Here is a 72,089-nt window from a genome sequence, read left to right as displayed (position 1 = left end):
TGTTAAATGGACTTTAATCCAATTCTGAACAGACATGTTGGTTACAATCCAAACAATGTTGTCAAACATAAGCAAATATGTAGCTCCTGTAGATGGCCCTTGAATCATTCCTAAAAATGTACTACACATGCAGAAATTAGTTATCCAACATGTAGAGCATAGAATGTTTTTTTTTATTATTGTTTAAAAAATGAAATAAATAAGTAATTGAGTATACTCAATACAACATGTCCGTTGGGTATTTCGTTTACAATCATTGACATTATTGTGCAATGCCTAAATACATCAAATGAAATCCCCATCGGTCATGTTGAGTATAATCAATGAATTGGTTTTAATGGCAACAAACATCGTATGCTGTCGATGTTGTTAAATAAATTTCATGTGACTTTGTACAAAGTGGAACTGGAAAACATATCTATAGAAAGTTTTAGTAGTACATGTGGCTTCAACAAGCCTCCAGCTGCCGGGCGTGCACTTGTTCTCAACGAGCATTAGTTTGGCCGCCACCAGCTATTTTGTTAATTTGCCGGTGGACCACTGGCTTTGCGTGGCTCTGTCCACGCGTATCCTTTTTTTGTGTTCCCCGCTATTGCCGATGTGGAACACAAGAATGGATACCCTTGGCAGTGCGGCGTTGGCCTCAACTTTCAACTCGAGGTACAGAGCAGGAGAGCGGAGGCTTGAGAAGTTCTGGTGCGTTAACGGACTCCTGCAGGGGGCTTACACAAGCCCCAGGTAAGAGAAACAGAGTATAGTAAAATTAAATCCACTTCCACTTTAAGGTTCTAAATCTGAATGCACTCTATATTAATGTAATACAGGCCCTAAACTCTAACATGTTTTTGATAGGTAACATTGATGAAGACCAGCATGTGGTGCTTTTGTTGGAGCCCATAACTGAGCAAGAAGTATCTGGGGAGTGTGGAAATGTTGACCCATGACCTTGTTTTTAGTGCGAACATGAACTTACCATGTTCTCCATTACTTTCATAGCTGTGGGGACTACTCGTGAGGAGCAACAGGAATGTGAAGCTCAAGACTTTGTGCTCCACATGTCTGAGACGTCACATAGCACAGAGCGGATATCCTCGCCAAGACCCATAACCTTTGACCAATTTGCAGGCCAAAATGTACCTTCTGGCCCTTCCTCACTATCTGCTGAAGAAGACCAATCCCGGGAACAATACAATTCTGATCGGTGGCACTCACGCCACTTCCTCCAGGCACAATCTGATTATAGGAGGCTCATGGACGACCACATGAGAAACTTGCATGAGGACCTGGCTGAAGGCAATGCCCATTCCCGGGAAATGGTTTCTACACTACGAGAAGTGGGGGAAGGCCACCGAGCTGCTGTGGTCCAAAATAATATCTTAAGCCGATTGGCTCGTGTGGCGGAAGGGCAAAATGTTGCATTAGGCCGTTTGGCTGATGCGCAAGAGCGCAACAATTTAATTCATGCCAGATTGGCCGATGCTGCAGAATTGCAAATAGATTTGCTTCGGCAATTACTTAATAAATAATTTTGCTTCACATCCTTAGACTTACTATTGCTTTCTTTACTGAGCCTTATTAATAGTGTTATGAATTGAGCAAATTTACCACAATACACAAAGAACAGTACATTACTGTTGGATGGTATATCCTATGCATTACGAGTCCTTTCCATAGTGTAAAGTTTGAAAACAATCTAACCAAGAAAGTGATGCATGCTGACAAGAAAATTAAGCACTTCTGTGTATATAGAAGGTTCACATGCAAGCATATGTGTAGACTGTAACTATGTTCCTGGTGACATAGCCATTTTTACTAATCAAATGATGTCTGCATGCTCACTTTCTAGGCCTCAAATAAATCCCCTAAGCTGTACTTGCAGCATGCCTATGTTTCTTATGCTAAGTTTAGTGGATTGAATAAAGTCAATAGTGGCAGTAACATGACCAACACAACAAAATTACCTTTACTCAATCCACCACACATTTCTAAAACTATAACTTCTAAGTATGTATTCCACAAAGGACCGGCACCACACAAAGTATCTGTAGCTCTTTTAAGATTTAATGACAGCAGACATGATAACAACAACAGACATGCTGTTTCGGCCTCTTCTGGCCTTTGTCAAGTTGCTCAATGATCACGTATACCTTGCTGTATAAAACACATACATTTAAATAGAAAAAACCCACCCACATGGTGAACCCATGACCAATCACAGAAAGCGCAAACTGGAGGACCTGATGGGAGACTTATACCGTCCAAAATGGACCAATAAACGCTGCTCAGTTTGAAATAACACTCACCAATCAGGTGCGCAAGAGGGTTCCCCGCTGCAAGCAATCCTATTAGAGACGTATGGGCGCATCATGGTTCCATAACCACCGCCTCCATCCACGGAAGCGAGCGGTATGACGGCAGCGTCATGTGACTCAATCACATGACTCAGTCAGCTGAGAATTTTTTCTCCAATCATATGCGCCCTGTTCGTCACCTAGTGCACACGCAGCCCACGTATCATAGCGGAGGGTGGTGCTATGGCGGCCGGCAACGTTCCCATAACAACCAGGACGTACCACCATACCCACAGACCGCAGCACTCACCACACCATAGCGGGGTTAAAGGGGAACACCTCTCGCACTCCATCCACTTTCTGTGTAGGTCTGAAACATAAAAATAAAAATAAAAACATATTAAAACATCAAAGTGCCACAAATACTATAATATTATCACAACAGAGATGCACAAATGAGTCACCCAAAGATTAAATACAGAAACCCAAATCTAGCTCACGATTGAGCCCTGCCCTCCCCATGGCATCCAGTCGCCTGATCCAACCCGCCTCCCTCCGTAAAAGTTCCTTAAGTCTATCCCCTCCTCTCCAGGTCAATGGAACCCCATCGATGGCCATTACCCTAAGCTGAGAAACGTTATGCCCACAGGTTTTGAAATTCTCCGCCACTGCCTGCCCCGCCGTGCCATTCCTAATGGCCGATTTATGTGCAGAGATCCTGACCTTGAGGCACTGTGTAGTCATACCTATGTAAATGAAGCTACATGGACACTTTAATAGATAAACAACGTGACTAGAGTCACATGTGTAGTGTCCCCTAATATGATACACAGTGCCCAAGGTGGGATGCAAGAAAGTATTGCCACGTATGACACTATTGCACATATGGCAGGACAGGCAGGGGAACATCCCAGTTCTAGCAGTATGAGACTGAGCCTGAGGTGCTGATTTTACTCGCAGTTTATCGCGTAATGTAGGAGCGCGGCGAAACGACATCATAGGAGGGAACCTAAACTCAGGCACTGTGGGGAAACCATCCCTCAACAAGTGCCAATGTCGACGCACCGTCCTTGCAACCACGTCACTACACACATTAAAGGTCGAAACAAAAGGGATACGAGGTACACCTCTCAGTCGACGGCCCCGAAAACGTTTCTTTTCACTCAGAACTTCCATGGGGTATCCCCTAGAGCGGAATCTCCCACAGAGCTCATTCTTGCGATCAGCACATCTCTCAGGCTCACTCACAATCCTATCCACCCTCGAGAACTGACTTCCAGGAATCCCATCCTTGACACCACCAGGGTGGAAACTCCCATAGTGGAGGGTGGAATTCCTGTCCGTCGGCTTCGTGTATAAGTCGGTGGATATCATCCCATTATTACAACAGACCAGGACATCCAAAAAGGGCAATTGTCCCGTGTCCCAATTTGCTGTCAGTTTGATTGCCGGACACTGCTGGTGCACTGTCTCCAAAAATGCGTCCAATGTGTCACGTGGCCCCCTCCATATGCAAAATACATCATCTATATATCTCCACCAGCATAGAGCATGCTGGCGGAACACGGGGTTGAGATAAACGAAAGTCTCTTCATATAACCCCATGAAAAGATTTGCATAGGAGGGGGCCACATTAGAACCCATAGCAGTGCCTTGTAGTTGACCATAGAACCGCCCCTCAAATGCAAAATAATTTTCTTTAAGAACAATTTCAAGCAATTGTGTCAAGAACTTGCGTTGGGGGGTGGTGCAGTCAGACTGCATCATAAGATACCAGTCTGTAGCCTCTACACCTCCATCATGTGGGATGGAGGTGTAGAGGCTCTCAACATCCAAAGTTACCAATGCAACATCCCCCTCAAGTAATGGCAGACTTCTCAACTTATTCAAGAACATGCCTGTATCACGCAAGTAAGAATCCAGAGACTGCACAATGGGTTGAAGGAGTTTGTCTAAATACTGAGCCAGAGGGACAAAGACTGATCCCACTCCCGCCACAATGGGACGTCCAGGAGGACGTTGTAAGGTTTTGTGAATTTTAGGAAGCACATATATATGTGGCGTAGTGGGATTAGTCTGCTGAAGAAATTTGAACAAAGGTTCATCAATAATGTCCCTGGCTAAAGCCTCTCTCAACACTCCCAGTATACGTCTCTGGATCCTAGGCAAGGGATCACACCGTAGTTCAACATAAATAGTGGTGTCAGACAGCTGTCTAACAATTTCCCCAATATATTGATCACGATCTAACACAACAACAGCACCTCCCTTGTCCGCAGGACACACAACAATTTCATGATTATTCTGCAAATCTTTGAGTGCGGCACTCTCTGCTTTAGTCAGATTGTGTGCAACACGGAACTTCCCACTTTTGTAGTCACGTTCAACGTTGAACGTGACTACAAAAGTGGGAAGTTCCTGCGGACAAGGGAGGTGCTGTTGTTGTGTTAGATCGTGATCAATATATTGGGGAAATTGTTAGACAGCTGTCTGACACCACTATTTATGTTGAACTACGGTGTGATCCCTTGCCTAGGATCCAGAGACGTATACTGGGAGTGTTGAGAGAGGCTTTAGCCAGGGACATTATTGATGAACCTTTGTTCAAATTTCTTCAGCAGACTAATCCCACTACGCCACATATATATGTGCTTCCTAAAATTCACAAAACCTTACAACGTCCTCCTGGACGTCCCATTGTGGCGGGAGTGGGATCAGTCTTTGTCCCTCTGGCTCAGTATTTAGACAAACTCCTTCAACCCATTGTGCAGTCTCTGGATTCTTACTTGCGTGATACAGGCATGTTCTTGAATAAGTTGAGAAGTCTGCCATTACTTGAGGGGGATGTTGCATTGGTAACTTTGGATGTTGAGAGCCTCTACACCTCCATCCCACATGATGGAGGTGTAGAGGCTACAGACTGGTATCTTATGATGCAGTCTGACTGCACCACCCCCCAACGCAAGTTCTTGACACAATTGCTTGAAATTGTTCTTAAAGAAAATTATTTTGCATTTGAGGGGCGGTTCTATGGTCAACTACAAGGCACTGCTATGGGTTCTAATGTGGCCCCCTCCTATGCAAATCTTTTCATGGGGTTATATGAAGAGACTTTCGTTTATCTCAACCCCGTGTTCCGCCAGCATGCTCTATGCTGGTGGAGATATATAGATGATGTATTTTGCATATGGAGGGGGCCACGTGACACATTGGACGCATTTTTGGAGACAGTGCACCAGCAGTGTCCGGCAATCAAACTGACAGCAAATTGGGACACGGGACAATTGCCCTTTTTGGATGTCCTGGTCTGTTGTAATAATGGGATGATATCCACCGACTTATACACGAAGCCGACGGACAGGAATTCCACCCTCCACTACGGGAGTTTCCACCCGGGTGGTGTCAAGGATGGGATTCCTGGAAGTCAGTTCTCGAGGGTGGATAGGATTGTGAGTGAGCCTGAGAGATGTGCTGATCGCAAGAATGAGCTCTGTGGGAGATTCCGCTCTAGGGGATACCCCATGGAAGTTCTGAGTGAAAAGAAACGTTTTCGGGGCCGTCGACTGAGAGGTGTACCTCGTATCCCCTTTGTTTCGACCTTTAATGTCTGTAGTGACGTGGTTGCAAGGACGGTGCGTCGACATTGGCACTTGTTGAGGGATGGTTTCCCCACAGTGCCTGAGTTTAGGTTCCCTCCTATGATGTCGTTTCGCCGCGCTCCTACATTACGCGATAAACTGCGAGTAAAATCAGCACCTCAGGCTCAGTCTCGTACTGCTAGAACTGGGATGTTCCCCTGCCTGTCCTGCCATATGTGCAATAGTGTCATACGTGGCAATACTTTCTTGCATCCCACCTTGGGCACTGTGTATCATATTAGGGGACACTACACATGTGACTCTAGTCACGTTGTTTATCTATTAAAGTGTCCATGTAGCTTCATTTACATAGGTATGACTACACAGTGCCTCAAGGTCAGGATCTCTGCACATAAATCGGCCATTAGGAATGGCACGGCGGGGCAGGCAGTGGCGGAGCATTTCAAAACCTGTGGGCATAACGTTTCTCAGCTTAGGGTAATGGCCATCGATGGGGTTCCATTGACCTGGAGAGGAGGGGATAGACTTAAGGAACTTTTACGGAGGGAGGCGGGTTGGATCAGGCGACTGGATGCCATGGGGAGGGCAGGGCTCAATCGTGAGCTAGATTTGGGTTTCTGTATTTAATCTTTGGGTGACTCATTTGTGCATCTCTGTTGTGATAATATTATAGTATTTGTGGCACTTTGATGTTTTAATATGTTTTTATTTTTATTTTTATGTTTCAGACCTACACAGAAAGTGGATGGAGTGCGAGAGGTGTTCCCCTTTAACCCCGCTATGGTGTGGTGAGTGCTGCGGTCTGTGGGTATGGTGGTGCGTCCTGGTTGTTATGGGAACGTTGCCGGCCGCCATAGCACCGCCCCTATGATACGTGGGCTGCGTGTGCATTAGGTGACGAACAGGGCGCATATGATTGGAGAAAAATTCTCAGCTGACTGAGTCATGTGATTGAGTCACATGACGCTGCCGTCATACCGCTCGCTTCCGTGGATGGAGGCGGTGGTTATGGAACCATGATGCGCCCATACGTCTCTAATAGGATTGCTTGCAGCGGGGAACCCTCTTGCGCACCTGATTGGTGAGTGTTATTTCAAACTGAGCAGCGTTTATTGGTCCATTTTGGACGGTATAAGTCTCCCATCAGGTCCTCCAGTTTGCGCTTTCTGTGATTGGTCATGGGTTTACCATGTGGGTGGGTTTTTTCTATTTAAATGTATGTGTTTTATACAGCAAGGTATACGTGATCATTGAGCAACTTGACAAAGGCCAGAAGAGGCCGAAACAGCATGTCTGTTGTTGTTATCATGTCTGCTGTCATTAAATCTTAAAAGAGCTACAGATACTTTGTGTGGTGCCGGTCCTTTGTGGAATACGTATTGCTGTGACCCCCAGGTACCGGGGTGAGGACAGCGGCACACCAATCTTTTTATTTTGAGCCTTATTGTGGAGCTCCTGGACGCTTGTGTAATACTATAACTTCTAAGGAAATACACAATCATGAGACAAATAGAAAGTTATAATATTTTTATTGTATGTTATTTTTTTTTTTTTTTTTTTTTTTTTATAAAAATAAAAACAAACATATGGCCATTGGCCAACAAAGAAAAAGCGTCAACAGAAACAAAAATTAGGCCTCAAAATCCGTATCTTGTAGGGCCTCTTGCAGAGACCCCACAATTTGGCCGAGCTGGCGCAGCAAGCCCTGCACTTGAGCACGTCCTGTAAAACACAAACAAAAAATTAAGCCACTGATGTTCCAAAAATGCTAAGCATGCAAGTGTGTACTGAAGTAGAAATAATGTCACCACTTACTGTTGGGTCTTGGTCGAGGAGGTGCAGCAGCTTGTGCTGGCTGGGGGACCTGCTGCTGTGGAGCATCTGGGGCCTCAGGGACCAAGTCTGGTGGTCCGGCACCCTCCTCCTGACCCTCCTCCTGAGCCTGGTTTGGCTGATCACCCAAATCCAATAGAGGTGGTTGTTCCGGAGACTCCTCCGACTGGGATGGCTCCTGCCTTGGTCCACCCCGGTGTCGCTGGAGTGGCATATTGGCATCTATGGAGAAATACAAACATGATGTTAAAGGGGCACTTAAGTCTGTTTCCCCATAACAATTTAACTCACCTGGCCCTTCCAGCAGCCCCCCGCAGCTGTCTTGTGGCGACTCCATCACCGTTTATTGTGGTCATGGCGACTCCTGGCCCCGCTGGCATCCACTTGCGGTTTTGGCAACAGGAGCCGACAAACAGGGAACTTAAATAAATATTTGCATTCACAGCCACAATAGCGCCCTCTATGCTGCTATGGCATATAGCACCATAGAGTGCGCTATTGTGGGCGGGAATGTGAATACTCACTTGCATTCCCTGCCTGACAAAAGCTGAAGTGCCTGCCACCAGGGCCAGGAACATGGGAGGTAGTGTATGTGGCCACAATACAGCTGCAGGAGGCTGCTGGAAGGCCTAGGTGAGTAAAGTTGATAAATTCAACAGACTTAACTGCCCCTTGAAGGCACATACACACTCAACAGTGGTATTTTACACAGCACAAGTGTGAAACTACGTTAATACGTAAAGAAATATATTACAACTTACATAACATTCTGAAGATCTCAATGCAACAGTTGGGCATGAGTTTTTAACACTGTGTTTTTGGCATAACAATGTTCATTTTGTAATGGGAAGTTGTTTGCATCTTCTTTTCTCAAAACCAACATTGTGAACAATTATGGTGGGAAAAACACCACTGTTGAAATTGGGTATGGGACATCACAGAAGAAAAGAGCACAATTATCTGTCCAGCAATTAAAAAACACACTTGATGGTGTGTACTAGGCCTGAAGGTATCTGCCTGTCCTGTTGACTATACTGCATTACTGACATAACACAACATCCAAAAAGAGGCACATAAGTTAACCAAACACTTTTAGAACAGATATGCATGCTTGCTTGGGGGTTGTAGCTATCATTCTTGACAAAACAATAACGAAGTCAGGCCTGCAATAGGGGTTTGTGACATTGTAATGTACAAGAAGTTTGCCACCTATTGAAAATTGCTTATATTTTTTGGACATGTACAGTTTAGCAATTTTTGGGAAGTAGAATAGTCTGGCTGGCTCTGTGCCTGCTTATCCTGACAAATATTTGCGACACAACCCCAGACCAAGCATGCACAACAAAATAATTACACAAGGACTGACACACCATGATTACAATATTTCTAACCCCCCCCAAACCACAAAAACCCCCACACAAATAAATTATAGGCTCTGGACATTACTTACTAGGCACGTGCTCATCCCTAACTTGTCGGAGAAATCTCCGGTCCCTCCTCTTCATATCCGACCACCTCCGTTGGATTTGGGTGATCGTATGGTGTTGGTGGAATTGCTGCACCAATTCCGCCCTTAAGGTCTCCATGATCCTCCTTTTCTCAAACAGGTCATGGAGACCGTCATAGTTTGTCGACAGTAGGGTCTGTAACAAGAAACGTCAACTTCTTAGCAAATACCACTTCACATTCCATGTACAGCTACAAACAATGTTAATTTAGATTTGCCACATTAAATCCATCAATGTAACCTTGTCATCAGGAACAAACAGCAGTATGAAATATATTGAAAATTGCCCAGCATAATCACTAATACATGTCAACCCTAAACTCCCAATGATGAATGTTTGATTGATAATCCATTGTCAGCATTTTGCTAGAGGGCCAGTGGCATATATAAGGAATTATGTGGCCTGGTGCAGGGTTGACATTAGCACCACAAACAGCGTATACATAACTATTGATATTGCAAAATAACACTTCACTCACACAACCAGACTAACAGAAGTGCAATGAGGGTATGTTGAGCTTTAGGAGCATAATTTACATGAAAAAGGTACAGGGAGGTAATACTGCAGGTGATGTTGTGTCCCTCAGTGGAGCAATGGTCTAAGTGGCCTCAGTACCTTACACGTACTAATACATTCCTATAAGGAATCAGCAGGGGGTTATGTATGGCTTTTCTTGTGTCTAAACCCTTCTCAGCACCAACTCTGCAGACCATGGTCCACTCACTTTGTTAGTCTGTCAACATTGTTGGATTCTCAAAAATAACTGTTTACACTTCCTTACACCTGTGGGCCCAAAAAAAATCCTGCTACCTGACCTTCCACCATCACACATGTCACTATGTCATGAATGTCAGAATGAGATAATGGCGAATCACACATTCACAGTGGCCAAACCATGACTAAAACATTGCTACTTCAGTCTGCTTAACCACTTTACACCCATAGGTGTGGATATCTCCATCCCTGTTTCCCCCCTGTTAACACCAGGGACGGAGATATCCACACCTCACGCCGCTGTCCGCGCTCCTGGTTGCTCATGCCCACGCTCATGCACGCCGCCGGCCACTCGCCTACAGAGTAATGAATGGGTAAAACCATTCCCGTTAGTTGATGCAAGCCCCCCGCAATGATCATCTGCTTCTATGAGAAGCAGCGATCATTGTGAAAAGTAAACAATTTCCACCGCCTCATAGCACTTCCCGCAAGCGTACTTCCCACACTTGCATGTCGCATAAACAAAAAGTTAGTGTGGCCATCTTGTGGCCAAATAGTACAACTACACCTGAAACGCATTTTCAAACACAAATACATTCGTTTGACACTATAAAGTAACTCATTGCCTCACACACTCCACAATTTTTTGAATATTTGAACATGAAAAAAAGTACATAAAAGATACCGGAAATAAATAAAAATATATAGTTACCTTATGGACTGAGCTTTTAACATATTTATTTCAAGAGGGTATAACACTGTTACTTTATAAACTATGGCCTTGTAATTAAGGTTGGGTGCAAAACTGGGAAAAATTCCACTTTATTTTCATATAACATATTTCCGCCAAACATTGTGATAGGGACATACTTTCAACGTTTTGATAACCGGGACTACTGGCCAAATACATTTCATGGCTTTAAATTACAGTTGCATGCATTATTTACAAACTATAATGGGCCAAAAGTGATCACAAATGTTTTTTACACACATTTTTCCCAATTTTCCCATTAAAAAACATTTAGAATAACATAATTCTTGGCATAATGTCCGACCTAAAGAAAGCCTAATTTGTGGCGAAAAAAACAAGATATAGTTCATTTTATTGCGATAAGTAATAATAAAGTTATAGATGAATGAATAAAAGGAGCGCAGAAAGGTGAAAATTGCTCTGGTGTTTAATGGGTAAATCCCCTAGGTGGGAAAGTGCTTAAAATAAAACAAACATTGGTTACATTGCAGTGGCTCTTTTAAAAAGGTCAATAACATGTCTGCAGTAATAAGTAGGAGCTTCTACCAAAACTTCTTTACCACATCACAGCATAAAGCATAACACTACATCATCTGTATGTTTCAATACAAACTGCACATGCTGCTGGGATGCATACTGTCAATAAGATCTGCAATATACACAGTCACAATCATATGGCCTATACACTAAAGGGAATCTGAGCACATTACAGCATCTTAACAAACAACTCTCTGTGCTACAGACAGGTTGGAACCACACCCTGAAATACAGTATCAAATCAAACACATGTACACACAGGTCAACACACACATATATAATACACAGGCATAAACAATATATACTTACAGTCGCCATATATACTCTCTCCTGAGGGGTGAATTTTTGCACCATGATGCCACCAGCTTGCATGAGCTTCCCTCTGCAAATCGGTCACTTCCTGTCACTTCCTGGAGGTTGAGTATAACAAGTGCGCCACAGCGCGCGTAGCGCGTTGTGCACATCGCGCGCAGCAAAACATGCTTAGTGCGCATAAATTATTACGTGCGCTATGTCGACCGCGCGCTGTTACCGCGTCATGTGTGCTCAGTTCGCGCGATCAGCCTTATTGTGTAATTATCGCGAGCGGTGATGTTCCGTACGCGCGCAAGACTTTGCACGCAAAACATCGCGCGCACGGCCGCTTAGCCCTGTGGCGCTAACAGTTAGCGCTGGTTAGTGAATCAGGCTCATTGTGTCCAAAGTCCAACCGCACAACTGGGACATGACAGTTTTCAGCCAAGACACCTCCAAAAAATTACACAACAATTGTGTTTTGGGTTAAATATAGGTGGTATCAGTGGCCTGTGACACCCTGGCCTGGCGGTGGGAGCTGCACAGGCAGCAGGAGCAGGGCAATGCAGCAACAGCAGGTGTAATGTGTGCCAGGAGCATGCCGGACGTGGCACGTTGCAATTGGCACTTAGCACATGTCACGTGGCACGTGTCTCGTGGCACTTGCCACGTGTCACGTGGAGCTTGCCATGTGTCACGTGGCACTTTCCATGTGACACGTGGCAAGTGACACATGGCAGGTGACACGTGGCAGGTGACACGTGCCACGTGACTCGTGCAAAGTGCCACGTGCCAAGTGCCGAGTGACAGTCAGACAGCAGAGGAGAAGACACTAGTGCACACTAACTGTCACACTTCCACTGCTCACAGCACAGCAGTTCTGTAGAAAGCTAACATAGTAGTACTACTACTCTAACAACTACTAGCAATGACTGCAGTACTGCAGTACTAACTACACAATAACACAGTAATCATATCCCCTATTCCCTAACCTAACCTAACCTATACCTAAGGCTAATAGCTGGCCAGCAGGCAGCAGCTGGCCTGGTCTGTGCACAGCACACACACAGACACATAGCAGCTGCTTGCAGCACACACTCTAACTGTCACACAAATGACATCAAGCTAATTAGTGATTTAACAATAGTGTAGTGATAGTGAAGGGGGTTAATCACTAAACAGCTTTCGGGTTATCACTGCTAGGCCAGCAGCACTAGAGCACACACTCTGACTGTCATACAATGACATCAATCAAGCTAATTAACGATTTAACCATAGTGCAGTGATAGTAGTGAAGGGGTTAATCACTGAACAGCTTATCACTGCGTACAGCCCTTGCTACTATTGCTACTAGGCCCAGCAGCACTCTGACTGTCACACTATGACATCAATCAAGCTAATTAACGATTTAACAATAGTGTAGTGATAGTAGTGAAGGGGTTAATCACTGAACAGCTTTAGGTTTATAACTGTGTACAGCCCTTGCTAGGCCACCAGCACTGGAGCATGTCTCTCAGTGAGCATTCAGCAAGCTAAGACGATATGTCTCATCATGGCAGCCCTCCTTATTATACAGGGGGCTGGTGTAACGATTGGGGAATTATTTCCGTGGTCAGCGCACAGGACGCGCGCTGACACTGCGGAAATCCTCCAAAAGCTTGTAATTTGACAGAACCCAGCTATGGTGCTATGCACCTGTAGAGGGAAATTCCCACCGGCAGATGGAGCTGTGGAGTGCAGACGAACACAGCCTCTGCACTGCCACAGATACCAGAAGGGAATTGTACAAGTTGAAGCAATGCAGGGCAAGATAGCCCTTAAAGAGAGAGAGCACAGAGACAGAATGAATGTGTGTCCACTAATCTAGTCACCACCCAGCGACGGTGAACACACAACAACGGAAACGAAGTGGGAACGCAATCGCAAGAGTGGCGATTGCCAATAGTGACACAAGACCGAATTAGACAGAGCACAAGTTTACCAAGAAAGACATAGCAAATAACAACGATCAGAACATCAAGGAAAATAACAAACGCTAGCTAAACGCGAACACCGCACTCATTCGCAACAGTGAACGCGTTTAAGACACGAACACCGCACGTTAGGCGCCCAGTGATAAGCGTGCCACCCTAACTAACCAAAGTAACAGAAACACAAAATAGAGAACGCGAACGCTTGCTAAACGGTTACCTCACTGAGCCTACAGCAAGCGTTCGTACCAGACAGAGAGAAGGAGTAGCCAGCAGCAACCGCAGCTCTGACCTACACTCCCAGACAGAGACTACCGCTAGAGCGGATGCGATCCAGACAGACAGACAGATGGGGCTACCAGTAGCAACCGCTGCTCTGGCTAGCACCCCTAAGGCCGAATGCAGACAGAACGATTTCCTGTCGACCGCCGCTGGCGACAAGACAAACGCAACAGATAGACAGTACAAGGCAAAACAGATAACACAACCTGACTATGCTAGAAGGGATGCCTAGTGCAGTCCCAAGGAATTACTCTAAGATAATCTTAGCAAACAATAGCAAAGGCTGATACTCCAGGAGAGTTAGCAGGAACAAACCATCATGACCAGCAAGGAATTCTGGGAAGAAATGGTTTTTATACTGCAAGCCATCAGAGGAAGCAGCTAAGTAATTTGCATAACAAGTGGATGCAAATTACTCCCCAGAACAGCAACTCTGCAGCTTGCAGAGTGGAGACAGGTCCCTTTTCCTGGAACCTGCAGCAGTTAGACTTACAAAATGGTCAAACAGCTGTCTGCCTAAGCAGACAGCAGAGCAGATCATTACAGCTGGCCAGTGTTCCTTTCTGTGATTAAGTGCCAGGGTTTAGGCTGAGAGCCCTCTTATTGGCTCAATGAGGTCAGGTGGGGCTGACCAGGGTTCCCCTCTGTGATTGGTTGCTACGGCTTCTGCTGGGAGCCCTCTGATTGGCTCCAGGACGTCATCATCTTAGTTACAGTATTTCGGATCCGGATATCCACAATATCCGCGGATGTCCGAGTTATGCGGCCAAATATCTGCAGATACCGTATTTTTTGGAATATAAGACGCATTTTTTCTCCCCGTTAAAAGGCCAACTTTGTACAGTGCATGACTAATAGTTGTCCTATGGACAGAGTCTCCCACCTGAGCTGTAGATCTCTGCAGCTCGTCCAGAGTCACCATGGGCCTCTTGACTGCATTTCTGATCAGCGCTCTCCTTGTTCGGCCTGTGAGTTTAGGTGGACGGCCTTGTCTTGGTAGGTTTACAGTTGTGCCATACTCCTTCCATTTCTGAATGATTGCTTGAACAGCGCTCTGTGGGATGTTCAAGGCTTTGGAAATCTTTTTGTAGCCTAAGCCTGCTTTAAATTTCTCAATAATTTGATCCCTGACCTGTCTTGTGTGTTCTTTGGACTTCGCGGTGTTGTTGGATGGTGTTATGGTTAAGGGCTCTGCCTCTGACACAGGAGACCAGGGTTTGAATCTCGGCTCTGCTTGTTCAGTAAGCCAGCACCTATTCAGTAGGAGACCTTAGGCAAGTCTCCCTAACACTGCTACTGCCTATAGAGCGCGCCCTAGTGGCTGGCGCTTTAAGTCCGCCAGGAGAAAAGCGCGATATAAATGTTATTTGTTTTGTCTTTGTCTTGCTCCCAATATTCTCTTAGACAACCTCTGAGGCCCTCACAGAGCAGCTGTATTTGTACTGACATTAGATTACACACAGGTTCACTCTATTTAGTCATTAGCACTCATCAGGCAATGTCTATAGGCAACTGACTGCACTCAGATCAAAGGGGGCCGAATAATTATGCACACACCCCACTTTGCAGTTATTTATTTGTAAAAAATGTTTGGAATCATGTATGATTTTCGTTCCACTTCTCACATGTACACCACTTTGTATTGGTCTTTCTTGTGGAATTCCAATAAAATTGATTCATGTTTGTGGCAGTAATGTGACAAAATGTGGAAAACTTCAAGGGGGCCGAATACTTTTGCAACCCACTGTATTTGGGAGGGGGGGGGGACAGATCTCTGAAGGGCGTGGGGTGACTTAATGTAACCCCTACACACTGGGTCCTGTAGTGTTAAGATCTCAGCATGTCAACAGATAAAAATTTTCTGTCTTCTACCTGCTAGGCTTACTAGGTATGTGACTTAATTTAGATGTTTAATGATGGTCACGCAAGGCCCACCCATGCAGCCTTCAGATTGGTCAGCCTGATAGGAAGTAACACATAGACCTGGTGACCCAGGATCGATCGATCGATGAATCCTTAATCTAATTGGATCATTTCCGATTATTCATACAAAGAACCAATACGTAAACGATTGTTTAGCAAGTTGTACCATTAGTGGCCACCAAGAACTGTGCTCGACTCCAGGGACATAAATAGAGGGAAGCAGCACCTGCGAACACAGAGAAGCCCGGACCTGTGGGGGCCTGTCTGCTTCAGGGATTCTGAAGTATTGCCCCTTTGATAAAGGGGACTACACTTCAGATCAGGGGCTTGATTCACAAAAGAGTGCTAACTGATAGCACGGCCGTTTTTGCGCAAATTTTCAATTGCGCATGATCGTGAATTTTCGCACGAAATCGTTGTCGTTTGCATGTAAAATTTCACATTTTCGCGCAAAAATCCGCGATCGCGTGCAACACAAAAATTTGCGCGAAAACAGCCGTGCTATCAGTTAGCACTCTTTTGTGAATCAAGCCCCAGGTGTTTTTGTGGTTACACTTGTTATGGGTGTCAAGATCATGATGGCCACACTTTAATATTATTATTGTTTTATTATTATTATTTAGTACTTTTATAGCGCCGACATCATAGGCAACGCTGTACAGAGTATATGTTATGGAGCAGTGTACTACTTTGTTTCAAATGCACAACACAAGTCAAAAACAACTCTGAATGCATTTCAAACTTTTCCTGTTCCATATTTCTGTATCTGGAAAGTGTTCCTAACAAGGTTTAATTATTATTTAGTAAAGCACCGACATCTTCTGCAGCACAGTACAGAGTATAATGTGTTGTCACTTAATTGTCCATCAGAGGGGCTCACAATCTAATCCCTACCATAGTCATATGTCTATGTATGTATCGTAGTGCCAATTTGGGGGAAGCCATTTAACTTAATTTTGGGATTTTTTTTGTTTTTTGGAGGAAACCAAAGTGCCCGGATGACACCCATGCAGACACGGGACGAACATACAAACTCCTTGCAGATGTTGACCTGGCTAAGATTTGAGCCGTGGACCCAGTGCTGCAAGGCAAGAGCACTAACCACTACGCTATTGTGCTGCCCACTACACCATTGTGCTGCCCACTACACCATTGTGCTTCCCAAATATTTTTATATCTGGCTAATCTTTATAACAAATTACTTTGACCTTTTCTATCAATAGGAGTTTTGGAATTACAGAGGTTAGAACCCACAATACCTACATTGTAGGCCAGGGCAGCAACCAACTGAGACACTAGTACCCCTCACACTTCTTTAATGATCATTATGAGATAGGCCCTAAGGCCGTGAAGGACACCAAGGGGAAGCTAGGAAAAGGGCATGAACATTGGGGGCCCATCAAAGTTTCGCTGGGGGCCCCATAAATTGTAGTCACACCAATGCTCGGCTCCTGTATTCTCTTAACATGTCAGCTAGTGACTCGATATTGTCTTTGACCCCGAGGACATAATCAGTAAGACTTCAGTCCCGTTGCCCTGACCTTCCCAAATCTTCTGGATTCATTTCAGTGGTCCACCCACATTTCTACCACATAAGAGCCCAAAAGGTGAGAGACCTGTGGACTCCTGTGGCACTTCTTTGTCCGTAGGTCACTGCAGGTAACCTCCTCATACCATTGAAGCCTCATTAACCTCCTCATACCATTGAAACTCATAAAGACTGCTGGTCTGTGGGAGGGGTAGACCAGATTTCACATCGAAAATGCTATTTGTGTTTTCTTAAAAAGTATGCATTTTTTCACGGAAAAAAAATGTATATTTTACCGCAAAAAAAGCATAACACACAAGAAAACAATATTTTTACCATGAAAATTTTTACCACGAAAACGCAAAAAAGCGTGGTATTTTTACTGTGAAAATTCACAAAAACGCACAAATAACAAGACTTATTTTCAATGGTATTTTTACTTGAATTTTTGTGTGTGAAAATAATGCGAAAAGAATATTGGTATTTACACTCATCACCAGCTGTCATTATGTACTTTTTGCCAGTGCTGCTTACGATGAACAGTGGCCCAATGAAGTCAACAACTACTCTATTGAGAGGCTCATGTATAATTGGTAATGGGCATAAGGAAACCTTGTGTGCATCCTCTGCTTTTTTACCTTTTAGCAAACAGCAGCTATAATTGGCAGTAGTTGAATACTTACACCTTGTGCCAAGTCAATAAAGATTGTCATAGTTTTTCTTAGAACCTAAGTGCTTTGCATAAGCTGCTCTCAGCACCTGTCCCCTGAGATCACTGGATACAATGAGTCGCCTGTTCTCAACTGCCTGACTGTTTTTAGTCAACAGGCCCTATTTTTAACCTATAAAAACCAGGAAATTTGCGCTGCCTCACAGTCCACTAGTAGTAAGGGGTAGCCCAAAGGACAGTTCTTGGCCTCGTAGCCACCACCGGCGTGGTTGATCGTCCTCAGTCAGCCTCAGACAGAAGAAAAACAAGAGAAAAAATTCATCGCATAGCCTGTCAGTTCAACACTTGATCCTCCACCAGCTAGGGCCCGTGTGGTATTTAGAGGGCAACACCTTCTTCCTGTGCTCCACCACCCGCAGGGATTGCCCTCACCTTTGGCTATAGCTGCCCAGACCTCACAGACAGCAATCAGCGCATATAGGTAACCACCAAGTCCTGGCTTCTCCTCGCTTCAGACCAGTAGGATTACTCACAATTCCAGTTGTTCATAGAGCAAATAAAAGACATATCATTGCGTAGGTTGCTAATGCAATTGCTCAAAAGGGACCAGACCCACTAGTCACTATATCACCGTGCCTATGTATCTATGGGGGCCACCTCTAGAACACACACGTGTGCTACCACCTAACAGGACCGTGCTCACCTTTAACAAATGCTGCCCCAGTCATAGACAGCCACACAGCACTTTATGGTGAGCGGTCCTCCATAGAATTGCGGATAAATTCCCTCCAACTATGCAGCTCACTGCAACTAAACAATCTCGATATGGTGTAAAACCGTTTATTAAGAACAGCATAAAAAGAGTACTACTCACAAGCGTAAAAAAGAGTCAGGCATATCATAAAAAGTCATGAGGACATCTCCTCCGTGCACTGCGACCTCCTGTCCGTTTAGCCATGCCCAACGCGTTTCGTCTTACGACTCATCAGGGGCTACGGTTTTACACCATATCGAGATTGTTTAGTTGCAGTGAAAAAGAATAATGCATATTTAGTAGTGGCTCATTGAGGGTAGTCACAAATGTTCACTTATAGCTGAATTATTGCAGTTTCTTCTGTTTTAAAGGACTTCCAAGACCAAAATCTGCCCCCACAATGTAAAAAAGTTAACTACCTGCATGACTTTGTAAGGCACGCCGTCCGCACCCTCCGTGCCGTTCCGCCTGGTCCCCTCTGCTCAATAGCCCCCCGAAAGACTGCGACCCCACGGTCCGGGTCGGTATCTGCAGCCTGCATAAAGATGGCCGCCGGAGCTGGCCACGGCTGCGCAGCTCTAGGGCCAACCCTCCGATCCACGCTGCATGTTACGTGGATGGGGGGGTTGGCCCTAGAGCTGCACAGCTGCAGTAGCGGTTATGCGGACTGCGCAGCCGTGGCCAGCTCCGGCGGCCATCTTTATGCAGGCTGCAGATTCCGACCCGGACCGTGGGGTCGCAGCCTTTCAGGGGGCTATTGAGCAGAGGGGACCAGGTGGAACGGCACGGAGGGCGCGGACGGCGTCCTCCTTGCCTTACAAAGTCATGCAGGTAGTTAACTTTTTTTACATTTTGGGGGCAGATTTTGGCCTTTAAGAAGGCACATTACACCAAGCTTTGATTTTTTTAGTAGGAGGTATTTTTGGTCCCTTTTATCCACCTATACATTCCGAGTGGTTTGGGTCACCCTGAGCTGCTTGGTTACTCTGTTGTACTGGTCCAAGCCCTATCTCATAAAGCTGTATCAATCCCTGCCATGTACTGATGAGGAACAAAAGTCTGAAACAGGTTGTCACATGTGGGTTTGATATGACTGTGTAAAATTTAAAGCTATAGGCTTGCTATACACCAGTGGTTCTGGATGCTTGCTTGGCTTACTAAGGGGAAAAAGGAATTATTTGCATATTTAGTAGCAGTGCATTGTGGGTAACCACAAATGCTCACTTAAAGCTGAATAAATGCATATTTCTTTCTGTTTTAGGAAGGCAAATTACACCAAGCTTTGCTTTGTTTAGTAGGAGGTCTTTTTGGTCCCTTTTATCCTCCTATACATTAAGAGTGGTTTGGGTCACTCTGAGCTGCTTGGTTACTCTGTTGTACTGGTCCAAGCCCTATCTCATACAGCCGTATCAATCCCTGTCATGTACTGATGAGGACCAAAAGTCTGAAACAGACTGTCTGCATGTGGATTTGATATGACTGTAAAATTTAAAGCTATATGCTTGCTATACACCAGCAGCTCTGGATGCTTGCTTGGCTTACCAAGGGGGAAAAGGGGTAATTTTCATATTTAGTAGCAGTGCATTATGGGTAAACACAAATGTTCACTTATAGCTGTATTATTGCAGATTTTCTTCTGTTTTAAAAAGTCAAATTACACCAATACAGTGGGCGGCATTGCAGGAAGTGACGACAGTGGAATGCACGATGGAATACGGTAGAGGTGAGTCATTCCCGCCCGCTGCCTCTTACTAATAGTGGCGGCTTCTACTGTGCTTAAGCAGGATGGGGGGTGCACATGGGGGACCAAGGTGAGGGGGGGGGGGGTTCCTGCTGAGCATAAGCTGGAGGGGGAGTGCACATGGGGGATCCAGGTGAGGGGGGGGGTTCCTGCTGAGCTTAAGCTGGAGGTAGAGCACACATGGGGGACTCAGTTGAGGGGGGGTTCCAACCCCCCTCCCCACCGCTGTGCCCAATACCCCCTTCTTGCCCTCTACCCTCTTATGCGGCGTATGCTACGCTGCGGGTCGGCTAGTACCCACTGTTTTGGGAGGAAGGTGCAATAGGGGTGGAGCTCGCTGAGATACTAATTGTCCTATTTTTAACCTCCCTAGCATTTTGGACGAGCTAGGCTCGTCCAGAGACGCAGGAGGTCAGGTCACCACTCAGGCCCCGCTGGGCCGATTTGAATAATTTTTATTAAACACGTAGCAAGCACTTTGCTTGCTGCGTGCCTTATCCGATCCCCGCCACCGATCCGCCGCTACCCGCTACGATACAGCGCCCCCCCAGCAGAGACCCCATGCGCTGCCTGGCCAATCGGTGCCAGGCAGCTCTGAGGGGTGGATTGGGTCCCCCTGTGATGTCACGACGTCGCCGACGTCGATGACGTCACGACGTGCGTCGCCATGGCGACGGGGGAAGCCCTCCATGAAATCCCGTTCAGAGCGGGATTTCCGGACGTGCCATTGCGCCGGCGGCCATCGGAGGGCAGGGAGGGACGCCGCAGGGAGGGGGGAAGCATGTAGCTAGCGCTAGGCTAGCTACATGAAAAATAAAAAAAAAATGTGCAAAAAACGTTCCCGCGGCCGCCAGGCAGGTTAAAGCTTGCATTGTCTTAGGACGACTTGCACCTAGCCCATTCTGCAGGACTAGAGGCTTGACCCCCAATGCTAGGTACACATGTCTACACATGTTTGCGCTATATAAATAAAAAATAACTAGCCGACCCTCGGCGTAGCATACGCCGCATAAGAGGGTAGAGGGCAAGAAGGGGGTATTGGGCACAGCGGTGGGGAGGGGGGTTGGAACCCCCCCTCAACTGAGTCCCCCATGTGTGCTCTACCTCCAGCTTAAGCTCAGCAGGAACCCCCCCCCCCCCTCACCTGGGTCCCCCATGTGCACTCCCCCCCCCCCCTCACCTGGGTTCCCCATGTGCCCTCCTCCTCCAGCTTATGCTCAGCAGGAACCCCCCCCCCCTCACCTTGGTCCCCCATGTGCACCCCCCATCCTGCTTAAGCACAGTAGAAGCCGCCACTATTAGTAAGAGGCAGCGGGCGGGAATGACTCACCTCTACCGTATTCCATCGTGCATTCCACTGTCGTCACTTCCTGCAATGCCGCCCACTGTATTGGTGTAATTTGACTTTTTAAAACAGAAGAAAATCTGCAATAATACAGCTATAAGTGAACATTTGTGTTTACCCATAATGCACTGCTACTAAATAAGAAAATTACCCCTTTTCCCCCTTGGTAAGCCAAGCAAGCATCCAGAGCTGCTGGTGTATAGCAAGCATATAGCTTTAAATTTTACAGTCATATCAAATCCACATGCAGACAGTCTGTTTCAGACTTTTGGTCCTCATCAGTACATGACAGGGATTGATACGGCTGTATGAGATAGGGCTTGGACCAGTACAACAGAGTAACCAAGCAGCTCAGAGTGACCCAAACCACTCTTAATGTATAGGAGGATAAAAGGGACCAAAAAGACCTCCTACTAAACAAAGCAAAGCTTGGTGTAATTTGCCTTCCTAAAACAGAAAGAAATATGCATTTATTCAGCTTTAAGTGAGCATTTGTGGTTACCCACAATGCACTGCTACTAAATATGCAAATAATTCCTTTTTCCCCTTAGTAAGCCAAGCAAGCATCCAGAACCACTGGTGTATAGCAAGCCTATAGCTTTAAATTTTACACAGTCATATCAAACCCACATGTGACAACCTGTTTCAGACTTTTGTTCCTCATCAGTACATGGCAGGGATTGATACAGCTTTATGAGATAGGGCTTGGACCAGTACAACAGAGTAACCAAGCAGCTCAGGGTGACCCAAACCACTCGGAATGTATAGGTGGATAAAAGGGACCAAAAATACCTCCTACTAAAAAAATCAAAGCTTGGTGTAATGTGCCTTCTTAAAGGACTTCCGAGGCCAAAATCTGCCCCCAAAATGTAAAAAAAGTTAACTACCTGCATGACTTTGTAAGGCAAGGAGGACGCCGTCCGCGCCCTCCGTGCCGTTCCACCTGGTCCCCTCTGCTCAATAGCCCCCTGAAAGGCTGCGACCCCACGGTCCGGGTCGGTATCTGCAGCCTGCATAAAGATGGCCGCCGGAGCTGGCCACGGCTGCGCAGTCCGCATAGCCGCTACTGCAGCTGTGCAGCTCTAGGGCCAACCCCCCCATCCACGTAACAGGCAGCATGGATCGGAGGGTTGGCCCTAGAGCTACACAGCCGTGGCCAGCTCCGGCGGCCATCTTTATGCAGGCTGCAGATACCGACCCGGACCGTGGGGTCGCAGTCTTTCGGGGGGCTATTGAGCAGAGGGGACCAGGCGGAACGGCACGGAGGGTGCGGACGGCGTGCCTTACAAAGTCATGCAGGTAGTTAACTTTTTTTACATTGTGGGGGCAGATTTTGGTCTTGGAAGTCCTTTAAAACAGAAGAAACTGCAATAATTCAGCTATAAGTGAACATTTGTGACTACCCTCAATGAACCACTACTAAATATGCAAATTATTCTTTTTCACCCTTAGTAAGCCAAGCAAGCCTATAGCTTTAAATTTTACACAAACATATCAAACCCACATGTGACAGCCTATTTCAGAACTTTGGTTCTCATCAGTACATAGCAGGGATTGATAAGGCTGTATGAGATTGGGCTTGGACCAGTACAACAGAGTAACCAAGCAGCTCAGGGTGACCCAAACTATTTAGAGTGTATAGGGGGATAAAATAGACAAAAAATCCCTCCTACTAAAAAAAGCAAAGTTTGGTGTAATTTTCCTTCATAAAACAGAAGCAAATCTGCAATAATTCAGCTAAGTGAACATTTGTGGTTACCCACAATGCACTGCTACTGAATATGCAAATTATCCCTCTTTGCCCTTCGTTTGATATGACACTACTTCTTCTTCTTGCTTGGACCAGCCCCTTCTTCTTGCTTGGACCGGCCCTGGGGGCAGGGCGCTACTTCTTCTTCTTGTTTGAAGGTTGAGGCACTTACTCTATTATATATATAGATACTAATGTTTTGATGCTCTGCTGCCACACAGCAGGCTCCCTAAGCTCTAGGGCCCCTTTGGGGTTGTGGGAGCTTTTGTTATGCCTATGATCACAATAGTGATCCACCGCAATAGCGTTAATTAAAAATGGCCTCTTATTTAAATTACATGATTGCATTTTGTGATTTCCATGAAATCAGGATCCCATCACAAAACACAGAGAAACGTGCTCAGTATAAATGAACCCTTATGCCTGGTACACATGATGAGATTTTCTGGCAGATTTACTGCCAGATCGATTATTTCCAACTTGTCCGATCTGATTTCCGGAACATGAACAGGAGAGGTTCAAAACTCTGTACAATCAGGACATCCAGCAATACAAACGCATACACCGTTGATGTGTGGCTTAAGACATCCCCAATACTGGTACAGGTTCATATGATAAATTACAGCAGAATAAGAAACACTAGCAGGAAGTCCCTGCCCTTCGGAGCTTACAATCTAGAGGAAATCTAGTAAAACATTACTGGCTTCTAGCAAGCGACACATCATCCTCACTCGTCTCTTCAGCCAAGATGTACAGTCTAACTCCATGCTGCCATCCCTATGCCTATTCCAGGCTTCCATTGAATATCGGCCCACCTCGGTGCTGCTTTCACCATATTTCAGCGAGAAAGCATCCACATAGAGAATCTTAGGGACAATCTCAACTAAATGTTCACAAACAAAATTGACCCAAAAGATCAGACTTTCAATTCTCTCTCACTCATCCCTATGGGTCAACCGCTGCGCTGAACTATACGATACAGTAGATGCTCTATGAAATGGGGTAGAATCAGAATCAATTTATCAGAATCAATTTATTTCACCAAGTAAGTTTGTACTTACAAGGAATTTGTCTTGGCAGTTGCTTAACCACTTCAGCCTTCAGTCATTTTCACTTTATGCATCCGAGCAATGTTCACCTCCCATTCATTAGCCTATAACTTTATCACTACTTATCACAATGAACTGATCTATATCTGTTTTTTTCCGCCACCAATTAGGCTTTCTTTGGGTGGTACATTTTGCTAAGAGCCACTTTACTGCAAATGCATTTTAACAGGAAGAATAAGAAAAAAATGGAAAAAATGCATTATTTCTCGGCCATTATAGTTTTAAAATAATACATGCCTCCATAATTAAAACTCATGCATTGTATTTGCCCATATGTCCCGGTTATTACACCGTTAAAATTATGTCCCTATCACAATGTATGGCGACAATATTTTATTTGGAAATATAGGTGCATTTTTTCCGTTTTGCATCTATCACTATTTACAAGTTTAAAATAAAAAAAATATGGAAATATTTCATCTTTACATTGATATTTAAAAAGTTTAGACCCTTAGGTAAATATTTACATGTTGTTGTTTTTTTATCATTGTAATGTTTTTTTTTTTTATATTAAACATTTTATTTGGGTATTTTTGGGAGGGTGGGACGGAAACAGTAGTTTTTATAATGTAAATGTGTGTTGAATTTTATTTTTTTTACTTTTAGTTGTAGTTTTACTTTTTGGCCACAAGATGGCGGCCATGATTTTGTTTACATGACGTCACTCTAAGCGTAACATACGCTTAGAGAGACGCATGGGGGAGGCAACAGCCAGAAAAAGCGAAGCTTCTGAGAGAAGCTGTCGCTTTTTCTGCGGGGGAGAGGAATCAGTGATCGGGCACCATAGCCCGATTCACTGATTCCCTGGCTTACGAACTGCGGGCCGGGAGCATGCGTGCACGCGCGCGATCGGCTGTGGGAGAACACGGACGCGCACATGGCCTCCTGGGCGTAGCTAGTACGTCCAGGAGGCCAAAGTAGTTAAAGAGAAACCGTGAGCAAGAATTGAACTTCATCCCAATCAGTAGCTGATACCCCCTTTCCCATGAGAAATCTTTCCTTTTCTCAAATGGATGATCAGGGGGCTCTGTATGGCTGATATTGTGTTGAAACCCCTCCCACAGTGTGATGGCGGGACCATGGTGCTGACATCACACTGTGGGAGCCTTGTTGCATTGAGAGAAATAACAGCTGTTTTCAACAGCCAAAAAAGAAAGCAGCAGCTACTTCCACTGACATCACCTGCCAGCAGTAAAAATGGCCCCATATGATGAAGGTCAGAATGTAAATTAGGGAGAGGAAAGATTTTACAATGGGTAAGCACTGACTAAATCATTTATACATAATTATTGTAAAAATTAAGCACTTTTGTTAATTACAATATTTTCACTGGAGTTCCTCTTTTACAAACACAAACAAAAGCAATACAAGGACAAACAGTATATATATTACAAGTTAAGGACCGTATCTAAGTATAATGGCAGTTAGCAAGGTGAGAATTGTTCATTTTCAGTTCTGTGCTGATTACTGTATTTTTTGGACTATAAGACGCACGTAGGTATAGAGGACAAAACCCAGGGGAAAAAAATAATATAATAAACCTGGTGCGTACATGGTGCAGGAGCGTCTTATGGACCTTTTCCCCAATTATGTCTTTCTTATACTTCTTGTGCCCCCCTGTGTTCTCCTATGTTTTTCTGTCCCCCTTGTGTCCTCTGCCCCGTGTCCACTGGTGTCTCTGTGGCCTCTTTACCCTTTTCTCTTCATGTCCTCTGTCCTGGTGTCTGATGCCCTGTGCTCTGTCCTCCTTCCTCTGTCCCCTTTTTCCTCCATGCCCAGTGTCTTCTATCCCCATTGTCCCAGATTTTGCTATCCATGTGTCCCCCTGTCTACAGGTCCCCTTGTACCAGTGTCTGCATGTCCCCTATGTCCGCCTGTACCAGTGTCTTTGTGTCCCCTATGTCCCAGTGTCTGTGTGTCTGCATGTATTCCATGCCCCTGGTGTCTGTTGTCCTGGTGTCTTAAACACATACTTGCAGCTGCCACTTGTTCATCATCAGGCTGTCCACGTCTCCCAAATACACTGTGTTTGCGTGTCCGAATGTATCAAACACATACTTGCAGCTGCCAATTGTTCATCATCAGGCTGTCCACGTCTCCCAAATACACTGGGTTTGCGTGTCCCCGGGTGTTCCGATTACACATACTTGCAGCTGCCACTTGCTCATCAGGCTGTCTAGTTTACCTCCCTTGAAGCTTTGATCATCGCGGTGTCCCCCGGTACAGCCGAAGTTTGTATCAATCAGGAAGTCCCGGGCGTCCGTGCAGACAAATGCACCAATCAGTCGGGGAGCGCTGTGATTGGCCCCAATGACGGAGAGGTGGCCCCGCCTTCGAGACATCACTTGAGCAGTGCGCAGCGTGATTGGCAGTTAAGGCTAGTGCCGCCGCCTGATTGGTGCATTTGTCTGCACGGACGCCCAGGACTTCCTGATCGATACAAAGTGCGGCGATACCGGGGGACACCGCGATAATCAAAGCTTCAATGAAGGTAAACCGGGGAAAGCCTGTTGAGCAAGAGGCAGCTGCAAATATGTGTTTAAGATATCGGGACGCCCGGGGACATGCAAACACCGTGTATTTGAGACACAGGGAACAAGTGGCAGCTGCAAGTATGTGTTTGATATATCTGGACACCCGGGGACACGCAAACATCAGGGACACAGATACTCAGATACTGGGACACACAGACACTGCAACACAGGGAGACATACAGTCACTGGGGCACAGGGGGGCATGTAGACACGGGATAGAGAACAAGGCAAGGGAGGTGCAGGACCAAAAATGTAGCATTTGGACTATAAGACGCACTGATATTTTCCCCCCACTTTTGGGAGAGAAAAAGTGTGTCTTATAGTTCGAAAAATACGGTACTTTCAAGTCCTAGCAGCTCTAGCGTGGTTCAGCACTTGCAGCCTAGTTCTAATCCCAGCCAGGAGACTATCTGCACATAGTTAGTATGTCCTCCCCGTGTCTATGTGGGTTTCCTCTGGGAACTCTGGTTTTCTCCCACTTCCCAAAAACATACAGATAAGTTATTTGGCTTCCCCCTAAATTGGCCCTAGACTACAATACAAACACTACACTATACTTACGTAGACAGATGACTATGGTAGGGATTAGATTGCGAGCCCCTCTGAGGGACAGTTACAGTAAGTGACGACAATATACTCTGCACATCGCTGCGGGAGATGCTGTCGCTATATAAATACTAAGTAATAATAACTGCTGTGGTTGACAAACGACCTGTGCAAGTCAACTGCATTTTTAATACATCCTTATGATGTGGATGCATGTATTGGGGGCAGTGGATTGATGGTTGTACCATTTTCAACCTCTGGGGAGTCGTAATGCAGAACTGCTGAAAAACCATACTTATGCGCTGACAGAGTGTTTTATGAAAGAGCTATGATCATTCAAAATTTTTAGATTCGAGTGTTCAGAGCAATAGTCGTAAGGAAGGAGTTATGCTTGAAACTATGTATAATCCAGGAGGTGGCAAGCAGGGTGTGTCAAAGTCGCTCTGTTCCATATTTGTCCTTCTGTAGGGCAGTACAGTGCAGCACAAAAAAATCGCAAAGAGTACACATGTTGCGTTCCATGATATGTTTGACATTCTTGCAGATTGGCTTGGTTCGCAAAAAGCGGTGTACCTCCAATAGGGGTGTGTTCAATAAATATCAGTTCAAATTCACACGTGCAGATAAAACCATGTATTGCATGTTAAATATTTTACATAACTTGCGTTATATACTTAGGGTCGGTTCACACTGGTATGTTTTTTAAGCTTTGGTTAAACGCAGGAAGGAGGATGCTATGTTAAAGATAGGATCTGCTTCTATTTGTTAAACACGGATCCTCTTGCTGCGGAACACAGAGTCCCACCTTGGCACATTTTCCTGGACCAGACGGGAAAATGTATCCAATCAAAGCCTATAAGAATGGAAACTGTCTTTTCTCACTGGGCTTTTCACTATGTCTGCTTTACCCGCTTCGATCGACGCCATGACATCATACTCACATGTCCTTCCTACACAGCCTGGTGGCAGGTATTAGCATGGGGATCTCCATTGGGCTGTAAAAGACCAATGGGAATCCTCACAACAGGGAGAATTCTCATAGGTTCATGTTGGACCAATAGAAATTCTCCCTGTTGCTGGGGAGAATTGGCCTGCTGCAGCCTATGGAGAGCCTCATGTTTCAGCTGGCCTCTGAACTGCTTAAATGGACTGAACAGCAATGGCGGGACAGGTGTGACAGGAGTGGCAGGAGTGGCGATGCGATCAACGCAGCAGCAGATGGCGGACGATGGGACACGGGGCACACTGGTAAAAGTGTTGCAAGTGAATGCAAAACGGCCTTGCAGATGCGTTAACCGTTTCCGCTCTGCATCCATTCTAGTGTGAACCGGCCCTTAAAGAGAACCCGAGGTGGGGTTCTGACAATGCTATCCACATACAGAGGCTGGGTCTGCTTATATTGCCCAGCCTCTGTTGCTATCCAGATCCCCCCTAAGTTTCCCCTGCGCTCTGCTATCCCCCATAAATCACAGCCACGCTGCCGACACGCAGCGTGTCACAGCGGGCTGTGTTTACCTATGTACTGTCGCTCCCCCCCCCCCCCGCCTCCTGCATAGCTCCGGTCCCCGCCCACGTCCCTTCCCTCCAATCAGCGGGGAGGGAAGGGACGTGGGTGGGGACCGGAGCTATGCAGGAGGCGAGGGGAGCGGCAGACTGACAGTACAGAGGTAAACACAGCCCGTTGCGACATGCTGCGTGTCGGCAGCGCGGCTGTGATTTATCGGGGATAGCAGAGCGCAGGGGGGCTTAGGGGGGATCTGGATAGCAACAGAGGCTGGGCAATATAAGCAGACCCAGCCTCTGTATGTGGATAGCATTGTCAGAACCCCACCTCGGGATCTCTTTAAGCACAATGCACAAATTGCTTGTATAACATTTGTTATGCTGTTTGCATAATACATGTTATTTAACTACTTTGGCCTCCTGGATGTACTAGCTATGCCCAGGAGGCCATGTGCGCGTCCGCGCGCTCCCGCGGCCGATCGCGCTCGTGCACGGTAATTTTCCTGGTTTCAGCATCAGAAACTATTCCTATAGCTATTGCTGTAAATTAGTGTGTAGCCCTGCCCTCTCAGTGATGTCTAGGCTGATTAGATATGAACCCTTCTTTTCCTGGTGCATTCTGGGAGATGAGGGCCCATATCCATATGCAATTCACTTTTTCTCCTGAGTTTTCTCCTAGGCGATATTTTCAGGCCTCGTTATAAAATGCATTTTAAACAACCAAAAAAATACTCAAAATAATTTTAATATGACTTTTTCACCACGTTTTTGGTACTTTTTCAATTGTAAAATGCTGAAAATTTATTTTAAAGAGAAGATGAAAATTATCTCCTAGGAGAAATCTTAGGAGAAAAAGTGAATTGCACATGGGCTCAGGTGTTTTTTTTATATTCAGCTCAGAACACACAACCATTCCTCAGCGATGCACCCTGCCAGCACTAAAGATAAACACCCGTCATAAATGTCAGAATGTAAATCGGGGTGAGGGAATATTTTACAATGGGCAATAACGTTGGAAGTACTTTTTCACCTACTTCTTGCTACTTTTTCAATTGCAGAGTGCTGAAAAGTTATTTTAATTGGAAGATGAAAAATTATCTCCTAGGATAAAACTCAGGAGAAAAAATGAATTGCATATGGGCCACTAACTCAATGACCAAGTTTGTGAGCTTTCGGGTTCCTGGCATCAAAATTGTGTAAGTGGAAGCAGTTCGTCCAGCAAGGAAATCTGATTGGCTGTTTGTGGCTCCTCCCCTTTTGGTGAATTTGAACCCCAGTCATCCAATGACTGACTGGTGCAAGTTTGAAGCCTCTGCCATAAACAGGGTAAAAATGGCAGCAGACTTAATATTCCCCGTGAAAATCAATAGGTGAATTTTGATTGGCTGTTGTAGGCTCCACCCACTTTCCTGAATCTTAATCGCATTCACCCAGTGACCAAGTGTGCCAAGTTTGAGAACCCTGCAATTAACAGTCTAAGAATGGCTGCAGTTTACATTTTCCCATTCAAAATGAATGGCTGAAATTTGATTGGCTGCTTTATGCTCTGCCCACTTTTCCTGGGTTTGTAAACTTGGTCACCAAGTTTATATTTGTGCCAAGATTGGGGACTCTGGCTTGATTACTGTGAGAATCGCAGCCTTTTACATTTTTTCCATTGACATAAATGGGTGGAATCTGATTTGTTGTTTGTAGCTCCACCCAGGTGTGCAGGGGGGACACGAGACCCCCAGAACATATCATCCCAGGTAGTAAGGGATCTGTATACCAGGTTTCGTTCAAATCGGTCATAGCGTTTTCGAGTGATCGCGGCACATACATACATACATACATACACACATACATACATACATCCGATTTTATATATATATATAGATATATAGACACTTTTTTAAGCAATGATCAGTTAGTTGACTGTCAGTATAGTAACAGCTTTTATTACTGGAGATAGCAGAGATCAGCATAGATTGCAGGTAGTTTACAACCTGTAGAAGCACAGGGTAACAGCATTTATTGTACGTACTGGGGTAGAAGACATTAGCACACACTGCAGCTAGATCACTATCAGGATAGGTATAGAGCAGAACCTTTTAGCGTATATACAGTACTGGAGTAAAAAAGAACGAAAACAACAGCACACACTGTAGCTAGATTACTATTAGTATAGGCACAGAGCAGCAGCTTATAATGTACGAAATGGAGCTAAATAACTATCAGCTAAATAACTATCAGCAGCTAAATAACTATCAGAACAATGACAGACTAACAGCATACTGGTACTTTACATATTGGAGGCTGCATGCCAATATGTTAAAATGAGACTAACATCTGTATTGAAGGTATGTTGCATTATTCATTCTCATTTTAACCCAGTAGCAGCTGCAATAGCGTTATCTGATTTGACCTCAGTCAGCAGAACTCGCTGTGCTGTAAATTCTTGGAATGCTTTGATCTCTCTCCCTGCTAGCAGAAAATAAAGAAAATGAAAGCAGAAGTCATCTGTTATTATCTCACACTGCCCCCTAGTGACAAGTGGCCATAAATACATATTACAGCAGTAATATTTAGTAGCAAACAAATGTAACAAATAAGAAATAAAAAAAATGTGCTAAAATAAATTGGCCTGGAGCACATGAAAGCCTCTAGATAAGTTGGCTGCTAAAGGGTTAGGCACACAGACAGTACACCTTGCATAACATAACTATGGGCCGGCCATTTTGACTGTAATGCTAACCCACCAGCTAGTAGAGACGCTCAAATTCGAACTCGGATGAAATCCGAATAGGTGTTATTCGGATTTCATCCAGTTAATTGAAATCAGCTGTGCGGGTGGGCGAGGGGGGGGTTAAACTTACCCATCATACGTCTTCTTAGGTCCATCCCTCTGCACCTCCCACGATGCGGTCCACGTGCGTCACGTTACTACAAACCCTTCCTCTTTCAACCCGGAAGGAGGAAGCGTTTGTAATCACGTGACCGCCACTTGGAACGCATCATGGGAGGCGCCGAGGGACAGAAGAAGACGCATGATGGGTAAGTTTAACCCCCCCCCCCCATCGCCCACCCGCACAGCTGATTTCAATTAACCAGATGAAATCTGAATAACACCTATTCAGATTTCATCAGAGTTCGAATTTGAGCATCTCTACCAGCTAGATCCCTCTCTCATTGTATCCCCAGGAGCAATTATATAGATCGGACTGTCTGATGTTTTTCTGGGGTTCCTAATCTACATTATTGCTCAATGAGTGATACTTAGAAGGCATTAGATGCAAAAGATCAGTGCTATGTCCAGCAGCATTTTTTATAAGGTCAAGATGGAAGTCTCGGTAGCTTTGTAACGCAAGGTGTTCTTTTACTGTAACATATGCTAACATTTAATATATTTCCTAAAGTACTCCACCCAGTGGACAGAGGTGACTGTTGGTGTGCATGCCATACTCATCAAAGTGGAGACCAGACCATTGCTGGACATCTGAAGTTATCTTCACTGCATTGTTGTCTGCATCCGCAGCTGTTGGGAGTGCACCTACTAGGCTTCCACACTCAACATAACTGCACGAGATCACCCAAAAGTAGCAGATGACAGTGAATTGATATAGACAACTTCATCCAAAAACTCGTCTCCGCGTCAGTATATATGGCAAACATGCCATTACTCTCCTACACTCCATTGTATGGCACAGGGTTGAGTTCTTCTTGAATGAATGTTGGCATGATTCTAGCTTATATTGAAAACTTTTTTCAAGCTGTCAAGGGCTTGGTTTTTGGTGATTTTCTTCCAGTCTTTTGGAAGTTTGGCTGGTCTTGCTAAATACTGATTTGCAAATTGTTGATTAAACTGCACAAAAATGTATTTCCAGTAGTCAGAAGACTCAATGCTGGGGTCTGGCTGAATGGCCCAGTCTGGATAATATGTGCGATACTCTTTGTATGGATGCCACTTCCCTCCTGTGTCTGAGCAGCTAAAACATTGGTTTGATACCACAAGAGTGGAACATATATCAGTGTCCAAAGTCTTATCAGTTGCCCATCTATATCTTCCTAGTCCTGTAGATCTATGGATAGATGAAAAGTGCTGCTTGTGATCTCCACCACCAGCTTCACAAGGAACTTTACAGAATGGACATTGCTTCCCACACCCAATCACCTTCCTGAGCAACTCCTGCTGAGGCTTCAGTGTCACTTTGGACAATATCTCTTCGGTATTCAAGGATGCCAGTTTTGATAGGATTTTTTGTTCGGTTTCTTTAAGATTGTCTTGAATATCAGATGAGAACTGTTGAACTGAAGCAGAGTTATGGAAGGTGATGACATTTATCTCATGTTGTGATATTACTAGCTTACTTTGTAGCATTTCACAAAATTTTTCTAAAAAGGAGACTATATTTGGACTTTCCAAACATATGTAATCTTGTAGCACAGCTTGGATTTCCATCATTATGGAAGATACAATATTATGGCATAAATTTTCTAAAGTTGCTGATGGCTCGTATTTCTTTGAAATATAATTTAATATCCAAGTTTCTGAAAACTTCTCAAAAGAATCGATATATTTTACGTACTTATTAAATGACATATCCTCCAGTAACTTTTCCAACATGTGACACTGAAAAAAGCTTCGACTACTGAATATGATACTCTCAGAACTGCTCAAAATGTCATCTACGATTTTCTCTCCGAGATGTTTAAAGACGTAATCGGTAATTGCTGGCGTGAGACATCGCTCAGAGAATTGTCTGGCCCTGTTCTGACATTCATCTTTCTCATGAAATAAATCAAGAAACGTTGACAAATACTGAGGTTTTAGGTTATCTAGATAAGCCAGTGGGTCGTTATTTTTGATAAACCGATCATGCATATTTTGAAACATTTTAACCGCATTTCCAAGGATAAAAAGTTTGATATCCAGCTCAAAAATTTTTGAAAGATGAAGCTCAGTAGCACCTTCTAGTTCTTTATTGACCAGTTGTAGTAATTCTTGGCAGAAGGTGTCATCATAATCCTCTGCTGTATCCACCCTTTCTTTGATGTGCAAATCACATCTATTTATTAGTGTAACAGCAAAATTTTCTACTGGTCCAAATGTGTCATTGTTCAAGCCAAATGTGTCCTTTAAGTGATGCCACCAAGATTGATCAATATACTTTTTATCCATTTTAAATGGATGATGTCCAGGCCTGTTTAGAATTTGCACACGCTTTAATTTTTGATGCACAGCAGACCCTCTGTTACTGAGATCATGTCTTAATTGCTGTAATGCTGCTTGATCAATATTGTGTCTCTCTAACCTCTTTATCTGCAGATCTGCCAGTGTCTTCTCCCACATGGACTCAAATTCCCAATGCATCATCTCATCAGTTAGCTGAGAGTTGTCCTTTGCATGACTTTGCAAGAGACAATCAATTTTTTCTTCTATTAACTTCTGATACATATTCTGGACATTCTGGACCTCGTATTTACCTTTCTGGATTGAAACAGTCTTTGTACATTTGTTTATAGCATTCCTTTCTAGCTCTTTCCTGAGGAAGTGCACGCTCATTCGGAAGTCTTCCCGAAATCGTTCTACAAAGTGAACATTTTCAGAGCTGTCATAATATTTTTCCAGCAATGTCAACATTTTGTTTTCTTCCTCAGCTATTAGCTGCTGGAGGTCTCTCATGTACTGTGCACATGTTTCGACATCCAGGTTCTCCAGTGACTGGTTCTTGATGGTATTTTCTATGCTAATGGTAAAGTTGTAGACTTTTTTGGAAAATTCCCATTCCCACGTAGAAAACTGCATTGCTAACTTATTATAAGCATCAGCTACAAGACTGTTTCTGAAACTGAAGATGAACTTTTCATGTTTCACGGCTCTCCACAAGCTTTCTATCCATGTAATAAATTGAGTGATTGTAAACGATGAATTCTGGGATGTCATGAATTCAAACAAATATTGTTTTAGTTTAAGGGCATGTTCGCTGTAACCAGAGTTTACTGGAGCCATTGGTGGGACCCCTTGCCATAGTCCAGGAATGTACCAGCTGTGTTTCTCCAAATCGTAATCCATCACGTCACTAAAAGATGTGATTCCATCTTTCTTCTCCATTTTTGCTGCTACTTTGGTCATTTCATCCAGCTGTTCCAGAAGTTTCTTCCTGTCTCTCATGTTCTTTTCATGAGCAGAAACGTCACTCACATTCTGATGTACAAATTGACAGTTGGGCTTCTTCCCTACTTCTTTCATCCGAAGAAAAGCATGGACTACAATCTGGAGGATATCCTTCATTTCTGTAGTGTTCTCCATGGCCATGTTGACTATAGTGATATCACTTAACCCCACCACTAGTGTGGCCAGCTCATTGTCATGTTCATAGCTGTCTTCTAAAGAGGCCAACTCAGGAGCTTTTAACCCCTCTGTATCAATCACTATGATGAACTGGCAGTTCACATTCTCTTGGAAGCTCTCGTTCACTTTAAGTAGAGTCATGAAGGCTCCTCGAGTGCATCTTCCACTGGCCACCGGGAACTGCAAACCAAACATGGTGTTCAGAAGAGTGGATTTCCCTGTACTCTGCACCCCCAGCACCGTTATTACTTTTATCTTACTTTTTCCTCCAATCTTGACATCCAGCTCAGTAAGAACATCAGTTATCCACTTGAGGGGAATATTGGAGGCATCTCCATCTATCAACTCCAATGGAAATCCATCTAACAGAAGATCAGCAGCTATATCTGGCAGTCCTTTAAACTGTACTCTTTCCATTGTAATAATGTCTTCTTTAACCATGGAACATTCAGCCTCATAAAACTGCCCCAGCTCTCGAAGGAAATGTTCAATCCCTAAGGAGCTGTCAGAGATTTTTTGGTCTACCTGCTTGAGCTCATCCGGATTGTTTGACTTGCTTCTGCACCTTTCTTTGTATTCGGCCTGCAAGGTAGACAAATTCTTCCTAGCAATGACGTCAAGTTCCAGTTTCATCCACTTTAAAAAATATTGTTTTTCTGCCTGAGACAAATGAGTAATGGCAATAATAAACATCATTATGGCATCTGGCAAATCATGCTCATGCTGTGCCTTGTGAAGTGAAATGCGTTGCTGTTTCAACTCGGATTCATATAGTTGAGTCTCTTTACCTTCTTGTTTTGTCATTCTACAAAGTTCTTTTTCTACTTTAGCCAGTTGCTTCCAGAGGTCCCCCTGCAGTTTCATCACTCCTTTCTTATATTCTTCCACATTTGTTATGTTGGCGGTAATATTACAAGCGTATGCTCTTGCTTTCTGACATTCTGGGAAGTTCTCATCTACATCAATCTGGAGCCCATATGTTTGTTCTTTTATACCTCCCAATGCCACTTGTTTAGGCTCTGTACTCAATAAGCTTTCAAGTATGTTCTGTATCTTTCTCACAAATTCAGCATCATTTAAGTGTTTCCCTTTCACAAGAATCTGACTTTTGTTAATCTTTAACATTTCCATAAGATGCTTCAGAAATTCTTGAGTTTCTGGGTTGATGTTCTTACCGGGACCAGGAGTGACAATGAAGTAATATTGGGTGCTGGTGGTACTGCAAGTTGACAGGAGGTTGTACTGCCTCTCACAAATGTTCTCAACAAATATGAATACAACACATGAGACTCGGGTTAGAAATATGAACTGGTCCCAGTTGGACTCCAGGTCTCCACGTAAGTTGGTCACTGTGATGGGTTCCGGGAACAGATCAGAACTCCCACAAGGAAAATACCAAGACATTTCCACAAGTCCATCAGATATTCTTCTCTCGATATTACCTCCATCCATATTGTCATGTATGAAGAAGTCATTGTGTAGCTGAGCTGGATTAAGGACTTGATTCAGAAATTTAGATTTAGATAATTTATTTTCTCCCATTCGAACAAAGGAGAAGATTGGCATGGGAATGTTAGACACATTTTCTTCTCTGAAACCTTTACTGTCTGCTAAAGACTGGGGCCTCCACTTCTTCACAATGTCTCTGATTGCCCACAACATGAGTGTGCAATGTGACCCATCACCAGCAGGAAGCAGCAGAGGGACAGCAAATTGACACATGGCCATTTTGGTCACAATCTCTTGTTGTAGAAAACTGTCTGAGCAATGCAGGAGGACACACAGGATATCCAGGGGGTTAAAACTCTCTGATCTGTAGTTATCAATTTTAAACAAATCAAACATTTCATCGTCATTTAATTCTTGACTAACAGAGTCTCTTTGGAGTTGAGTATCTCGGGAGATTCTGTTTAGAGCCATCAGGTTCTTCAAGAAGTGCCAAGGAAGGTCTTTAGCAGTACGCGGCTCAAGTTCTGTCATTTTTTCTGCCCCAATACTCAGGATGTCACTCAAAGTCACTTTTGAAGGCCAGTGGTTCTTCATATCCAACTGTTCTAGAAGTTCCTGGAAATCAAATGTCTTGTCTGTGAAGGGAAAAGAAATATAAATGTCAACAAAGCTGCTTAACAAATTATACATATTTTAAATAAACATTAAGCTGCATAGTAATACATAGTACAACATTTTTAACATTTTAGTAGATTAGATGATTGATTAGGATGATTAGGAAGTATTGTATTAAATAGGGCTGTACAGAGCTAGTAGTCCCAGTATTATTATTATTTTTTAACAGATGTCTGTTGAAACCAAGAGGGTTGCCAAATCATTCCTTTAAATATTGAAATACCTTAAAGGACAGCTGTAACTTGTTTGTAAAACAAAAAAACTACTCACCTAAAAGGAGGGAAGACTCTGGTTTCCCATTCCTCTCTCCATCCCGTTGTTGCACCACCGGGCCCCCATTCAAAAATCTCCCACTGACTGCATCTTCAGGTCTCCACGGAGATTCTCAGGTCTCTGAGTACTTCCAAAGATGAGTGGGTCCGTACTGCGACACTCGGGCCCACATTCACGTGTGTGCAGTACAGAGCCATGCAACTCTGTAAGTACTCGGAGATCCAAGTACTTCCTTGGCCTTCTGAGGAGACCAGAAAGTCTCTTTGTCATTAAAGTCAAAGGATAAAATGGGGCCCTGAGGGTGGAACGAGGGGGCATAGAGAGGAACAGGAAGGCTCAGTGTTCCCCAACCCTGTCCTCTAGACCCACCAACAGTGCATGTTTTGTATAAATCCACAGATGTAGTTAACACTAATTACCCCACCTATTCATGTTTGTGGTTTCTTGCAAGACATGTACTGTTGGTGGGCCATGAAGACAGGGTTGGGGAACTCTGCTCTAAGGGATTCAAAGCCTTCCCTCCTTTTTTTCTTTTGCAATGTCACAGTTGTTCTTTAACCACTTGCCGACCAGGGCTGTATTGGCTGATCTGTGCTGCGTGGGCTCTCCAGCCCGCAGCACAGATCAGTATTATGCCAGGGCGATCAGACTTCCCCCCCTTTTTTCCCCACTAGGGGGATGTCCTGCCGGGGGGGTCTGATCGCCGCCGGCCATCTGCGTTTTGCGGGGGGGGGGCTCCTCAAAGCCCCCCTCCGCAGCCATTTCCGCCCTCTGCCTCCTTACCTCCCTCCCTCTCTCCGTAATGCGCAGGACAGAGTTCCGTCCTGCGCATTGAAGGATAGGCTTCCGCCTATCAGATGCCGGCGATACCCGGCCAATGAGAGGCCGGGGATTGCCGATCTGCCTTACGGCGCTGCTGCGCAGCAGCGCCGTATGATGTAAACAGCGGGGATTTCTTCCCCGCGTGTTTACATTTTGCCGGAGAGCCGCGATCGGCGGCTCTCCGGCTGTTCACGGAGACACCCTCCGTGAACTGACATGGAAAGGCCGCTCGACCGAGCGGCCGTTTCCATGGTAACCCGCAGACGACCAGTTTACGCCGATCGGCGTTAGCTGGTCGTCAAGAGGTTAATAAGCCTCGTACACACGGAGGTCAAATATCGCCTGAAATGAACGTGAATATCTTGAAAGATGAATTGTGAAACAATCGCTCATCAGTCATTTTACAGTGACCAATCATCTATCTTTCAGTGTGTACCTAGCTTAGGTTGTGCAGGTTCTGGGGCTGATTATGCATACTGGGTGTCTAACCTGTATGTAACTTGCCACGAGACCTGCATCATTGATACGAGTCAGTAATTAAAGAGATGTGTTCGCAACAGTGTGTTTTCTGAATGGCTAAATACTAATAGATTAATAATTCACCACTGTCAGGAAAACGCTAAAGGTTATTTGCTGCCCCAGGCAAGACAACCCGTGTCTCCCTTTCCCCACACATAGATCATGTGGAGAGGCTAGGAGGGAAGGTCGAGCAGAATACCTCCAGCTGTTGGGAATATAATAGCACCTTCCAAAGATTACTCAAGAGGTGACAATGGAATTCTAAAAGACACTACTAGAAAGCAGGTACACATTACGGGGATAGAGATACTCAAATCCAATCTTGGATGAAATCCGGATAGTTGTTATTCGGATTTCATCCTGTTAAATCAAATCACCTGTGCGGGGTGGGCGGGGGGGTTAATCTTACCTATCTGACGTCTTCTTAGGTCCGTCCCTCGGCGCCTCCCTTCGTTATATATATAGGCCCTATACAGGGGACAGTAGTGGATAATAGATGATGCCAGTAGTGGTGGTGAAGGATTATTGGGTTATCTAGTCAGTGCACTACTAGGACCAGCAGACCGGTCTCAAATGGCTAACGTGTGCACTGGACACCGAGGACTGCAGTATAACAATAGCAAGAAAAACTGCACTTATGAGGGCTATTATGCAAGGTACTGTACCACTAGCAGCAGTGTGCACACCTGTGTCCAACAGCTAAAGTCAGTGCACTGGACAGTCAGAAGATACACAGCTGCAATATAACAATAGCAAGAAAACCAATGTCCAGCCCTTATAAGGGCTCTTGGGTGTTCAGGACGCTGTACTAGCAGCAAGAAACTTCACTGGGGAAACAGCGCAGAGGCCTAACTACTGCTATCCCGATTAGTAGCAGAGCTCTCCCTGATCTGCCTAGCACAGCAGCCAAATGCAGACCGTAAAATGGCTGCCATGCTGGTGTCTTTATGGGTGGGTGGTCCAGGAGGGTGTGATAGCTGATTGGCTGCCATGTGCCTGCTGATTCTGGGGTGAGAGGTCAAAGTTTGGCTCCATAATGATGTATGGGGGGGCTGGTCGAACACGCCATGTGTTGCCGACAGGAATGCAAAAGCACATTTTAGTGTGCTGGTAACTGTCCACCCGTGGCCATCTCTAATGTGGAGTGCAAGCCTCTCAAGTTGGCGCTAGGTTATACTCTACTCAAACTCTCCTAAAAGAGGCATAGCTAGAGACATAGCAAAATGTTTATGGGGCCATCAGATCTAGGCACTCTTGAGTGACACGCACACACACACACACACACACACACACACGCACGCACGCACGCACACACACTTTATGTGAGTTGACTGGAAAATTTGCATTATATACACTATGTATGTGAACCCCTAGTTTTTATGTGATTTTTTTAAAGATTTGTTTATACATTTTGTGACAGTTTCATAGAGCCTGGTGTTAAAGGGAACCCGAGGTGAGAGGGGTTTGGAGGCTGCTATATTTATTTCCTTTTAAACAATACCAGTTGCCTGGCAATCCTCCTGGTCCTGTGTCTCTAATACTTTTAGCCATAAACCCTGAAAAAGCATGCAGCAGATCAGGTACTCTGACTCAGGTTTTACTAATTGCTTGTTCCAGGGTTTTGACTCAGACACTACTTATGCCAAAAGAACAACAGGCCTGCCAGGCATCTGTCATTGTTTACAAATAGCTGAATATGGCAGCCTCCCTATCTATCTCACCTCGGGTTCCCTTTAACCACTTCACAACTGAGGGGTTTTACCCCTTGAGCACCAGAGCAATTTTCAGCTTTCAGCACTCCTTCCATTCAATTCATCTATAACTTTCTTATTACTTATCGCACTGAAATGAACTATATCTTGTTTTTTTTTGCCACCAATTAGGCTTTCTTTAGGTGGGACATTATGCCAATAATTATTTTATTCTAAATGTGGGAAAAAAATCATTATTTTTCAGTTTTCAGCCATTATAGTTTTTAAATAATTCATGCTACTGTAATTAAATCCCATGAAATGTATTTGCCCATTTGTCCCAGTTATAAAACCGTTTAAATTATGTCCCTATCACAATGTTTGGCACCAATATTTTATTTGGAAATAAAGGTGCATGTTTTTCAGTTTTGCGCCCATCCCTAATTACAAGCTGTAATAGATCGCGGAAAATCCGCCGCGCGGACTGGCGGCAAGGCGGCTGGTTCCGCGTCCGGCTCGGCGGTTTGCACGCAGCAGCGTGCGTCTGATGTGGCTGGGTCTGTTAGTGCACACAGATTGAGGAATATGCGCGCGCGCGCTGAGAGGCAGAACCTTTATGACAAACGAGGAGGGATCAGTTGACCAGGTTGGTCAGCTGATCGCAGAGCAAGTGGCTATTGGCTGATCAGCGGTGGGTGGCGCCGGGGAGCGCCGCTCTATATATAGTTACTGCTGGTCAGTCTCAAGTTGTCTGCCGTTGCGAACACTTACGTGAAAGCACTCAGACCATAGTCAGATCCCACAGTGTGTTAGAACCAGGAGGACCTGGGAATTCACACTGAGCCAGATTACTTCTGTATTACTATTGTGTTATTCTTCAGACTAGTTCCAGGGTGTTGAGACCACGGACCTCACACCCAAGACTAGGGGAACTGTGTTATCATTGTGTTATACTTCAGACTAGTTCCAGGGTGTTGAGACCACAGACCTCGCACCCAAGACTAGGGAAACTGTGTTATCATTGTGTTATACTTCAGACTAGTTCCAGGGTGTTGAGACCACGGACCTCACACACAAGACTAGGCATTGTTTGATATCTGTTATGACCTATTGCATTCCTGACTATCCCTCTGCTTTCTGATTCGGTAACTACACATATCTGACTACCTGTTGCCAACCCTGCCTGCCCCTGGTTATCGAATCAGCCTTCTGTCTCTGTACCTTATCTGCCCGTGTGTTGCCGACCTGGCCTGCCCGACCTTACAAGCTATACCTCTCCATTGAGAGATTAGTCTCCAGTCCTGCTAGTGACGCCCACCTTTAGGGGTCACTTAGCCACAGGGCCTTCCTGCTATTCAGCCTGGGGCTCCACCCCTTTGGAAGTCTCAGGCTGTTGGAAGGTCTTTGCACTTCCCAGAGGGAGGTATTTCTCATACTGCCGAGGACCACCTGCTCCTCGGGTGGTCCCACTCAAAGTCATTACTGTTGCACCAAACACTCACACTATATAGGTGTCCAGAGGTTAGTCATATTCGGATTATTGGTGATTCTGCAGATCATCCATAATCGGGTATATATCTGTATTACTGGTGATACTGCAGATCACCAATAATCAGATTCTCTCTGAGTGTTGACACCACTCGTTACACAATCCCATGGTTTATAAAGTAACAGTGTTATACCCTCTTGACATAAATATTTAAAAAGTTCAGTCCCTAAGGTAACTATTTATGTATTTTGTTATTGTAAATTTTTTTTATTACAAGAAAAAAAAGGGGGGAGTGTGGGAGGTAATGAGTTAACTTTTAGTGTATGAAAAATGCTTTAGGGTGTAGCTTTACTATTTGGCCACAAGATGGCCACAGTAACTTTTTGTTTATGCGACCTGCAAGCGTACATGAAGTACGCCTGCAGTAAGTGTTATGAGGCTGGGAAACTTTTTTTTTTCACAATGATCGCTGCTTCTCATAGAAGCAGCCGATCATTGTGGGTGCTTAGATCAACGAACGGGAACGGTTTTTCCCGTTCATTGATCTCCGGGCGAGCGGGCGGCGGCGTGCATGAGAGCGGGAGCACGCACACGAGCGAGCGGAAGCGCAGGCAGCGGCAGGAGGTGCGGATATCTCCGTCCCTGAGGGTGAAAGAATGGAAAAGGGGACGGAGATATCCGCACCGCTGGGGGTAAAGTGGTTAAAGGACACCCGACTGAAACATCAGAGATGAAATGAGGCTAGTAACAGATGTGTTTGCACAGCCTTCCTGCACTTTCTGATTACTCCCAAGAGGTTCCGTTCTCTTGTAAGAGGTTCTGTTAGTGGCTACGACTTTATAAGTCAATGACCCTTGACCCAGGTGACTTAGTAATTAATTTCAAGGCTCTGTGAACAGACCATGAGACAGGAGCACATGCATGCTGTAATGCCTTGAGCATGCTCAGTAGATAATTTTGACTATTCAGTAAAAAAATAAATGTTTGTGCATGTCACATAAATGTAATTTATCAAAATGTTTGCAATTTACATATTGCTACAGTATATGTGGTGATGTATGTTCAAAGAAGGTAAAATAGATCACCAAAGGTCAGGGGTATAACTATAAATTGCAGGGCCCCATAGAAAAAATCTGCCAGCCAACAACCCCCCTCCCCCAAAAGCCACTCCCCTCCCCCAAACCATGGTATAAGGTAGCTTCCAGCCCCCCACTCCCCCTTCCCCTCGGATTAGACACAGCAGAAGCGTGGCATTCAATTTTACTTGCATTTGACTATAGGACTGGTCCTCCTCCTCTTCAGTGCAGCCTATCAGAGCCGGTTTAAAGGAACACTTAAAGAAAATCTGTAATGAAAAAAACTCCCCTGGGGGTACTCGGGCGGGGGAAGCCTCCGGATCATTTTGAGGCTTCCCCCATCCTCCTCCGTCCCACGGCGGCGGCGAAAATCCTCCCGGAGCGGCGACGATGTAAATATTTACCTCCTTGGCTCCAGCACAGGCGCAGTATCCGCTCTTCCCACGGAGATAGGCGAAAATAGCCGATCTCCGCCAGGCCGCTCTACTGCGCAGGCGCAAGTCTCCTGCGCCTGCACAGTAGAGCGGTTCCAACGGAGATCAGCAATTTACACCTATCTCCGTCAGAAGAGCCGCAACAGCGCCCCCGCCGGAGCCAGAAAAGGTAAATATTGCACAGGCCAATAAATTGTCGCCTGTGCGTTCCGTGGGCTGCAGTGAGACTGCCCTGGGACACAGGAGGACGGGGGAAGCCTCAATAGGGTCCAGAGGCTTCCACCTACTGAGCTGAGTACCCCCTAAGGGGAATTTTATTTCTGTACAGATTTTCTTTAAGCCAGGAATAAAAAATCAGTTTTACTTTACTGGGGCTTTTACCAGTCCCCTCCAGCCGTCCCGTGCCTCCGGTCCCATGCCGCCAGCTAGTTTGGTTTTCACTGACAGCCCCAACAGGCCTGGCCACGCGTATTTTTCTTTGTGTTCCTGTCCACAATAGTGTCCTGCCCCTGTGCAGAACGCTATTGAGGATGGGAACATGAAGAAGGATACGCGTGGCAAGGCCTGTGCAGGCACAGAAAGCCTGCCAACTCCCTGTCAGGGCCTGTCAGCGAAAACAAAACTAGATGGCGGCGGGGGACCGGAGGCTCCGTGAGTGACTGCAAGGGCACGGGACGGCTGCAGGGGGCTGGTAGAAGCCCCAGGAAAGTAAAACTGATTTTTTCATTCCTGGCTTAAGTGTTCCTTTAAGCCACACGGGGGGTCCTGGGGCAAAATTAACTTGTTTCCCCCTTGAAAGTCAGTTAATGGGGCCGCGAGACCCCCAGGTGGCCTCTCCCGACTGCTCCCCATGGCCCCCATTTGGTAGTTCAGCTGCCTTGAGATCTCTCACCTGTCCCGGCGGCTGCTATGTCCCGTTCTCTGTCTTCAGCCCAGCTGCCTGCGTCTTCTTCATCAGGTGCATGTTATTTGTAAACTAGTTGACCTAAGCCCGTTTGGATCTAGGTCTCGGTCCTGCCACCGTACCGCCGCCAGTCAGTGCGTATGTGCGCACACCCGTCTGCCGCATGCGCATCCGTCCACCCGCCACGCGTGTGCACCCATCGGCCTGCCACGCACACTAGTCTGCCCTACGCGCGCACACACCCTTCCGCCCGGCTCCCTGGCCCCGTCCTCCTGTCCCAAAGGCTGTCCATGCTGCGCACATGCACACTAACAAAAAAACACGGACCCAGCCTCACAGCGACAGGAGTACACAGGGACACAGGGATTTTATTAGCTAGACCTGCGACGGGCATAGAGAAGAAGCAGGTAGCGTAGCTGAAGATGGAGATCGGGATGGAGCAGCCGCTGAGACAGGTGAGATATATCAAGGCAGTTGAACTACTAAACTTAAAGGGCCATGGGGAGCAGTTAGGGGAGGCCACCTGGGGGTCCCCTGGTGCAGGGATGCCCCTAGAACAGTCGGGCCCTGGGGTAATTGCCCCCTTTCCATCAATGGGCTGCACCCTATCACCTGAGGCTGCCACCTGTGCATGTCATGTAACAGGCATCAGGATCCAGGTGATAAGCTGTATGGTGTGCAGCTACATGGAACAGGTAAAGTATAACACTCCTCTGCCACTGCTCTGCATTTAAGTAGAGGAGCAGGTCCCCTTAGCTCCCCCCCCCATGCCCCCCCATGTTAGGGCTCATTATTTGTATGCCCCTTTGGTATTATCTTAGATTTTGCCTTTCCCACCAACACATTCCTCAGGTTCTGCTCACCTTTTGGAAAGGACAGTGTGGACAATGCAGGAAATCTCATGGTCATGTTGTGGAGATGATACAGGAATTTCTCTGACGAAAACTCTCCTTTCTGAAGTACAATATCTACCATCTTTTCAGTTTTCATAGTAGTATCTCCGTCATATTGGAGATTAAAGTATTCCTCCATGGATAGGAGATGAAGGGAGTCCAGCTCATCGCACAAACCAGTGACATCCTTCTCAAATATTTCTACAAGCGTCCCTCTCAAACATCTTATAGTCTGCGATGCTTCTCGAATGTAAGCCATGTTCCCAGAATTTCACTATCTGGAAGTAAAAAAAATAAAAAACACTTTCATACACAGAAATGGCTACTTTGTAACGCATTAAAACATAGTATGGTCAAAAAAAAGTTTGGGTACAATTCAGGAATCATGTATGAAGGGACAGTAAGAGAGATAGTGAGAAACCAGTATGAATACTCCCAATTCCCATGCTAGTCAGTTTCAGCAAGACAATGCAAGATGGGAGGAGGCATCCCAATTGTGATAAAATATGTAATGAGTGGAGGTAATAGGAACAGTCTTACCTCCTGATAAGAGGTTAAGATTTATTGTTAGACACAAATAAAAAGACAAGGCATTTCACAGAACCTGCCCGCTTCCTCAGATCAGCACCAGACAGTGGCTGAGCTCTATATCTCTGTCTCGGAGTGCGAATATGTTGGCGCTCTTAAACAGCACTTATTAAATTATTCAGAGTATTCTCCTGTTTGCTGGTGGCTCAAAAGGCATTTTATTTATAACGTGAAAATATTACCTAAGAGAAAACTTAGGAGGAAAAGTGAACTGAATCGGGACCCTAGTGAGACAAGTGGTGAGAAAAGCAAATTGTGACAGGCAGAGAGAAGATGCAGAATAAAGGTAGCCATACATCCGCCGACTTGGCAGCCAAACGACCATCCAATTCGATTATTATAATCGAATTGGAGGAAAATCGATGCCGCCAAGTGCGTGCTCGAACGACAATGCGTCCAATAGCGGATTGAAAATTGGTTGCATTCTCGATCGCGCATGCTGCAAGATGTTGTGCTGACTTGCTCAATCAGGTGCGCGGCGGGAACGGCGTGCAATTTCCTGCCGATCAATAAACGAGACAAAACCCCCGCGAACATTGTGCCTCCCTAATGTAAATGCCACCGATATTACCCGTCTGCGGCCTGCGCTTGACCCTCCATTGCTCCGGGTGCATTCCCCTCTCCAAACATGCATGCTGCACGTGGTTTCCTCGTAAGAGCGCATGTGTGACGACACACACATGCCCCTACTAGGAAACCGCATGGGTTGCACATGTATGCAGGAGGAATCCCAGAAGCCAGCAGGCGAGACAAGCAGAGGACATTTAATGTATACTTTACACTGGGCACCGAGGTGACATTTACATTAGGGGGGCACAGCGTCGGTGCGGCGAGGCGGCGGATGTGGCACAAAAGGCCGATTTCAGCATGAAATTAATCGGGAATCGGCCTGTGGTTCTTATCAGTTTCGATAAGAGAGAGATTTGTCTTTTAGTTAAATCTGCCCATACATCACTAGATGCAAAAACAATGAGCAGCAAAAACAATGAGTGTGGACATAACATGATGGGGCAAAACTAACTAATCTAACAGAGCTAACTAATGTAACTCTGAGGAAGTGGGCCAGAGTTACCAAAATGCCTATTGCTTGTGAGAAAACGCGGAAAAGCTGCCGCGAGTACTCAGAGTAAGGCAGCTGATTCCGCGTTCAACATGGCAGCTTGCGCGCATGGGCCTGCATCCACTAGCCTGACGGAGCGCGGAGAAACCGCCGCATGCCCAGTGAACAAGGCGGCGGATTCCGCGCCCGACGCGGCGGTTTGCACGCATGGGCCTACCACTAGCAGTATGGCTGAACGCGGGGAAACCGCCGCATGCTCTGACAGCGGTGCGGCTGGCCCCGCGTTCAAACCAGCAGATACATTACAACACATGTCTGGTGTGGCTGGGACTGATAGTCCACACAGGTTCAGAAGGACGCGCGCGCTGAGAGGCAGAGCCTTTATGACAGTCAGAAGGGTGTCAACTGATCTAGCCGATCAGCTGACAATTCTATCAGGTTTCATTGGTCCAGCACTTAGGGGAGGCGCTGGAGAGCGCTTGTGTATATATACTGGGTGCTGATACTCTGTTGCCAAACTCTGCTTGTCTTAGGATTCCGCATCTGTCTCCTGTCTCTGTCCCTGATCTGTCTGTCTGTTGCCGACCCGGCTTGCCCGACCTTGAGAGCTATCTCCTCAGTCAAGAGATAGCTCACAGACCTGTGGGTGACATCCTTCCTTGGTGTCACTCACACTCTGTCCTTCCTACTCCTAGCCTGACCCCTCCCTCGGGAGAGTCTCAGGCTTGCGGAAGGAACGTGTTATTGTGCAGTACTCCTTACTGCTGTGCACCTGCTCCTCAGGTGTAGTCCTCAAAGTATTACTGCTGTGCACCTGCTCCTCAGGTGCAGTCCTCAAAGTATTACTGTTGCACCAAATACTCTTATTACCCAGGTGTCCAGAGGTTAGAGATATATCTGATTATCGGTGATACTGCAGATCATCAATAATCGGGTATATATCTGTATTCTCGGTGATACTGCAGATCACCGGTAATCAGACCCTCTCTGTGTTACACCGATCGTTACAGAACGCCAGACCAAAAATGCAAATGGACGCACACACCGACCGTCTGGGCGCACTTACCACTTCGGTGGATACCATCAACCAAGTGCTGGGTAATCACCGGGCGTTAATTGACACTTTGTCCGGGTCTTTACAAACCCTCCAGACGGCTGTGGATGAAGTGCGATCCCCTCCTAGCACAGACATACGTATGCCTGTACCTGAAAAATTTTCTGGTCACAGATCTGATTTCCGAAATTTTAGGAGTAGAGTGTTATCATACTTTGAGTTGAGACTCAGATCTTCAGGAACTATGGCCCAAAGGGTCACATTTATTAAGACTTTGTTATCAGGCGATTCTCAGACCTGGGTGTACAGTCTATCCGCTGGAGAATTAGCCCTAACCTCTGTAGATGAATTTTTTAAAGCCATGGCAATAATTTATGACGATCCAGACATTGCCTCGACTTCTGAGCGGAAGCTCAAGTTGTTACGTCAAGGCAAGAGTCCGGTCGAGGAGTATGCTGCTGAATTCAGAAGGTGGTCAGTATCAGCCAGGTGGGGCACCTTTGCCCTGTTAGATTGTTTTTTATCAGGGTTGTCAGATGAGGTCTCTGATCTTATGTTAAGTCAGCCTGAACCTAAGACCATTGATGAGGCCATTTCATCGGCCATCGGGATCGACCGTAGGCTACGCTATCAGAGACAGACCCGGGGTAGAAACCATGTAAGGATGGTGTCCTACGCTGCACCTCCTGTGACTCCACCTCCTCCCGTTTCGCCTCACCCGAGCCAATGCAGATTGGCCGGTCAAAGTTGTCTCAAGTGGAGCGGAGACGCAGGATTTCAGAGCAGTTATGTCTTTATTGTGCAGAGGGGGGTCATAGAGTACAGAATTGCCCTAAGAAATCGGGAAACGCTACTGCCTAGGAGTAGTTGGGGGTAATACCCTAGGCGTACAACTTTTACCCCTAGATGATAAAAGGTTGCTTCTTCCTTGTACGATTACATGGGAAGATAAATCTGAAGTCACTGAGGCCTTCGTTGATTCGGGCTCAGCGGCTAATTTTATGGATTACGAATTTGCTAAGAAATTGGGTATTCCGCTCACCCCGGTAACACCACCTATCCAAGTTATGGCAGTGGATGATTCTCCCCTGCAACGTAACCGTCCTCTGTCTCAGACACCAGAGGTGGGAGTCACTATAGGGGTGCTGCATAGGGAGAAGTTGCATTTTTTTGTGTTACACATGACAACCTCCACTATCATCCTTGGCATGCCTTGGTTACACCTTCACTCCCCTCACATTAATTGGGCCACTGGTCAGCTAACAAGCTGGTCAGCCCATTGCTTTCATCATTGTTTAGTGAGGGTGACCTTGGGTCAGACCAGGATTCATGTGGAGGGAGTACCGGAGCAATATTCTGAATTTTCAGATGTGTTTTGTCCCAAAGCTGCAGATAAACTACCTCGACATCGCCCCTTCGATTGCCCCATCGATCTCCGATCTGGTTGTATGCCCCCTAGAGGTCATCTCTACAATTTGTCTGGGCCGGAAAAAGTGGCCATGCGAGAGTACATCCGTGAAAACTTAGCTAAGGGTTTCATTCGCCCTTCCCGGTTGCCTGCCGGAGCAGGTTTCTTTTTTGCAAAGAAAAAAGACGGAGGCCTTCGGCCATGCATTGATTACCGGGGCCTGAATAAAATCACAGTAAAAAATCGCTATCCATTGCCTTTGATAGACGATTTATTCACTCAGGTTACCAATGCTAAGATTTTCTCGAAATTGGATTTGCGGGGTGCATACAACCTGGTGCGGATCAGAGAGGGCGATGAGTGGAAGACGGCCTTTAACACACCCGATGGGCATTACGAGTACCTGGTGATGCCCTTCGGGTTGTGTAACGCCCCTGCCGTCTTTCAGGAACTCATTAATGAAGTATTCAGGGAGGTGTTGGGTAAATTTGTCCTGGTATATCTGGATGATATACTAATCTTCTCAGATAACCTCTCTGAGCACAGGGCTCATGTCAAATTTGTGCTGCACAAGTTAAGACAGAACATACTTTATGCTAAATTGGAGAAATGCATTTTTGAGGTAACATCTGTCACCTTTCTGGGGTACATAATTTCCACCTCGGGCCTTTCTATGGATCCTGCCAAAGTCTCTGCTGTCCTGGAATGGCCTCAGCCAGTGGGACTAAAATCTCTCCAGAGATTTTTAGGATTCGCTAATTACTATAGAAGGTTCATATACTCCACAGTCATAGCACCCCTCACCAGTCTCACAAAGAAAGGGGCAGATACCAACCACTGGTCCCCTGAAGCTCTGGCTGCTTTCTCCACTTTGAAAGAATTGTTTTGCTCTGCACCCATTTTGAGACACGTCGACACCTCCTATCCCTTTATTGTGGAGGTGTTTCCTCGGAGGTCGGGGTAGGGGCTGTGCTGTCTCAGCGTTCTGGGTTGCAGGGAAGATTACACCCGTGTGCCTATTTCTCTCGTAGGTTTTCACCAGCAGAGAAAAACTACGATATAGGCAACAGGGAGCTCCTAGCCATTAAATTGGCCTTCGAAGAATGGCGTCATTGGCTAGAGGGAGCAGAACATACGATTACCGTTTACACTGATCACAAAAATTTGGAATACATTGAGGGGGCTAAGAGATTGAGTCCCCGTCAGGCTCGGTGGTCACTGTTTTTCTCGAGATTCAGATTTGTAATTACGTACACTCTGGGTAGTAAAGACATTAAAGCGGATGCTTTGTCCAGATGCTTCGAGCCAGAGACAGCACAGCCCTCAGACCCAGAGACTATTATCTCACAGAGAGTAGTGTTGGCAGCCACAGAGACCTGGAAAAACTGGATGGAGACTTTGGGTCCCTTCCAGCAGGATGTCCCTGAAGAAAAGCCTGAAGGGGTGATGTTTGTACCACTGCCATTTCGTCTCCAGATATTGCAGATGTTCCACTACCACAAAAATGCTGGACATCCTGGGGCCACCAGAACACAGGACCTTGTTGCTAGGTGTGCTTGGTGGCCTTCATTGGCAACTGACTGCAAGGAGTATGTTAGAGAGTGTGCAGTATGTGCAAAAAGCAAACCCTCCCATCTGGCACCTGTGGGAACGTTGCACCCTCTGCCCACCCCGAGTGAACCATGGACCCATTTGTCCATGGATTTTGTGGGTGAGCTTCCGAGGTCTGAGGGCATGTCGGTCATTTGGGTGGTAGTCGACCGTTTCAGTAAAATGGCCCATTTTGTGCCCCTGAAAGGACTCCCCTCGGCCCAGGAGTTGGCCGATCTTTTCATCATCCACATTTTCCGGCTACATGGCATTCCAGAAAACATTGTGTCAGATCGGGGAGTCCAATCTGTTTCTAAATTTTGGAGGGCATTTTGTCATCAAATGGGCATGGAACTGTCATTTTCGTCAGGCTACCACCCACAGACCAATGGTCAGACTGAGAGAATTAATCAGTCATTGGAACAGTTTCTAAGGTGTTATGTTGCGGATGCGCAAAATGATTGGGTCAAGTTCTTGCCGTTTACAGAATTTGCGCACAATAATTTGAAAAGCTCTTCCTTTGTATTCTTTCCATTTCAGGTGGTAACTGGAAAGTTGCCTGAGTTCTCCCCACTGCCAGTAGCTTCCACTCCGTTTCCAGCTTTGGAGGCTTGGCAAAAGTCATTTACAAACATTTTGGGGGATCGTGAAAAATAATTTGGAGAAGGCTTTTCAAAGTCAGAAAGGTCGAACTGACAAGAAACGCTCCTTAGAGTGGAAGTTCCGGCCAGGAGACTTGGTCTGGGTGTCCACGCATCATTTGACCCTGAAACAGCCCTCGCCCAAGTTAGGACTCAGATTTGTGGGCCCTTTTCCAGTAACCAGGAAGATCAACAATGTTACTTATGCCATTGATCTCCCTGCCAGCATGCGTGGTGTAAGATCTTTTCATGTGTCCCTGCTTAAGCCAGCAGTTCATGTAGGTTCCACTCCTCCTCCTCCTGTGATGGTAGATGACCAACCTGAGTACGAAGTAGAAAAGATTTTAGACTCACGTGTTGTACAGAACTCAGTGCAGTATCTAGTTCACTGGAAAGGGTATGGTATTGAGGAGAGAACATGGGTACCTGAGTGTCGCATGCATGCGGATAAATTAAGGAGGGAGTTCCACGCTTTATATCCTGAGAAACCGGGTAGGAGCTGTCCGGAGTCCACTCCTCAAGGGGGGGGGAGGGTACTGTGAGAAAACGCGGAAAAGACGCCGCGAGTACTCAGAGTAAGGCGGCTGATTCCGCGTTCAACATGGCAGCTTGCGCGCATGGGCCTGCATCCACTAGCCTGACGGAGCGCGGAGAAACCGCCGCATGCCCAGTGAACAAGGTGGCAGATTCCGCGTCCAACGCGGCGGTTTGCACGCATGGTCCTACCACTAGTAGTATGGCTGAACGCGGGGAAACCGCCGCATGCTCTGACAGCGGTGCGGCTGGCCCCGCGTTCAAACCAGCAGATGCATTACAACACATGTCTGGTGTGGCTGGGACTGATAGTCCACACAGGTTCAGAAGGACGCGCGCGCGCTGAGAGGCAGAGCCTTTATGACAGTCAGAAGGGTGTCAGCTGATCTAGCCGATCAGCTGACAATTCTATCAGGTTTCATTGGTCCAGCACTTAGGGGAGGCGCTGGAGAGCGCTTGTGTATATATACTGGGTGCTGGTCATTTCTCTGGTGTCTGGCGTTGCAATCACTACGTGGTAGCACTCAGACCTTGTCAGTATCTGTGATATTATCTGTGTTATTATTTAGACCAGTGCCTGGGTGTTGATGACCAGGGATCTCACACCTCAGACTAGGAATTAGCTTTACCATCTAGTTATTCTCAGACCAGTTCCAGGGTGTTGATGATCAAGGAGCTCACACCCAAGACTAGGCATTGTTGATTATTTGTTATGACCTTCTGCTTTCCTGACTACTCTTCTGATCTCTGATTAGGTACTTCGCTATATCTGATACTCTGTTGCCAAACTCTGCTTGTCTTAGGATTCCGCATCTGTCTCCTGTCTCTGTCCCTGATCTGTCTGTCTGTTGCCGACCCGGCTTGCCCGACCTTGAGAGCTATCTCCTCAGTCAAGAGATAGCTCACAGACCTGTGGGTGACATCCTTCCTTGGTGTCACTCACACTCTGTCCTTCCTACTCCTAGCCTGACCCCTCCCTTGGGAGAGTCTCAGGCTTGCGGAAGGAACGTGTTATTGTGCAGTACTCCTTACTGCTGTGCACCTGCTCCTCAGGTGTAGTCCTCAAAGTATTACTGCTGTGCACCTGCTCCTCAGGTGCAGTCCTCAAAGTATTACTGATGCACCAAATACTCTTATTACCCAGGTGTCCAGAGATATATCTGATTATCGGTGATACTGCAGATCATCAATAATCGGGTATATATCTGTATTCTCGGTGATACTGCAGATCACCGGTAATCAGACCCTCTCTGTGTTACACCGATCGTTACATTGCTGCAACAGTAACCTTAAAGTACTAAATACAGCCACTATGAAAATCAAATAATAAATGCAGCAACCGTTATGTCTGACACTTGACATGCAAAAACCTTTTCCTCCGACACTTGAAATGCAACAATCATTACTTTCGACACTTGAAATGCATCAACAATTACCACCGACCATTGAAAAGCAACAACCATTACCACCGGCAATTGAAATGCAGCAACCAATACCACCGACAATTGAAATGCAACAACCATAACCACTGACACTTGAAATGCAGCAACTGTTACCTCCAACACTTGGAACTACTGAGTGGGATGGGAGGGTGATACTGGGTGGGAGGAGGGTAACACTGAGTGGGGAGGAAGGTGACCGTGGGCAGGAGGAGGGTGACAGTGTTAGGTGAAACTGGGTGGGGAGGAGGATGACAGTGGGGAAGAGGGTGATGGTGGAGAGGAGGGTGACACTGGGTAGGGAGAAGAGTGATGGTGGAGAGGAGGGTGACAGTGGGTGGGGAGGAGGGCGATGATGGAGAGGAGGGTGACACTGGATGGAGAGGAGGGTGACACTGGGTGAAGAGGAGGGTGACACTGGGTGGAGAGGAGGGTGACCCTGGAGGGTGTAACTGGGTGACGGTGGAGAGGAAGGTGACACTGGGTGGGAGGTAGGTGACAGTGGAGGGTGAAACTAGGTGGGGAGGAGGATGACTGGGGAGGAGAAGAGGGTGACCTGGTGGGGAAGAGGATGACAGTAGAGAGAAGGGTGACACTGGGTGGGGAGGAAGGTGACAGTGGGGAGGAGCAGGGTGACCGTGGAGCGTGAAACTGGGTGGGGGGGGGAGGATGACAGGGGGGAGGAGAGGAGGGTGACAGTGGGGAGGAGAGGAGGGTGACACTGGTTGGGGAGAAGGGAGACACTGGGAGGGTGCCCCAACTTCTTCTTCTCTGTCCTGATTCCCGGGAGTCCCCTTGTGGTTTGGCTCACTGGGAGGGTGCCCCCACCTCCTTCTACTCTGTCCACTTGTGGCCTGGCTGCTGTCGCTGCACGAACAACCAGCATGTGGGGGGCAGAGCTGGGGACAGAAGCAGGGCCTGGATTTGTAGTTTTTACTGCCCAAGGCCAGCAATTGCCAGCTGCCCCTGACTGACTTCATCAAGTAGCGCTAGCCAAGTCCCCCCCATCCCTGTAGAATAGGTAACCAAGTCCCCACACCCCCTGTAGTATGGGTAGCCAAGTCCCCACCCCCCTGTAGTATGGGTAGCCAAGTCCCCACCTCCCTGTAGTATGGGTAGCCAAGTCCCCACCTCCCTGTAGTATGGGTAGCCGAGTTTCCACCCCCTGTAGTATGGGTAGCCAACCCCCCCTATGTAGTATAGGTAGCCAAACCCCCCTGCAGTATAGGTAGCCAAGCTATCCTGCAGTATAGGTAGCCAAGCTATCCTGCAGTATAGGCCAAGCACCCCGTAGTATAGGTAGCCAAGTCCCCCTGTAGTATAGGTAGCCAAGCCCCCCATAGTATAGGTAGCCATGCCCCCCCGTAGTATAGGTAGCCAAGCCCCCCTGTAGTATAGGTAGCCAAGTCCCCCTGTAGTATAGGTAGCCAAGCCCCCCACCCTGTAGTATAGATAGCCAAGCCCCCCTGGAGTATAGGTAGCCAAGCCCCCCTGTAGTATAGGTAGCCAAGCCCCCCATATAGTATAGGTAGCCAAGCCCCCCTGTAGTATAGGTAGCCAAGTCCCCCTGTAGTATAGGTAGCCAAGTCCCCCCCCCTGTAGTATAGGTAGAAAAGTCCCCCCCTGTAGTATAGGTAGCCAAGTCCCCCCCTGTAGTATAGGTAGCCAAGCTCCCCCCGTAGTATAGATAGCCAAGCCCCCCTGTAGTATAGGTAGCCAAGCCCCCCTGTAGTATAGCTAGCCAAGTCCCCCTGTAGTATAGGTAGCCAAGCCCCCCCCCCCGTAGTATAGATAGCCAAGCCCCCCTGTAGTATAGGTAGCCAAGCCCCCCTGTAGTATAGCTAGCCAAGTCCCCCTGTAGTATAGGTAGCCAAGCCCCCCCTGTAGTATAGGTAGCCAAGTCTCCCTGTAATGTAGGTAGCCAAGCCCCCCCTGTAATATAGGTAGCCAAGCCCCCCTGTAATATAGGTAGCCAAGCCCCCCCTATAATATAGGTAGCCAAGCCCCCCCCCCCCCCCCCTGTAGTATAGGTAGCCAAGTCTCCCTGTAGTATAGGTAGCCAAGTCCCACTTCCTGCAATATAGGTAGCCACTAGGCAGATTACCCCCTCCCCCCATAGGTAGTGAGATGTCCACATCAGTGCAGAGTTAGGCAGGCATGACTCACCGTCACCACAAGGTTCGTGCCCGGGGTCTCCCTCCCTCGCTTGCTGGCACTGCACACCGCCCAACATCCTCAGACCAGCAGTAGCTACACTGAAGATTCGTGCATACGCTACTCAGTGACGGCACATATACTTCAAATAAAGGAAGTGGGCAGTGATGTCACTTCCTGTTTATGCGCGGTCACTGGGCAACATCTGCGTGGATCTTCAGTGTAGCTACCGCTGGTCTGAGGATGCCGGGCGGTGTGCACTAGTGTCAACAATCGCAAGGAGGTGAGGGAGGGGGGAGTTGGGCCCCCTCCCCGCCGCTTTGTGACAAAGCCCCCCCCCCTGCGCTACTACTACCCCCTCCTGCTGTTTGGTGCAGGGCCAGGAGAGGGAGGCCCTGAGGCCCACCGGGGATTCTCCCAAGTTCCCGTTGGGTCAGTACAAGCCTGTATGGGCCCAGTTGTCATCACTGAAGACACCAGTTTTTTAAACTTGTTAATAAAATGCTTTTTAAGCTTGCAGATAGTAAAGGTATTTTTTCAGTTGTAAAATGCCTAAGGGCTTATTCACATAGGGACGTTGCGGATCTGCATTATAAAGTCTTATAACGCAGCTTACTGCAATGCTAATCCTATGGGACGTTCACACTGTGACATTAGCGTTGCATTGTAACGTGTAGCGTTATAGAAACACACTGCTTGCAGTCTAAACGCAGACGTTACCAGGTACAGGAAAGCATACTTTACATTGCCTGTATGCTTTCCTGTACCTACTGTATGCGACAGTAACGCAGCATTAATCTGCGTTATCACCTTTTTTTGTGTTGCATTGAAAAACTGCATTGCGATTTTAACCTTGCATTACAACGCAACACCCCACTGTGAATTAGGCCTGAAAATTATTTTAAAGAGAATATGAAAATGATTTCCTAGGAGATAACTCAGGAGAAAAAATTAATTGCCCTGGGCCATATGCAATCAAAAAATAGGTGAAATAGGTAATATAGGTGAAATAGGTGAAAAAATAATTTTGAGTAATTTCTGTCGATGGTTTAAAATAACAGTTATGACACAGATTCACACCTCCCATTTTTTTTTATACATAAGAAAGAGGGTCACCTTTCTAGACACACACCTCTAATTATTAGGTATCATTAGTTTGGAGGCACCGAAATAGAGAAGATACAATAACAATTACGAAAAGGTAAGCTGACAACTGAAGTGACATGTGACATGTTAGATAGACATGTGTATGTACAGTGCCTAGCACACAAATAACTATGCTGTGTTCCTTTTTTTTCTTTCTCTGCTTGAAAGAGTTAAGCATCAGGTATGTAAGTGACAGTTTCTGTCTGGGTCGGGACCGAGTCATAAGCTTCACTGATAAGTAATTAAAGCCATAAAACAGTTTCTTGTCAGTAAATGGCTTCTAAAAAGCAGGAAAGAGATAAACAGGGTGAATAATTCATAGATTTGAGCTCTGGCATACTTCAATGAAGGTGACATTGAGCAGAGACAATGAAACACTAAAAAAACTTAAAAAGTAGTTTTAAATATAAAATAAAACTGAAGGATATTTAAAAAAAAATCCTTTTTAGGAGAAGGAGGATAGATACAATTGTTTTTCTCATCAGTTTATTTTCACCTCGGATGTCCTTTAACTATTGAAATCGTTGCTGTATCTTCGCTATTTGGGTGGCACTGGGTGACTGGACTTCCCCACAAGTGATCCAGTTGAAGCTGGGCAACCACCCAATGTGAGTGTGTTTCAACCTTTAATGCTGGGAACACACAATGATATTTCCCACCCGATCGACGGGAATAAAGCAATTATTTCCGACATGCCAGATCTGTTTCCAATTGAGAAAGGGATCGATTTTGCATAGTTATCATCAGAAAATCGATCCCTTTATCGATCGGGAGCAGTCTGGACATGTACACACGATAAAACTGTCTGTCCAATCACCTGTTGATCGGTCGGGAAATTGCATCATGTGTTCCAGGGCAGTTTCTAGGCTAAATTGCACGCAGGGCGCGAAGGTGTAAAAATTGCACCCCCTCCACCCCTGTGGACTCGCAAACCCTTCCTCTTTAGGGACAGTCACCCAGCCACATGTCACAAGTAGATCTGCCTACTTACTTGTGACCAGCCGCTCATCCAGGAGGAAGCAGGGCAAAGAGAACACACAGGTAAAGAGAGCCTGGAAAGCCGACTCCTCCATGGGTGCTGCGCAATGACAGCCTGCAGTACCGCTACAGGACATCAGCGGTCATCATGCGGTGCTGAGGCAGGCAGCCCAGGACTCAGGAGGAGTCAAGGAAAATGATCACGCTGGTAATCTTCTTTCTTTTGGCTGCACCATGCATCACCAGCTCCCTAGCGGTTATGTCCTTGTGTCTACGCCCCCTTTCTTCTACTTGCCTGTCTGCACCCAGGGCAGCCGTCCTGCCCGCACTGCCCAAGAAACAGCCCTGACGTGTTCCCAACATAACACACCCGTTCTAAAGAAAACAATTACTACACTTAAAAGACTTCTGCTTCACCAGCCTTTTTGTGTATCCTTTAACCCTAGCCCTAGTCACACATACCACAAATAATTCATAACCAATAGACAGAGGTCCATATGCAATTGACTTTTTCTCCTGAGTTATCACCTAGGAAATAATATTCATCTTCTCTTTAAACTAACTTTTCAGCATTTTACAATTGAAAAAGTACCATGATGTTGATCCAGGGATTTTATCTGATTGCCATCTGGAGTCGGGAAGGAATTTTTTCCCTTTAGGGGCTAATTGGACCATGCCTTGTAAGGGTTTTTCTCCTTCCTCTGGATCAACAGGGACATGTGAGGGAGCAGGCTGGTGTTGTACTTTATACTGGTTGAACTCGATGGACGTATGTCTTTTTTCAACCAAAATAACTATGTAACTATGTAACCAAAAAGTTAGTGAAAAAGTATCATCAAAATTGTTTTGAGTATTTTCTTGCTTGCTGGGGAATTAAAAGGGCATTTTATAACAAGTTGTGAAAATATCACCATGGAGAAAACTCTCTGTCCCAAGTACACGGAGCCTTTCAATCACCGTTAGTTTTCCTTCATAATGACAAATGAAAATTATGAAATATATCAATGTAAACAATGGCTAGAGTCCAACACACTGAGGCTGGGTGCCCATTTAGCAGTACGGGAAACGGTGCGTTTTTATGCATATGCGTTTGTGCATTTGTATTACGTTCTCCAGGTGTTTTCCATGAGTTTATGATTTGCGTTTTTGTCCTCACACCAGGGGCGTAACAATAGGCCCTGCAGCCCATGCGCCCGCGGGGGGGCCCGCCCCCCCCTGGGGCCCGCTCGGGGCCGTTTTGTGGGTGCTGGAGGGGTGGCAGCATGAGGGGAAAGCCTTGCCCACAGTCGGCGGGGAGAGGGGTAGTTCCCCCCTCTCCCTCACCTCGGGGCTCTCCCCTCTGTGCTCCCCTCCAGCTCGTAAGTGTCTGTGGGGCTGTGGTGGGCAGCGAGCGGCGGGCAGATACATACCTGCTTCCGTGCGTTCCATCGGAGACTTCTCCCTCTAGCGGCTGACGTCACTTCCGGAAGTGACGTCAGCCGCTAGAGGGAGAAGTCTCCGATGGAACGCACGGAAGCAGGTATGTATCTGCCCGCCGCTCGCTGCCCACCACAGCCCCACAGACACTTACGAGCTGGAGGGGAGCGCAGAGGGGAGAGCCCCGAGGTGAGGGAGAGGGGGGAACTACCCCTTTCCCCGCCGACTGTGGGCAAGGCTTTCCCCTCATGCTGCCACCCCTCCAGCACCCACAAAACGGCCGCGAGCGGGCCCCGGGGGGGGGGGCCCTCTCAGAAAATCTGCAGGGGGGCCCGGTGGGGCCTAGTTACGCCCCAACCTCACACACAAGTTTTTTTGTGTTTTGCGTGTGTTTTAATGCACTTGCATTACGTAAATGCATATGCGTCACCATTGACTTTCATTATGTGCGTTTTTTATGCGTTTTTGAAAAATATGCAACAAAACCAGTGTTTTTAAAAACACATATTTTAAAACGCATACAAAATGCTTATGTTTTTTTTTTATATGTGTTTTTTTATGCGGCCCATTAACTAACATTATAAGCATTAACACTGCGTTTTAGTGTTTCTGCCTAGTGTGTTCCCAGCCTCACACAGATCTGACCATCTAACACAGGCTTTCTCAACCAGGGTTCCTTGAGTACTCTGCAGGGGTTCCTTGGCATTTCCCCCATCGTGGGGGGAGTATATTAGAGCACATTATAATAGGGGGTATTGTAACAGGAAGCACTAAATTGGGGGGTCAGGAGACAGTATAATGTGGCAGTATAATAGGGGTAATGACATAAACAGCCACACATACTTTTAGGCTGGTTTCACAGTGGGACGTTACAGGCGCACGTTAGAGCAGCCTGTAACGCAGCCCACCGCACAGTAATGAAAAATCAATGGGGCTGTTCACAGTGCCGACGTTGCGTTACATTGTAACGCTGCGTCACAAGACAACGTACTGCATGCAGTACTGCTTGCACATGCTCAGTAATGTTGGGGAGGAGCGGAGAGCGGCCAGGCACATGGCTAATTAATATGCACTGCACGTTGTGACGTGCAGTGTTTACTTCCTGGAGCAGCCGCTCTGTGCGGCGATTGGCCGGCGGGACCACGTGATGCCGCATGCGCACAAGAGTACGCATCACGGCATCACTGACGCCAGAGTGAGCTGCACAACGCGGCTCACTCTGACGTCCAGATCTAGCACCACCAGGCGTTGAGTTAGGGGGACGTTATGCGACCTTAACGCCCCCTCTAACGCAACGTCCTGGTGTGAAATTAGCCTTAAAGACCATTCCACCTGCAAAATAAATGCAGGGGTTCCTTCAGATCAAACAATTGTTTGTAGGGCTTCCTTGAGATCCCAAAGTTGTTTGCTGGGTTCCTCCAGGGTAGAAAGGTTGATAAAGGCTGCTTTAACCTGAAAGAGAAACACACTTTGGGCTGGTGCACACCAGAGCGGTTCTGGAGCGTTTTTTAAAACGCTTGCAGGGGGGAAACCGCTTGGCTAATGAAAGTGAATGGGATGGTGCACACCAGATCGGCTCGTTTTTTCCACAAACGCAAACTCCCGGGCTGCAGCATTTTGTAGATTTCTGAGGTGTTTCTACCTCAATGTTAAAGTATAGGAAAGTGGAAACCTGCTCTGAAAAACGCTAGATCAGAGCGGTTTTCCAGGCATTTTTGTTACAGAAGTTGTTCAGTAACAGCTTTTAGGGCCCGTTTCCACTATCGCGAATCCGCATGCGGATTCGCATAGCCAATACAAGTGGATGGCCCTGTTTCCACTTGTCAGTAATCCTGAGCATTTTTCTGTGCGGGAGAAATCTGCACGGAAGAGCCCTCAGAATTCGCACCCCGCACGCCGCTATGCAAATCGCCGCTAATGTATTTAATAGGGAAATCGCATGCGGTTTTGGCATGCGTATTTTACAGCGATTTCGCATGCGAAAACAGGCAGTCACATGGTTAAAATCACATTAATACTAACCTATGCGAAATCGCGGTAAAATACACATGCGGAATCGCACCCGCATGTGATTTCATCAGCGGGGAATCAGCGGCGATTCCGCACCGCACAAGTGGAAACGGGCCCTAACTGTAACAATATTTGTAATCTGCTACACAAAAACGCTCCAAAAAAACACGGCTTGTTTAGAAAACGTCTCTAAACATGCCTAGAATCGCTCTGAAACCTGCTTCAAAATCCTCTAGCGTTTTGCAGACCTGCTAGAGGTTTTTGGTGTGCACTGGGCCTAAGAAGAAAGAGGGACAGAGGCATTAAGTTCCCATAGAGGGACTGTCCCTTCAAAAAAGGGACAGCTGGGAGCTTTGCAGAGCAGCACTCTCCACAGTACAGATCCTCCTTACCTTTTTGTCATGGTCATAGTCTTGTTACAGTGATAGTCCTATTACAGTGAGCAGAGATCCTGGCAACTGACGAGCTGCAAAACAATCCTTTGATATTAAACAGAAGAGGGCAGGAAATACACAGAGATTAAGAGAAACGAAACTAGCTTTGCCTAACTGTTTGCCAAGTGATGCAAGCAGAGACATCAGCAGAACACCGTTAGTAAATGTGTTAGATGTTAAAGGGAAACTGTATAATTACCCAAAACCTATATATAATTCCCAGATAAGATGACAAAGTTGAAGGGTTGTTTTTGTAATAAGAAATGCTTATACATTCTGCTAATAAAACCTGGTAACCAGGTAAGTATAAATCTGAGGTGTTCATCTCAGGTACACTTTAAATGTTGGTATAATTAACAAACTTTTCTTGATGTCAGTTTTGTCCAGTCCTTGATTATTCCTCTGATTACCTTGGGGGGAGACATCAAGGTCTTAGCAGGGGTGTAACAATAGACCCTGCAATTGATGCAGCTGCAGGGGGGCCCAAAAGCGACTGGGGGCCCTGTGGGGTGAGAAGTTTCTCTTCCCTGTCCTGAGAGACTGATAACTAAGGGCACGAAGAGAAAAAACTTTCTGGTCTCTGCACAATTGTTCTAATGACTGTATCTGCTCAGCCACTGATATGGAATCGTACAAAGTTTTGCAGACAAAGATTTGTAGAGAGTCATTATTCACAGTTCAGCAGGGTCTTATGTACAGCACTGCTCTACCCCCAGCCTCTTTACCCCTCCCCAAGTGCTGTCTACTGTTGTGATGCTTGAGGAGTCTGGGCACAGAGAGAAAAAGCTTTCTGTTCTCTGCACAATTGTTCTAATGACTGTATCTGCTCAGCCACTGATAAAGAATCATACAAAGTTTTGTAGAGAAAGATTTGCAGGCAGTCCCTATTCATTATATATGCAGCAGGCTCTGGTGTACAGCCACTGCCCCCAGCCTCCCCTCCCCAAGTGCTGTGTACTGTAGTGATGCTGGAGGAGTCTGCAGAGACAGTTCTGATCCATCAGAGGAGGTCAGAGTGAGTGTAATAAGGTGAGGATGGGAGCACACTCGTCTGCCGGTTTTCTGTATGCGTTTTCTGCACACCGTTTGTGTCTGTATGGCTGAAAACATGCATGCTTTATCACAGAAGCTAATGTAATTGATAGAGAAAATGTGTGCAGTGCTTCACTGCTGTCTGTTTTTATCTGCATGGGGAAAACATATTCAAGTGTGCACTAGCTAATTGAATAACATTGGTTCTTAGTTTACCTGTACAGAAAGAGTGGGTAGGGGGCCCCCAAAATTTTGCAGGGGGGGCACAGTGATTTCTAATTACTTCCCTGCCCGGATTGGCTCCTACATTAAAACATCCAACTATCAGGAGTTGGGTGTTTTAATGAGAAGCAAAGATTTTATAAATGTGGATCATGTTCTAATTGTAATGGTACAGCTGTAGCCCCTAAAAAGACAATGAATGTGTCATTTTGAGGTGGCCAGCAGCAGTTTCAGATCCAATCAGTATTTATGTGGCATTCGTTGGGGGTCATTTATTGTAAAGTACAGGCATGTCCATATCAGTAAAAGATTCATTGGACAGTCAAAGAGAGAATTGAAAGCCTGTATAGTTGAACACTTTTTATAATACTGGAAAACTATTATAATCACATTCATAAAATCCCCTAACTATAAAACATGGATCAGATTTACATGTTTTTTTTTTTGCCATAGAAATAAAAAATCTGATGTCCAATCCCAAGACCTGCCCTTCCTGACGCCTAACCCTAAGACCCGCCCTTCCTGATCCCTAACCCTAAGACCCCCCCCTCCTGATGCCTATCCCTAAGACTCCCCTTCCTGGCACCTAAGACCCCCTTTCCTGACTCCAAACCCTAAGACCCCCCTTCCTGACGCCTCACCTTAAGACCCCCTTCCTGAAGCCTAACCTCAGGACCCCCCTTCCTTATGCTTAATCCTAAGACCCCCCCCTCCCTTCCTGATGCATAACCCTAAGACCCCCCCCCCCCCCCCCCCCCTCCTGACACCTCTGTCATGATGTCGCAGCTAGTTATAATACAGAAATACAGAAGACATATTTTACCATTTTTATGTCTGCTGTGTATTCTGTCAGGCGTGTATGTACGCCAATCTGCCAGCGGGCTTCATGGAGTTCCTGTATGTAAATGTAAATTAACTCTGCATTCAGTGGCCAGCAGGAAGAGCTACCATTGTCTGCATTTGAATAGATCAATTACGTTGGATAGGCAAATGAACCTAGACATTCAATTAGGGACTGTTATACCTAGCCTCTAATTAGGAGATGGCTAATTAGTCAATAGCCAGTCAGGTCCTTACCTTTGATCTGCTATGAAATACTGTTTCATATGTGTACTTTGCTTTGTCACTTGTAAATGTAGTACAGAAGTCTAGAGTGCCATAACAGGGAAACAGGTAATTACATAACAACCTCCGCTTTTGTCCTGCATCCTGAAAAGGTGTTGCATTGCTTTGAACTTTGTATTCATGTAAACAGCTACTTGTTGACCAAATATTACTAATTGAGTCTGGACAGTTGGAAGCTAACACAGGAACGTTTGAAGTTTACATATGACAGCCTGCTGGAATTGTGTGAAGTGTTTTGAAGTCTATGTGTAAAAAACAGGAAAAGCTTTGAAGTGACATGTCATAGCCAGCAAGGATGTGCTGTCACACCGGAGGAAATTGGGTTATTCCTGGATCTGGACATTTGAGTGGCCCCGGGCCACAAATTTTGCTATAAAACATCAGCTAGGATAGTCACAACTGGTAGTTCTTTGGAGATAGCAAAACGCTAGGACTAACCTGGTCTGAGCAGAACTGCATTCTTCTCGCAACAACGCTCAGATCTATATGCTGGTAACGTTTACCCCATTTTAGTTTATGCAAACTGTCTTGTGTATCTTTGTAACTTTTATCTTTGTAATTTTTACTTTGTTTTGTAAATCTTTTGTATATATTATTTTCTGCACTGTTCCACTTTTTTCAGGAATATTAAATTCTTATTTAAGAAGTTTGACTTCTGCTGTACTAAGCCAACGCTCATAGCCTAGAAGAGACTGCAGTGTAATTTACGTTACGAGTCCAGTGCCTGATTGTGCCATGCTACTGTACGATTGTATTGTGTGTTTGGCGTTCCCGTGTTTGGCCTAAGCGCAAAGCTGACCCAAATACGAAAACTGCGTGCATATCACTCGACAGCATAGTGGGGATCGTTGAAGTGTCTAGCAGCAGCTAGTAATGGCAGTGAGAAGTGCTTTGAGGGGCGACAGCCTTGTTGTAGCTTGAATAAGGCTGCTCCCCTCTCTATCTGGTCAAACCCACAGTCGGGAACTGTATCTGCAGGTGTGCCGCGGGGCCGGTTCCTGACATGCCTCACCCTAAGACCCCTCTTCCTGACACCTCACCCTAAGACCCCCCTTCCTGATGCCTAACCCTAACACCCCCATTCCTGACACCTAACCCTAAGACCCCATCTTCCTGACACCAAACCCTAAGACCCCCCTTTCTGATATGTGACCCTAAAGCCCTCCTTTCTGATGCCTAACCTTAAAATCCCCTTCCTCCACCGCAGATGTGGTAAAATCAAAAAACAATCCATTTCTAAGACAAATTTCAAAACGATCATTTACAAAACGATAATTCTCAAGACGAATTGCAAACTGATAATTTTCAAACCGATAATTCTCAAAACAAAAAAATTTGGTTGGATGGGCCCAGCACCCTGCTATTTACAAGGCGCTTAAATTTCTGCTTTTGGCGCCCATAGCTGATATTTTGCATTAGCACCTATGGGACACTCAAACAGTTAATTTGCCACAGGCGCTCAAATTTCCTGTTTCCTCAGTGAATGAACACCAGACTCTGAGCACACACCCTGCCATTTGGATTACCCACCTGCAGACTGACATGATAAACAGGAGTAGAGGTGACTGGGTACTGCCAGCCGGAACCTGGGTTATGGGCCTATTTCCGCTAGTTCTGCATCAGTTTTTCTGCATCCAGATTTCTGGGTGTGGTTATTTAGGGCCTGTTTCCACCACACAGGGATTTGGCTGCAGAAAAACTGACTCCAATAAAAGCCTATGGGCCTGTTTCCACTAAACGCGATTTTTCTGATGCAGATTTCTGCATCATGCATTGTTTCACATACAATGAAAACGTTAGTGGAAACAGACTCATAGACATTCATTAGAGTCAGTTTTTCTGTATTCAGAATCTGATGCAGAAATCTGCAACATGCCATCCATAATTTTTCAGCATCAGAAAAATCGGGTTTAGTGGAAACATGCCCTATATAGGCATTCATTGGAGTCAAAATCTGTCAAAGTAATCCTGCGCTCACATGTACCTCCTCCACTCCGTGGTAGTATTATACATAGAAAAAAAGAGGAAACACAGAACATAGCATAATACTGTTTCAATAACCTATTTCTTTTACACAGTCCCCAATAATTTGCATGCACTCATAAATCCACCAGCGGTCAATTGTCATAGGCCCTCACCGTGTGACAATGACAATTGACCGCTGGTGGATTTATGAGTGCATGCAAATTATTGGGGACTGTGTAAAAGAAATAGGTTATTGAAACAGTATTATGCTATGTTCTGTGTTTCCTCTTTTTTTCTATGTATAATACTACCACGGAGTGGAGGAGGTACATGTGAGCGCAGGATTACCTTGACAGATTTTGGATTACACACTATATGCTTGGTGACTGATTCTGCGATCAATGGACACGTAAAACGATGAACTGAGCTATTTATATCTTGTAAAATTTTTGCATATATATTTTGCATCTGGGTTTACCAGGAGTGAGTGAGCGCACTTTTTGTTGTATTTATTCATTGGAGTCAGTTTTTCTGCATCCAGAATCCGCATGTGGTGGAAACAGGCCTTACGGCCCCATTCACACTTGAAAGCGCAAAACGTTTTGCAGGAGTGATTTTTCAGTGGAAAAATCACTGAACACGGCGGCGATTTTTCCGCGATCGCATTTAGCGCTTCTATAGCACTGAAACGCGATCGCCGGGAAATCGCCTGAAAATGGTGCAGGCTACGCGTTTGGCGATTAACGCAAATCGCCCAAGTAATAACGGGTCCATAGGGTTTTAAAGCAATAGCACTTTAAAAAGCGCTAGCGCTTGAGCGTTTTGCCAAAAATTGCCAGCAAAACGCTATAGTGTGAATGGGGCCTAAGACTACATGAATTTAACCTCCTCCCCTTTTAATTGGTTTTATTGAAGCATGGTACACCACTAATACAAACTTTTTTTCTCCATTATTCTGGAGGTAATAATATCCCTGTTACTTACTACCCAACCTTGTCACCATTGATTAATGTAACCTGGTCTGGAGTTTATTATTTGAGGAATCCTTATTTTTACAGGAATCTGCATTTAGGAGGATCCCTATAGTGGACTTATCTACATTACTGAGCCAATACACAAACATTGATTCTTTGTCATTTAAAGGGGAATAATTTCTGAACTATATAAGGTCTGATTAATTGTTACCACATTTATATCATCAGTATTCTCCCATTTTATTGTTTATAAAATAAAAGACTCTTCAGCGCTACCAGGAGTATTTGTGTATTAATTTATCAACTGGGTCTTTCCATAAAAAGTCTTGCTTACTCTAGGTCAGTGTTTCTCAAACCAGTCCTCATGACTCCCCAGCGGTGCATGTTTAGCAGGCAACCTCACCAGTGCACAGATGGGGTAGTTAGTGTCTCAGCTAAGTGGATTCCATGTAGCCGAGACACTAATTACCCCACCTGTGCATAGGCGAGGTTGCCTGCAATACATGCACCGTTGGGGCATCATGAGGACAGGTTTGAGGAACACTGCTATAGGTGAAGATAGGTCTTTATTAAAGCTTACACAAGCAAAAAGAATGGAACAGCAATGGGCCACTGATGAATTGCCTTTGACAAAAATGATGCTATTAGCTACCTGAGGACCGCCTAACGCCAATTGGTGTCAAGTCCTGGGGCTGCATTGGTACTTATCCGTTAGCCGGGTGCATCCGGCAGGTGGCGCTAATTCCATTCATACTTACTTCACGTAACAAAAGTGTGAATGTAACCGCCGCAGGTGGCGCTAATTGCATTCATAGTTAACATAAAAAAAGTGTGTTAATGTAAACAATGTAATTGTGTTTGAAGTGGCCGTCTCGCTGCGGCCAAATGTATTGTAAACTGTGAGTTAATGGAATTAAAATGAAGCCGGCGGCAATGTAACAGATGAAGCTGCCGACTTCGGCTCTCGCTCTCCTCCCCCTTGCCCTCTTTCTTCTATACAATACTGGCAGCCAGCGGAGACATGCGTGTCCCCCAAGAGTCGTTCGTCGCGGCAGGGAATCCTGGTTGTTTGCTTGCGATGAACGACTCTGGGGAGACACGCGTGTCCCCCCCCAGCTGGCAGTGTTGTACACAAGCGAGAGGGCAAAGTGGGAGGAGAGCAAGAGCGGAAGCCGGCGGCTTAATCTGTTACATTGCCGCCGGCTTCATTTAATTCCATTAACTCACAGTTTACAATACATTTGGCCGCAGCGAGACAGCCACTTAAAACACAATTCCATCGTTTACACACTTTTGTTACATTAACTATGAATGCAATTAGCGCCACCTGCGGCGGTTACATTCCCACTTTTGTTACGTGAAGTAAGTATGAATGGAATTAGCGCCACCTGCCGGATGCGCCCGGTTAACGGATAAGTACCGCTGCATTTTGCAGGAGATCGCGTGCAGGCATCTCCAGCTTGGGGGGCGGAGCTCCACCCCGCCTTCAGTCTCTGATCGCCGCTCAGGAGACTGTTAGATGGCAAAACCACTGTCTTTTCTGTTAGTACAGTGCTGCGATCAGCAGCAGCGCTGTACTGGGCACAGCCGTACGACACGGCTGTCCCCCTGGGGGACAAGAGAGCGATCGACTCTCATAGGGTGAAGCCTATGAGAGCCGATCGCCATGATTGGCTGGCTGCTGGGCGGGAGGGAGGGAAAAAAACATAATAAATAGGTACATTTAATAAAAAAAAAAACAATTATAATAAAAAAAAATAAACAGGGGGGGGGGGCATCAGACCCCATTAACAAAGAGCTCTGTTGGTGGGGAGAAAAGGGAGGAGGAATCACTTGTGTGCTGTGTTGTGCGGCCCTGCAGCTTGGCCTTAAAGCTGCAGTGGCCAATTAAACAAAAAATAGCCTGGTCTTTAGGGGGGTTTAGCACTGTGGTCCTGAAGTGGTTAAAGCGGACCTGAACTCAGAACTTACTCTCTGCTCTGTAAGATACTCAACAGCATAATAACCTTTAACCCTTTGCCGACCGCTCCATGCCGATGGGCGTGAACGCGGCGGTAGCTCCAGGACAACTCTATGTCAATTGGTGTGAAGTCCCTGGGCAGGGTTTTGCAGGAGATTGACTGAGTTCGCCGCTAGGAGACTGTTAGACAGCGAAACCGCCATCTAATAACACTGTATAGCACTGCGATCTAAGGCAGAGTTGTACTGGGGACAGCCATGTGACACGGCTGTCCCACTGGGAGACACTAAAGCAATCCGACAGCCGATCGTGCTGATTGGCTGGCGGGGGGAGGGAGGGTGGATTTAAAAAATAAACACACAAATATTTAGAAAAAATAAATAAACACTGGAGGAGCGATCACAGCCCCCCTACAGAAAGCTCTGATGGTTGGCAGAAAAAGGGGGGGATGTGCACAGTTGTGCGGCCCTGCAGCAAGGCCTTAAAGCTGCAGTTACCTAATTAGTAAAAAATGGCCTGGTCACTGGGGGGGGTTAATACCTTGGTCCTTAAAGGACTTACGAGGCCAAATTCGTTAAATAAGTGAAGTACCTGCAAGATGTCTAAATGCACGGAGGACGCCGTCCGCGCCCTCCGTGCACTTCCGCCGGGTCCCCCTCCTGAAAGCGCCCCCCGTGCCGCTGGCGACCCCACGGGCCGGGTCGGGCTCTCATGCCGCTCCCAAGATGGCCGCCGGAGCTGGCCGCGGCTGCGCAGTCCGCATTGCCGCGAGTCCGGCTGCGCAGCTCTAGGGCCAACCCCTCCGAACCACGCACTGTAGCGTGGATCGGAGGGGTTGGCCCTAGTGCTGCGCAGCCTCACTCGCGGCAATGCGGACTGCGCAGCCGCGGCCAGCTCCGGCGGCCATCTTGGGAGCGGCATGAGAGCCCAACCCGGCCCGTGGGGTCGCCAGCGGCACGGGGGGCGCTTTCAGGAGGGGGACCCGGCGGAAGTGCACGGAGGGCGCGGACGGCGTCCTCCGTGCATTTAGACATCTTGCAGGTACTTCACTTTTTTAACGAATTTGGCCTCGTAAGTCCTTTAAGTGGTTAAAAAATATATATTTTTATATACAGTACATAGTGTTATATACAGCTGATACAAAGCCTGCAATAAATCTGCAGAATGTCTACTTCCTGCTTTCATGGAAGCAGACATAGTGTTAACATCCTGTGTTTACTTTTTAGCTGTTCTGCCGTGGCAGTCAGCTGACACAGCTGCGAGATCAAATGACAACTTGTGATTAGTCACAGGTGAGGGGGAATTAGACAGGCTAAACTAACTACATACAGGTTGCATTTCTCTCTGTTTTCCTTCTGTCCTGTGTAAGAGTTCAGTTCCTTTTAGGCTTCTTGCACACCAAGACGTTGTGTTAGGTGGCACGTTAAGGTCGCATAACGTGCACCTAACACAACGTATGGTGCTGCAAAAGCCGACGGTAGAGTGAGCCGCGTTAGGCTGCTCGATGCCCATAATATCTCCCAGAGTGGCGCTGATTGGCCAGCGGGACCACGTGATGCGGAGCGAGACACTCCGCATCACGTGGTCCCGCCGGCCAATCAGCGCCCGCCAGTGCAGTGAATATTAAGTAGCCATGTGCGCGGCTACTGTAGCTGGCTCTCCCCGCCTCCTCCGCCCCCCACTGCGCATGTGCAAACAGTCTAACGCGGCTATAGCCGCTCCAACGCCGTAGCATGCTGCACTTTGCACAGGACGTGCAGCGTTACATGTAACGCAACGTGGGCTGTGTGAACAGCCCACTTGTGTTACATTGCTGTGCGTTGGGGGAGCGTTACAGGCGCACTAACGTGCGCCTGTAACGTCTTGGTGTGCAAGCAGCCTCAAAGCAGCTGTCTGGGACAAACAAGTGGTTTACATAAATGTCTTAAAATACATTATTTCTTATGTTTCTTTATACTTATACAAATTCTTGTTATTTAACATATAGATAATATAGAAAAAAAAAACTCCACAGCAGTTTGAAAGTGGGAGTGGCATTTATCTTGAACAGTCAATAGCAACTACATGTAGAAGAAACATACACGGTAAACACATAAGTCCTGATAATATCACGTTACGTATCATTTGTTTTGCAGGCAATGATAGTGTATATGGCTGCTTCTTATATTTCTGAACATTTCCATGTTTTATAGTTGCTCCTGACGCACTCTTCATGGCTCTAGGCTGCCCACATAGAGGCCCAGCAAGTCAAAAAGCCTAGATTTTAATAGGTACCGTATTTTTCGTAACATGTAAGATGCACTTTTTCTCCCCCCAAATTCTTAGAAAAAGTCCATGCGTTTTATGCTCCTGTAACCTTCTCTGCTCCCCCATGTGTAAGTAGGAGGAGCGCCAGAGCGGCTCACCTCACCAACGGCTCCTGCAGTGAACACGGACCTCTCCTCTCCCGCACGGGGGGGCGGGGGGGGCAGAGGAGAATATATGGGGGAGCGGGAGAGACACAGATACACAAGAGACAAAACAGGGGACACAAAAGGCAAAATGGGGGACACAGGAGTCAAGACGAGGGACAGAGGAAGCAAAACGGGAGACGGAAGGGGCCACATTGAGGATAGACGGGG

General features: G+C 46.2%; 1 protein-coding gene across 1 annotated transcript; it reads right to left on the bottom strand.

Moving 5' to 3' along the window:
- Nucleotides 1-32,313: 32,313 nt before the first annotated feature.
- LOC137524278 (up-regulator of cell proliferation-like) lies at nucleotides 32,314-62,209 on the bottom strand. Its single transcript, XM_068243956.1, has 3 exons — nucleotides 62,149-62,209; nucleotides 45,709-46,016; nucleotides 32,314-37,597 (listed from the first exon to the last, which is right to left on the bottom strand). The coding sequence occupies exons 2-3, from the start codon at nucleotides 45,995-45,997 to the stop codon at nucleotides 32,904-32,906; spliced, it is 4,983 nt and encodes a 1,660-aa protein (XP_068100057.1). The 5' UTR covers nucleotides 45,998-46,016; nucleotides 62,149-62,209; the 3' UTR covers nucleotides 32,314-32,903.
- Between the last annotated feature and the right edge of the window lie 9,880 nt (nucleotides 62,210-72,089).

This window comes from Hyperolius riggenbachi, chromosome 7, assembly GCF_040937935.1.
Source record: "Hyperolius riggenbachi isolate aHypRig1 chromosome 7, aHypRig1.pri, whole genome shotgun sequence".
In the NCBI taxonomy this organism is placed as follows: Eukaryota; Metazoa; Chordata; class Amphibia; order Anura; family Hyperoliidae; genus Hyperolius; species Hyperolius riggenbachi.
Note: the sequence above shows the minus strand (reverse complement) of the source record. Positions and strands in the feature narration are given on the sequence as shown.

Bases quoted from the DNA above. Each gene is read 5' to 3' on its own strand.
- LOC137524278 (XM_068243956.1), bottom strand. From the start codon at position 45,997: ATGGCTTACATTCGAGAAGCATCGCAGACTATAAGATGTTTGAGAGGG. The intron at 37,598-45,708 runs GTGAGCAGAACC...TTCCCTTCACAG, and splicing joins CACACTGTCCTTTCCAAAAG to ACAAGACATTTGATTTCCAG.